Here is a 62,729-nt window from a genome sequence, read left to right on the forward strand (position 1 = left end):
ATCTGACCACGATCTGGTGCCGTGCCCCTTCAAGCCAGTGCCGCCACACCTCAAACGCCACCTTAATCGCCAACAACTCCTTCTCCCATATGGTATAGTTCTGCTCGAAGGGTGTTAGTTGCCGCGAGTAAAATCCACAGGGACGCAAGGTCCCTGAGGAATCCTTCTGAGACAATACAGCCCCCAACGCGTAGCTAGAAGCGTCTGCTTCTACCACGAACGGTTTGTCAACATCAGGATGTGTTAGTATGTTATCCGATTGAAAACTAGACTTAAGTTGTAGAAACGCATCGTGAGCTTCCCGCCCCCACACAAATGGCTGTTTCTTACGCAGGAGCTGCGTCAAAGGTACCGTGAGCTTTGCAAAGTTCGGAATAAACTCCCGGTAGTAGTTAGCGAAACCTAAGAACCTTTGTACATCCTTCTTAGTCTTAAGCTCTTGCCATGAGTTGACGGCGTCAACCTTATGTGGGTCCATTTTAAGTTCCCTACCTGACACTACATGACCTAGGAACTCCACTTCAGGCACATGAAAGACGCACTTGGAAGCCTTGGCGAAAAGCCCATTAGCCCGCAGACGGTGCAGAACCTGCTTGACATGTTGACGATGTTCTTTCTCGTCCTTAGAAAAAATCAAGATATCATCCAAATAAATCACTAAAAATTGGTCAATTAGGTCCCTGAACACATCGTTCATGAACCTCTGGAAGACCGCGGGAGCGTTGCAAAGTCCGAAAGGCATGACTCGGAACTCGTGGCATCCGAAACACGTGTTAAATGCCGTCTTCCATTCATCCCCTTCCCGTATACGGATTAAGTTATATGCCCCCCGCAGGTCAAGCTTGGTAAAGACCTTCGCCCCTTGCACCCTTGATAATAGTTCCGAGATTAAAGGTAGCGGGTACCTATCCCGAATGGTGTATTTGTTTAGGATCCGATAGTCGCAGACCAGCCTAAGTTCCCCAGTCTTTTTGGCTACAAAAAATACTGGTGCCGCAGTTGGTGAACTAGATGGGCGAATAAACCCCTTGGCTAAATTTTCATCTAGAAACTCCCGCAAAGCCTGCCTTTCCGGTACAGTCAAGGCATACAGCCTTCCTGCTGGCAATTTCGCACCTTCTGCTAACTTGATGGCGCAATCATATGGCCTGTGCGGTGGTAATTTGTCCGCTTCTCTTTTACAAAACACATCAGAGAACTCCCCATACTCAGCAGGCACTCCCTCCATATCAGATTGAGTAACATTCAGAATGCAACCGTCCTGCCTCTTTAAGGTTACTTTACGTGTCGCCCAATCTACTTGTGGATTTACTACAGCTAGCCAATCCATCCCCAGGATCACGTCATATCTAGGCAAGCTCGTAATATCCCACACAAACGTTCCCGTTACTCCCTGCACCTCCCACATTACTGCTGAGGTTTCATGGTTAACCACCCCAGTCTCCAGCAGTCTCCCATCAGCTCCTTCCACCCACACGTCGCATGCTTTGCGCACTCTAGGAATGCCATGCTTCCTAGCAAACTCAATATCTACATAAGAGACCGTAGCCCCTGAGTCCAGCAGTGCCAAAGTGGAAACAAGTTCCCTTCCCCCAACAGATAATGTAATGGGTATGAAAACATGCTTCCTCCCCTCAGTTGACTGCTTGAGGAGCCCTAGTGCGTTGGACTCACGTCGCACTAGGGCTGGCCTTTTCCCGAAAGCTGGGAAGGTTTCACATTACAGGTCTTGGCAAAATGCCCCGCATTCCCACAGTACAAACACAAACCCAGCTGCCTCCTACGGCTCTTTTCCTCTGTAGACAGCTTTTTAAAGACCCCCAGCTCCATAGGCTCTTCCCCCATCACCACAGGTGCCCTGGTAATATGCATGGGTGGCGCACACATTGCTTTCGAGTGTCTACGAGCCTCGAACCTTGCGTCTAAACGCAGCACCTTAGCTACTAAGGCATCCCAATTTTCAGCCGGCTCCAAGCGTGCTAATTCATCCTGGAGCATATCACTTAACCCGGCAGTAAATAAAAGCATGAATGCATTTTCCCCCCAATCCAGCTGGTGGCGATACAGGTTAAACTTATTTAAGTAATCCAAAACAGTCCCCTTTCCCTGTTTCAACCGATACAGAGCCCACCCAGCATTCTCCGTGCGGAGAGGATCCCCAAAAGTGTCAATTAATAACTTTTTGAAATTATCCAAATTGTCTTTGACTGGGTCATTTCCCAAAATTAAATTAGTGGCCCATTGTCCTGCGGGACCAGTCAACAAACTCAAAATAAATGCCACCTTGCTAGTGTCTGTAGGAAAAGCATGAGCACTGAGCTGGGAAAAATAAAGCTCCACTTGTGCCAAAAAGGTTAGCAACTTGCACCTGGTCCCATCAAAGCGTTCAGGAGTCAAAACATGTCCTTTCACAGCATGAGCAGCTTGGCTAACGGTAAAAGCCGTTTGTAATTGGTCAAATTTGGCTCTTAACTCATCCATCGTCTTCCTGACGGGTTTATTGCTGCAATAAACTTTTTAGGGCGTTGGGCAATCTGTCAAGGACAGAACGCCACAAGGTTCAAAATAACAGAGTTTATTTAATTACAGAACTCAAAAATGCCCGTAAAAACACAAGGGCCAGGCAATTTTAGCCTTTAGGAGCAAAAAAGGGACAAGGAAAAAACGTACAAAAGATAAACCGGATTAAACCGAAGTTTAATCCGGGTAAAAACAAACTGCTTGCTTCAGCCTGAGGGTAAACAAAACAAAAGCCGAGGAACAAAAGAATGCAACTAATTGGCAGCAGATTCCTCTCTGCTGCCAACACGGTGCTTAGAGGAACTTGCGTCGCTCCCACACACACAGCAGACAGGATTTCCAACACGAACAGATCAGCCAAGGATTGTAGCAGAAGAGTAGACCCAGTTCCTTTCCGTGGTTCAAAGCCAGAAGTAGACGTTTGTAGTTTCCAAGTCCAGAAGGGGGAAGACAAGCCGTGGTCAGTTCAATCCGAGTTTTCAAAGCAGGAGATGGCGTCCGTCAAGAAGACGACGGAAGGTCAAGGTCTCAGTACAGGAAAACACACCAGTCTTCAGGAAAGCGTCCCACACAGATCCCAAGCGTTTGTCCAGATTACCTTGCCCAACGCAATTTGCAATTGCTCCCAAGCCCCATTTTATGCCAGTTACAAATCCTCATCACTGTCAGCTGTCCTCCTTAACCCGGGCGTTTCCTCATCACTTTCCTCATCAGAGCTGGAACACCTCTGACTACGCCCCACAGCATCTCCAGCTGTGGATCCCGTCCCATCCCTCCAGCTAAGCCATGGGTCTAGTCCTGAAAGTCCCCATTCATCTTCTATCCTATCATGACCAGTGGCACCCAATTCCTCCCTTACCCGAGTCCAATCCATCTCATCCTCCTCCGAGCTAACCAGCCCCTCCTCCATTCTCTCCGTAAACCCCTCAAAAGACTCTTCGTCAGATGGTGCTGCAAAAATGTCTCGCAGTCTTTTTCTTTCTCGCTCCTCGAGAGTATCTGACTCTCGAGGAGTCTTACGCCCACGTCTGTCAGTAACAGAGCCATGAGGCTCAATCATAACACTGATTGTTTCATGTCTGGAATTCCTGTTTCCAGAGAGTTGTTTTTTATTTACTGTCCTGATTTTAGAGTTTTTAAATACTGGTAACCAGATTTTGTTCAGCCAGCAGCCTGAAGTTAAGTTTCCTAAATCAGATTCCTGTCTGATTATGGCTGTTAGGGATTGTGGGAGTTATACTACAAAACACCTGGAGGGCCGAAGTTTGCCCATGACTGCCTTAGGGTATTTAGGCCCCTTTTTCGCTCTATTCAGTTATCTTTTTAGCAGTCTTTAGTTGTCCTTCCCCATCCCTTTCAGTGTGAAGAAGCAACCCTGTGGGATATCATTCCAGATCAATATGAAACATGAAGTTTTGGAGTTCAATGGCATCTGTACGCAAATGATATTCAACTCTATCACTCCTTTCCACCTATTACTAAGGAGGCTGTTCAAGTCCTGAATCGGTGCTTAGCAGCTGTGACAGTCTGGATGAGAGTGAACAAATTGAAATTGATTCGAGACAGAGGTACGGCTGGTTAGTCGTAAGGCCGAACAGAGTATAGGGTTACAACCTATGCTGGATGGGGTTACACTCACTCTGGGAGCTTCGGAGTGATCTTGGATTCATCGCTGAGCCTGGAACACCAGGATTCAGCAGTGGCTAGGGGAGTTTTTTGGACACTTAAAGCTTGTGTGCCAGTTGTGCTGGACTGTGAGAAGCCGGACTTGGCCACACTGGTCCAAGCTCTTGTTATATCTCAAATAGATTACTACAACATACTCTCTGTAGGGTTGCCTTTGAAGACTGTTCAGAAGCTTCAAATGGTCCACTGGAACAATGTAAAGGGAGCACACAACCCTGTTATGCCAGCTCCACTGGCTGCCAGTGTGCTACTGAGCACCATTGAAACTGCTGTTAGCCTATAAAGCCCTAAACAGGTCCGGCCCAGCTTACCTGTCCAAACATATCTCCCTCTATGAACCATCACAGAGATTAAGATCTTCTGGGGAGGCCCTGCTCTCAGTCCCACTTCCTTCGCAGGTCCGGTTAACGAGGATGAGACAGGGCCTTCTCAGTGGTGGCTCCTCAGCTTTAGAACTCTCTCCCAATGAGATTAGATAAGCACCCTCGCTCCTGGCCTTCAAAAAGAAAATGTAGACATGGTTATGGGACCAAGCTTTTGTCCAGTAAAGTAATGCAGTACAATAAATAAACATGGAATATGTGCAATCAACAATTGGAATGGCCCCAGTTTACGATTTTGGATCATGTGATTTTAATGTTTATATTAAGTGGTTTTAATTCTATGTCCTTTATGTCTAAATATTGTTTTATCTTATGTTTATTTGCCTTATTGTTTTAATTCATAGCTATACGAGCTGTGCCCGGCCACGCGTTGCTGTGGCGAAGTATGGTGGTATGGGAAATAAAGTACAGTATAGTCTCACTTATCCAACATAAAGGGCCGGCAGAACGTTGGATAAGCAAATATGTTGGATAATAAGGAGAGATTAAGGAGAAGCCTATTAAACATCAAATTAGGTTATTATTTTACAAATCAAGCACCAAAACATCATGTTATACAACAAATTTGACAGAAAAAGTAGTTGAATAGGCAGTAATGCTACGTAGTAATTACTGTATTTATGAATTTAGCACCAAAATATCATGATGTATTGAAAACATTGACTACAAAAATGCGTTAGATAATCCAGAACGTTGGATAAGCGAATGCTGGATAAGTGAGACTCTACTGTATTGACGAATTGGTGTAGTTAAAGGTAAAAGGTAAAGGTTTTTCCCTGACACTAAGTCCAGTCATGTCTGAGTCTGGGGGTTGGTGCTCATCTGCATTTGTAAGCCAAGGAGCTGGCGTTGTCCATAGACTCCTCCAAGGTCACGTGGCCGGCATGACTGCATGGAGCGCCGTTACCTTCCCGCCGGAGCAGTACCCATTCATTTATTCCCATTTGCATGTTTTCGAACTTCTGGGTTGGCAGAAGCTGGGGCTAACAGTGGGTGCTCTCTCCGCTCCCCCAATTCAAACCTGTGGCCTTTCGGTGCAGAAGTTCAGCAGCTCAGAATGGTGTTGTTTGCGATATTTTATATGCTTGTCTGTGGCCTTCAGAAAACAGAGGATTTGCCAGAGTTTGGTGATGGGAATTGTTTGTTGGGAGGTGTTAGGTGGCCCTGATTGTTTCCTGGATGGAATCCCTTTGTTTTCAGAGTGTTGTTCTTTATTTTCTGTGCTGAGATGAGAGAGTGATGAGTACCGAATGGTCTTGTACCTTTAAAGCCTGGCTACTTCCCTGTCTGGGGGGGGGGGGGGATCCTTTGCTGGGAGGTGTTAGGTGGCCCTGATTGTTTCCTGGATGGAATCCCTTTGTTTTCAGAGTGTTGATCTTTATTTAGTGTCCTGAGATGAGAGAGTGATGAGTACGGGATGGCTTTGGACATTCAAAGGCTGGCTGCTTCCCTGTCACCTTGTCTGTCTCCTTATGAACTCGCTCCCCAGGGAGATTAGGCAGGCCCCCACCCTCCTTTTTTTTTTGGAAGAGCCTGAAAACCTGGCTCTTCCAGAAGGCCTTTGATGATTGATCCTTGTAGGATCGACTTACTTGCCTACTAAGCAATAGACCCTCAGGTATGCTTTCTCAGGATTACACTTAGCACTTTAATTACTACACCTGCTGTGTAATTACCCCTCCCTGATGACTTGACATTTTTTCTGCACCTTGGCCCAGATCTTTTGATCCAACTCATGATTTTAACATTATTTTGTATATTGACCTTTTATGACTGTTTTATCCATGTTGATGTTTTACTGTTGGCTGATTTGTATATTGTTTTTGTTTTGATTTTGTGCTGTTGCGTCCGGGCATAGCCCCATGTAAGCCGCCCCGAGTCCCTTCAGGGAGATGGGGCGGGGTATAAGAATAAAGTTATTATTATTATTAAGAAAAAGGAAGAGGGGCCAACCAAGGGCAAGATGGATGGATGATATCCTTGAAGTGACTGGCTTGACCTTGAAGGAGCTGGGGGTAGCCAACGGCCGACAGGGAGCTCTGGCGTGGTCTGGTCCATGAGGTCACGAAGAGTGGGAAGCAACTGAATGAACACAATGTTGTAAACCGCTTTGAATCCCACCTGAGGTGAGAAAAGCGGTATTTAAATACAGTAAAATACAGTAGAGTCTCATTTATCCAACATTCGCTTATCCAACGTTCTGGATTATCCAACACATTTTTGTAGTCAATGCTTTCAATACATTGTGATATTTTGGTGCTAAATTTGTAAATTCAGTAATTACTGTGTAGCATTACTGCGTATTGAACTACTTTTTCTGTCAAATTTGTTCTATAACATGATGTTTTGGTGCTTAATTTGTAAAATCATAACCTAATTTGGTGTTTAGTAGGCTTCTCCTTAATCTCTCCTTATTATCCAACATATTCGCTTATCCAACGTTCTGGATTATCCCACACATTTTTGTAGTCAATGCTTTCAATACACATTGTGATATTTTGGTGCTAAATTTGTACATTCAGTAATTGCTATGTAGCATTACTGCATATTGAACTACTTTTTCTGTCAAATTTGTTATATAACATGATGTTTTGGTGCTTAATTTGTAAAATCATAACCTAATTTGGTGTTTAATAGGCTTCTCCTTAATCTTTCCTTATTATCCAACATATTCGCTTATCCAACATTCTGCCAGTCCGTCTGTGTTGGATAAGTCTACTGTACATAAATAAGTTCAGTCCTGAAGTAAAGTTTCTTAGATCAGACAGGATCTAGGCCCGAGTTGTTTAGGTCCCTTTTGTGTTCCATTTAGTTGTCGTTTTAGGAGACTACCTGCCCTGTGTGTTGTATTGCTAAGGAACAATGTGGGCGCTCTGGTTTTCGGGCCCAGTCTGCTCCGGCCTGACTTTGGGGCTGTGTTCCCTCAAGAGGGAAGAGAGAGACTTTCTTGGCCTCCAAGGGCTACCCGGGAGGCGGGCCCGGGCCCCGTCACAATGCAGTGATAGCGGCGGGTGGGGATGATAATCATAATAGTAGCGGGAGCGTGACTCAAGGAGGAGCTGTGAGGCGAGGAGGCGCCCAGAAGTTTCCAGCCGGGCAGCTGCCTCTGTCTCCTCCTCTTCTCCTCCTCGGCTATTTCCAGACACTTCCACCCCCTTCGCCGTCCCCTCCCTCTCTCTCCCACCCAGCCATAAAGGGGCCTGGCGGGTGGGGCCGCCTCGCTTGCTTTGCCAGTGCATGGCCGGAGGAAGAGGAGGAGGAGGCGCACCAGCAGCAGGGGCAGAGGAAGGAGCAGGACTCACCGCTCCCGCCAAAGCAGAAGCAGCAGGAGCAGCAGCAGCAGGATGAGCGCGGCGGCGCAGTCCCCGGCGTTGCGGCCGACAGAGGCCGGCGGGGCGGGCGAGCGGGAGCCGCTGCCGCCCGGCTGGGAAGTGAAGATCGACCCGCAGACCGGCTGGCCCTTCTTCGTGGACCACAACAGCCGCACCACCACCTGGAGCGACCCCAGGCTGCCGCAGCAGGGCGACCACCGCAAGGTACGGGCAGGCACAAAAGGCACCCCCCCCCCCACTTCGCGCGGGAAAGACAGCTCAGATGAGGGCGCGGAGGGGTTTCGCCCCAGGGAGGGAAAGGGGGGCGGCGAAACAGGTTCATAGAAACTTCCGTTTGAAAAGGTGTTCTTGTAGGGACTTTCTAAACCCAATCAATTACCTCAGAGTTTCTCCCTCGCATACAAATCCCACTGTTTTGACCTTTCTGTGTCTTGAATGGAATTAGTCATGACATTTGTGAAAGAACTCTGCTTAGTCCATTTTAATTCCTTGCCATCTTTGCCTTCATGGCTGGCCTTGCAGTTACTTGATTTTTTTTTTTACCTTTATGACAGGCCTTTCAGTGAGTTATATTCTTTGCCTTCATGGCTGGCCTTTCAGTTACTTGCCTTTACCTTCATGACAGGCTTTTCACTAACTTCTTTGCCTTCATGGCTGGCCTTTCAGTTACAGTAGAGTCTCACTTATCCAACACTCGCTTATCCAACGTTCTGGATTATCCAATGCATTTTTGAAGTCAATGTTTTCAATACATTGTGATATTTTGGTGCTAAATTCGTAAATACAGTAATTACTACATAGCATTACTGTGTATTGAACTACTTTTTCTGTCAAATTTGTTGTATAACATGATGTTTTGGTGTTTAATTTGTAAAATCATAACCTAATGTGATGTTTAATAGGCTTTTCCTTAATCTCTCATTATCCAACATATTCGCTTATCCAACATTCTGCCAGCCCGTTTACGTTGGATAAGCGAGACTCTACTGTACTTGCCTTCTTTGCCTTCATGGCTGGCCTTTCAGTTACTTCTCTTTTTTACCTTTATGATGGCAGATCATTCAGTCTCTTCTTTGTCTTTATGGCTGGCCTTTTACTTACTTGCCTTCTTTACCTTTATGACAAACAGGGCCATAGCCAGAAAAAATGGGGGTGGGGGTGGGGTTTGAAACTTTTTTTAGCAAATCATGAAGAGTAGTTCCATAACGCAAAATAATTTAGAAATTAGGCTCCATTGATAAACCCCAGTGGACACTCAAGACAGATAAACTTGAGTAGACACTCATGGGGATTTGGTTAACTAATTAAAATTCATGAGTAAACCAGTTTAAAAAAAACCTGAAAATTTTCGGGGGGGGGGGCTGAACCCCCAAACCTCCCCCCTTGGCTAAAGCCCTGATGACAGGCCTTGCAGTTACTTCATTTCTTTACCTTTATGACAGGCCTTTCACTCACTTGCCTTCTTTACCTTATGACAGGCTTTTCAGTTACTTCTCTTATTTGCCTTCAGGCTGGCCTTTCAGTTACTTTATTTCTTTACCTTTATGATAGGCTTTTTACTTACTTTTTTTCTTTGATGTCATGATTGGCCTTTTACTTACTTGCCTTCTTTCCCTTTATGACAGACCTTTCAGTTACTTAATTTCTTTACCTTATGACAGGCTTTTCACTTCTTTACCTTGATAACAGGCCTTGCAATTACTTCTCTTATTTGCCTTCATGGCGGGCCTTTCAGTTACTTTATTTCTTTACCTTTGTGACAGGCTTTTCAGTTACTTCTCTTATTTGACTTTATGGCTTGCCTTTTACCTACTTGCTTTCTTTACCTTTGTGACAGGCCTTTCAGTTACTTCTTTTCTTTGCCTTCATGGCTGGCCTTTCAGTGACTTGCCTTTTTTTAACCTTCATGGCTGGTCTTTCAGTGTATTTACTTGCCCTCTTTGGAGGTAAAGTTGAAGGAGATTGGGGAGGGGAGACTAAATGTGTAAAAGGGGCAGTGATGTTTGTGTTTTGTGGGAACCCACTCCAGGCCCTTCCAAACAGGCCCTATATCCCTGGATCTGATCCCAGGTTTTCTGTTTACTCCAGATTATCTGGCAGTGCGGACTCATATAATCGAGTTTAAAGCAGAAAACCTGGGATCAGATCCTGGGATATAGGACCTGTCTGGAAGGGCCCCCAGTCTTTATTTTTTTTCCCCCAAAGTTGAGTGCCTGGGGGAAATGTGACCCCAAATTCTCCTCACAGGTTTGAAAGAGGGGGCAAAGATCCTTGAGGCAGACTTCTTGGATTTGTACGTGAGGGGAGTGTGTGCCCATGGCCCAAAGTGTCTTTGTGTGTGGAAAGCTTTTTTCACCCCCTTCTCTGTGACACTACCATGGTGACTCAGGAGGAGTGCTTCAAGGCCCTCCTCTCTCCCCTTCTTGGCAAGAGACAGGGCTCTGAAGGGCAGTGCCCAAGAAGTCCTGCTGCTCCTGCAACTCCTGGTGGCGCCGCTTGAAGGGCAGCAGTCCAGCACTTCTTTTGCCAATGCGATGATGATGATGCCGCATTCGGGGCAGTGCCAGGATAAGCCTGTCCTCCTCCCTCGCCCCCTTCCTCCCCTTTCGCCCTCCCTCAGTACATGGCAATGCAGTGAGGCTAGGAGCTGGCTTTTGTCTCTGACGCACTGCAGTCCTTTTTTGTGCCTTAAATCATTTGATACCTCAGTCCTCGCAGTGTTTATTTAAAGTTGGCGAAGTTCAACTCTTAGCTTGGAAAGACCAGGCAAACTTCTGGTGCATTTGGGCTCCGTGTGCAACTCAAGCAAGCTTTCTTATAAACAGCTTTTCTTTTTTTACTTTTCTAGTTGAAAGGAAAGAGAAGGAAGGAAAAAGTGTGGATGGGAAAGGTTATCCTCTAATATATCAGTAGAAAACAGTACTTTGGATTTACTTCACTTGCATAGCTCCTCAGATGTGTAGATTATGTAAAAGCAAATGTTTTTATTTCCATTTCCAGTAGTCTGGTTATGCAATGACAGGATGCATAGGAAGTAAAGATCATAATAAAGATTGGGATTTCTCTTGTTCACATGCAGGTTTTTTTTTCCTATTCTGTTTGGAGCTCAGTGGTGTTTGGGTAGAATAAAGGCCATATGGAGACACCATATGTATAATGTTCAGAAGTATGACTTGCATATATTGGGGGATTTTTGTTGGTTTATTGAGACCATCTGAAATCCACTAAGTATTAGAGAGATGGATGTATTCTAACCTGGAAAAAGTTAGGCTTTCAACCTGAAAGTCTCATATTTTCAATTACCAGATAATGTTTCTTTTCTCCTCTGGAAAAGAGGTTGTAGCTTAAACATGAGGCAATGCTACTAATCTGAGAGTTATAAAGCTAAATGCATTCACTAAAACAAACCACAATGATATTTCTTTTAAAACTACGTAGTTAGATAACTCTCACGTTATAAATGCCTGAGGCTCTGTATAAAAAAACCCCACAATTGACATTCAAGATAGAGCATATCTTCCTTAGGCTAGATCTACACTGCCCTGTATCCCAGGATCTGATCCCAGATTATCTGCTTTGAATTGGATTATATGAGGCTGGATCTACATTGCCAGATAATCTGGAATAAACAAATAATCTGTGAGCAGATCCTGAGATATAGGGCAGCGTAGATCCAGCCTTAGTTAAATATTTATTTCTACCTAACCAGCTGAAAGGGGCTGAGCCCTACAGCCCTAGAGATATACAGAATTGCTTGTGGACATGCTCTTCTTAAAAATTAGTACACAAGAAATTGATTGCTATGTTCATCACCTTACCTTACATGGTCATTTGCTCAAGGAAACACCCTGGTAATGCCTCATGTGAATTATAAAATACTGCATTGATCATTCCTTCAGAAAATTCTCATTTCATTGTGGGAAAATAACTGAAAGGTGTTTATAACTCAGAAATGATGAATAAATTCCCATGGATTTAGAGGCAATTCAAAATTTTAAAATAATGACATGACTTCCTGTTTATTTTAAAATATATGTTGAGAAGAGCCATTAACAGTTGTATTTTTTCACACCATTAGATTATGTTATTGACCAGGGTTTCTTGAACCAAATTTCAAGCTTTTAGCTCATTAGGAAAGATCCCAATAATGTTTATAAACCATGTAAGGTCAGATTTCATTAAAATCTAAACTGTATTTGTGATGAATCTACAGACTTAATGGAATATGACATTTTATAAAGTGATTTTTAAGCGTATGGTGAAGCAATGTACTGATTTTCTTTTCCTTCAGTCACAAAACTGAATATTGTACATATTTAAGGTTGAAAGAATGAAGCCAGGTCCAGATAAGAACTTTGAACTTGGTCTTGTACTTCACTACTTATTTCTTAATGAAATAATGCAGTTTAGGACTTTGTCCAGTTTTAATAATTTAACATTTGTCTGTCTGCTTTGGGGATCAGTGTAGCTGCCATGTGGCATGCAAAGAATTGGATGAATCAACAGAATCAAATGCCATGAAAAAGAAGAAAATCAACCTTGATGGCTATGCTCTAAATGTTATATCAAGGAATGTTTAATTTTTTATTTTGTGAATTTTAGTTGAGGAATGTCATATTGCAATTGAGAATTCAAAATATTATTGGAAACAATGGGAAGACTATACATTGTCTTCATACTGGTATAATGGCATTTTATGTTACATTAATGTCAGATTAAGTTAGGATTTATATCACCTGAGTTGCAGCTAAAATATCTAACAAGTAGATATATGCACTATTTTACCACCTATTAAAGCCTTACTTATAGTTTCCATGTGACAACTACTCAAAGTGCTTCTGTATAGCCGTAGCCCATGTAGCTTTTTTAATATATGGGAAGAAAAAGCATAATACCTGGATTCACACTTAATATTTGGAGATTGTCTTTGGTAGACACTGCACACTCAATGCAGAAGCTGTCTGCAGTCACTGCCAAATGGAATAACTCCAGTGCCTTTTCTATGGCTTTTGTTTGAATAGATCTTTAGTGCATTGACATTCTCAATATGCTCTTAACATAACACTTTTCTATGATATGGAAAGCAGACGAGGAGCACTTTTAATTTCTAAAATGTGGTTTAAGAAGTTAGGGCACTGATTGTCCTGTTTTAGAGCAAATATTCATAAAGCATTCCCATTAGTCCAAAGGTTTTTAACCATTTTTGTTTCATGGCCAGCCAGTTTTTAAGGTGAAAACCAAGGACCCCTTCTCAGAATGTAGCAGAACATAGTTTTATGATACTCAACATTGACATGTCTTTTTGTTCACAGCTGGACTGTGATTACATGTGATCTAGCAATGGGTCTAACAACTACCTTAATTTCAAAGTATGGATGAGTAATTAATGATTAGTGATTTCTTGAGATATGTAATAACTGTTATGATATATGAAATGAATACGTACTACTGTAATTTATTGCAATCCTCAAGTTACAGACATCCGACGTACATCCAACAACACTACAGAGGTGTTACCCTTTCCCTATGCTATTCAAAATTATAGAGAGAGGTGTGTGTGTATGTGTGTGTGTGTATGTATGTGTGTATAGATAGATAGATAGATAGATAGATAGATAGATAGATAGATGGAGTTACACTTAAAATGTACTTGTTCTTACATACATCTTGTCTGTACCTTAGGAGCTAGAAGAGAAGGAAATGCTAGATATCAATTAGAGGTCAGAGAAAATAAAGATGGTGAGAGTTTTTTTCAGTTCAAACTCACAGCTCCCTTGAAATCTTTCCAGGATCCCCTGGTTAGGAACTCTTCATTAGTCTGATAGTAAAATGAGAAAGCCAGTTTGAAATCTCTCTACTTAAAAATGGAGGTTTGTTATAGTGGCTTTAGAATTTCTCCAAAAACCTTATTTCAGTTATAGAATTAACTTTGCTGAATGGAAAAACGAGATTAACAGTTTTAATCAGTAATATTTTAGTATCTGTATGTTGCTTTTCACTTATAATAACGAGAGGTATTGCTGTTGCATATACCATATATACTTGTGAATAAGTCAAAACATTTTTGACCAAAAATCAACCTCAACTTGTCCACAGGTTAATGCTGAAAATATGCTGGCTCATGTGCTCTCTTTTCACTGCTATTTTAGACACTTCTGTTGGAGCAGAGTAGTGGTGGCCATTTTTAATAGGAAGTTAACTGTAAGCCCTTCCATGTAATAATAATAATAATAATAATAATAATAATAATAATAATAATAATAATAACAACTTTCTTTTTATACCCCGCTCCCATCTCCCCGAAGGGACTCGGGGCGGCTTACATGGGGCCTTGCCCGATACAACAATCAAATAACAATAACAGAACAATAACACAATTATCCCAATAAAAACATCAGCATCAGTAAAAAACAATCATTAAAATCAACATGCAGCATACAATGTTAAAAACAGGAGACTAATTCATAGATCCCGGGCAAAGTGCAGAATGTTCCGAAATGGGGAAAGGTAATTTCACAGTTGAAATGGACAATAAAGTGCAGTATAATAATGGCAACACATCAACAATGGGGCTATTATAGAATGGGCAGATAGATCAATCCAACAATTAAACCTCAAAGGCCATGTTGCTTCCGAATGCTGCTTGGGCCAGAAAAGATGAGGACTACGGTTCTTTGTCATGGACACCTTTAAACCTGGAAGCTGTGGGCATAAAAGCAACAACTTTGGCAGGGTTCACAATAACAACACACACTCCCGCACAAACAGACTCCCCTACTTATGCGCCACTTAGTTTTAAGTGTACTCCTAAGTTTTACTTTCAGTGTATCCATGGGTCATAACAAAATCTATAAATTTAGCCCCCAAACTTGTCTTCAAATTATACATGCAGTTGACTTATATAGGAGTATTTACTGTAACCTATAAATAAAACAGCATGTACTGTGAATTGCAATACCAATAGTTATCATATTACACTATTGTGCACAATCATACATACTTGAAAGCTTATTCTATTGATTTTAATTTAAAAATTCATACAGTATTTGATTGAACTTATATTAGTAAATAAGTGATGTATCTTTGAATTTAGTTTTTGAATTAGAAAATGAAATAATTTACTAACTGTAGAAAAATGTTTTGTATTCTTAGAGCTAATTTGAAATATGTTGAATTGAAGTTGTGTTATTGGTTAATACATTAGATATGCTTAGGTATTTACATTTATTTCCAGTATGTCACACAATCCAAATTATGTTGTTTGCAACTGGTAACCTTAGTACAGCTTAGGGGTACATGTAATTTCATATACTGTTAGAATGAAGCTGGATCATATCAATACGGTTGTTCCTGAAGGAAATTGAGATTTATTTCTTTATTATGTTTATTTATATCCCGCTTTATCTCTCCATGTGGAGATTCAAAGTGTCTCACAACTAAAAACATTTCAATACAACTTCAAATATACAAATATACAAATATTGGAACAGTATTAAACAAAATTAGTATTAAAACAATCCAGGTTAAAACTATAAATGCATATAAAATCACATCACAAAATCACAGCAGCTCTTGATGGTCTTAAACACCTTCATCTTTAAAACAGTTTTAGCCTGCCGCTGGAAGGACAGCAGGGAGGGGACCTTTCTAGCTTCCCTGGGCAGAGAGTTCCAGGCTTGTGGGGCAGCCACTGAGAAGGAAGGCCCACTCTCTCATTCTCACAAACCAAGCTTGAGATGGAGGTGAGACCAAGAGAAGGGCCTCTCCTTAAGATTTCATGGCCTGGGCAGGTTCGTACAAGGGGATGCGGTTGGCCAAAAATAACCTAAAAGATGAACAGACAGATAGTATTTTGGAGTCTAATTGATTTCACCTCAATTGCTCATGTAGATACTGTAATTTTTAAATGCTTTTAGTCTTTGAAATTATTCTTATTCTTTTGAATTGTTTGAAACTGCTTAATATGTTTTATCACATGCTGCTTTGGTTTTATATGTTGCCTTAGATATAGGATAGGACATAAATATTCTAATAGCATGTGGCAGCGACTCCCTTTGAGACCACTGATTATACTTCACTAAAGCGAATATTCGTATAAATAAAATTAATTCACCAGTTTAATGCAAATGGTAGAATATGACATGTAATGGCTATCATTTTGTATGCTTGTGTTTATTGTACTACTTAGAAATATTTGAAGGACTATTGAACCAGGAAAACCGAAGTATAAGATGTCCAATCTGTCAGATTAGATTAATTGTAGGAATTTATTGGGTCAATAAAAAGAGGAAAGACTCTGTATACATTGTAATCATAGGAAATGATTGGCTCAATAAAGGGGAAAGCTTGACTCAGCAGTAATAACAAGTTGTGTATCACTTTCTCTTTTTGAAGTTAGGCCTCAGCCATGTTAGAGTGATGGTTTCAAGCAGAATTTGTTTTTAACTGTATCTCCAATAATGCCTCATTCCTGTCTATGATAACCAGGGCTGATAGGAATTGAAATCGGAAACATCTAGAGAGCCATGGTTGTCCATCACTTGAATGTATTTGACTTGGCAGAGAAGTGAAGCTTTAAAAAAAATTGTACATGCATTCCACTAAATTCAAGAGGATTGACATATCGTGTTTCCCCGAAAATAAGACAGTGTCTTACATTAATTTTTTGCTCCTAAAGATGTGCTAGGTCTTATTTTTAGGGGATGTCTTATTTTTCCATGAAGAAGAATTCACATTTATTGTTGAACAAAAAAAAATGAACATTTATTATTTACTGTACAGTAGTTGTCACCACAAACCAGCATAACCAGACAAACTGTGAATCCTATCAAGAATTTCTTGTTACTACCATTATTTCCATGTACAACTGGTATGTACATTTACCAATCCTGCATGCTCTGGTGTTCTGTTTGGCAGGCACTGGGCATGCTTCCAAACAAAAACTCTGCTAGGTCTTACTTTCGGGGGAGGCCTTATAGTTAGCAATTCAGCAAAACTTCTACTAGGTCTTACTTTTTTTTGGGATGTTGTCACGACCCAGGCTGCAGAGCACCAATAACCATACACAGAGGCCAGAATCTATCTAATATCTTTATTAAGGAAATATATAAGGTTAATAAAAGCAAGTGTAGGAAATAGTTCAGAAATAGACCTTTCAGGGAAGGTCAAAATTAGTCCAAAGAAACAATGTCCAATATGAAATATTAAGGTCCAAAGTTGTAATCCAATAACTGAAACACTCACTTGCCAAGCAAAGTGAGGGGAGTTGACAAGGTCCTTTAGTCCATGAAACTTGAGCAAGGCTAGGAATTAACTTGATACTTGGAACACAAGGCTTGAAACAAGGCAACAAGGAACGAGGAGCAAGAACAAGATCCGTGGTAAATACTTGGCAAGGTCCGGGAAGCAAGGCAAGATCTGGGGAGTAAACAAGGCTGGGAGCGGAGGCTTGGAAACAGGAACAAGGCTTGGAAGCGGGAGTAGCGCTGTCCACACACACTACTCCAGTAGCTGACGAATTGACTCCGCAAGATTCCTAAAGGGGCAAGGAACCTAAATAGGGTCTCGTTTTCCCACCAAAGAACACTTCTCTGGGGAACCAGAAACGAAAGTCAATCTCTGTGTCCAGATGTATGACTCCCTAAAATTTCTCATGGAAGCTGGCTTAATCATCTGAATGCTTTGCTGCGATTCTCAGGCTTCTGCGATTAGCCTGCTGAACTCCTTTTTGTTGTTGATAATAATTACGGCGAGAAAATGGGGGAGATTTTGACTCAGGGCTTGTTTGGCAGATTTCTGGAAGACAAACCTCCTGCAGGTGCAAGGGCTCCAATTCTGGCTGGGAAAGTTCCCTTTCTGGCTGAAATGGTGGAAAACCCAAGTTTTCTTCTTTATCTGACACAACAGCACTAGGAACGGGACTACATGGCCCATGAGTCATCACACTATCCCCCTCCTCAAGCCCCCTCTCAAAATAGAGCTCTCTCCCCGAGGCGCGAGGCCGCGGCTTGGTGGGGTAGGTCTGATGGAAGCGGCGGGTTAAATCGGGGGCATGGACTGTGGAAGCGTCTTCCCATGAGCGTTCCTCGGGGCCAAAACCCACCCAGTCAATGAGATATTGCAGGCGGCGGCGGTGAAAGCGAGAATCCAAAATGTCCTGAACCTCGAACTCCTCCTCCCCATCCACCAAAACAGGAGGGGGGGCCGGCCGGTCTGCATCAGGGTGCACACCATCCGCCGGAAGGAGCAGGGAGCGATGGAACACTGGATGAATGCGCATAGAGCGCGGAAGTTGGAGTTTGAAAGTCACGGGGTTAAGTTGCGCCACCACCGGATAGGGACCAATGAAACGGGCATCTAACTTCCGGCAAGGGCGATGGGAGGGCAAAAAGCGAGTGGACAGAAGAACCCGGTCTCCTACCTTGATTTCGGGGCCCGGCTGGCGATGTTTGTCAGCGTGGCGTTTATAGTCCTCCTTGGCTTGGTCTAGTTGCTGGAGCAAAAGTTGTTGCACCGCTGTGAGTTCCTGCAGCCAGTCCTCTGCTGCGGGAACTTCTGAGGTTTCAACAATAGAAGGAAAGAAACGTGGATGGAAGCCGTAGTTTGCAAAGAACGGGGTTTCTTTAGTTGAAGCCTGGACACCATTGTTATAGGCAAACTCCGACAGCGGTAACAGGGAAGCCCAATTGTCCTGCTGGTAGTTTACATAACAGCGAAGGTATTGTTCCAGAGTGGCATTGGTGCGCTCAGTTTGCCCATCCGTTTGGGGATGGTGAGCCGAAGATAAACGAGAGTCTATGCCCAATAGTTTTTGTAGTGCTTTCCAGAAACGAGAGGTGAATTGAGACCCACGGTCTGTGACCAAACTTTTGGGCAAACCATGCAATCTGAAAACATGCTGAAGGAATAAATCTGCAGTCTCCTTGGCCGTGGGGAGGCCATCGCAGGGAATGAAATGGGCGAGCTTGGTAAAAAGGTCCACCACCACTAGGATCGTGGTGAATCCACAGGAAGGTGGTAGATCAGTGATAAAATCCGCAGAGATTATTTCCCATGTGCGAGATGGGGTAGGAAGGGGTTGCAGAAGCCCTGAGGGCTTCTCTCTTCTTATCTTGGAGCGCTGGCATACTGGGCAGGAATTGACATATTTTTCCACATCCTTGCGGATCTTGGGCCACCAGAAATCTCTTAGGATCAAATGCATGGTTTTAAATAGTCCGAAATGCCCTGCTGGCTTGCAGTCGTGACACAGACGAAGTGCCTTTTCCCTGCCCGGTCCTGGAGGAATGTAGACATGGTTTCTATAGCATAGTAACCCATCCTTAAGCGAGAAGGGAAACTGTAGTCCTTGGCGAAGTTGGTCCTGAGCCCAAGCATCTGCTTGTTGACTGGCCCTGATTTCCTGAGCACAAAGGGGCCCTGGAGTAGAGGGAGCTGAATCAATTGGAGTGGATTTGGTATTCCCCACAGTGAGCGTGGCAAAGTTCTCGGGCTGCAGCAGTTGGGATTCAAAGGTCTCTTTGCGCCCTGCAGCATATTCCGGTTTTCGTGACAGAGCATCTGCTTGCTTGGTCTGGGCTGGGGTTACATAGTGGATTTGGAAGTTGAAACGCTCAAAGAATAAAGCCCAGCGTTGTTGCCTCTGATTTAGCTTGCGGGCAGTCCTTAGATGCTCTAGATTCCGATGATCAGTATGGACCTCAATGGGAAATTTGGCCCCTTCTAACCAATGTCTCCAAGTTTCAAAGGCTGCCTTTATGGCCAAAAGTTCCTTTTCCCAAATAGTATAATTTCTCTCTGGTGCAGTCAGTTGACGGGAGTAAAAGGCACAAGGGTGAAGATGATCTCCCACTGGTTGTAAGAGTACAGCCCCAATTGCCACATCGGAGGCGTCCGCCTGTACGACAAAAGGGGTTTCAGGATCTGGGTGCTGAAGGATTGGCTGTGACGTGAATAATTTCTTTAGTTGTTGGAATCCTTTCTCAGCTTGCTCTGTCCAGCGGAAAGGCTGCTTCCCACGGATGCAGCTGGTGATTGGATCAGACCAGCGGGCAAAGTCTGGAATGAACTTGCGGTAGTAGTTCGCGAACCCCAAGAAGCGTTGCACCTCTTTCTTGTTGGTTGGCGCCCGCCATTCCAATACTGCTGCAACCTTTCCCGGGTCCATGGTGAGCCCTAGTGGCGAGACACGATATCCCAGGAAATCTACCTCTTGTAGATCAAAAGCGCATTTTTCCAGCTTGGCATAAAGTCCATGATCCCGCAATCGTTGTAACACCATTCTAACGTGGTTCTCATGTTCTGATTGTGATCTAGAAAACACCAAAAAATCGTCCAGGTAGATAATCAAGAACCGGTCTAGATAATCCTGAAAGATATCGTTGACAAAATGTTGAAACGTTGCGGGAGCTCCACATAAACCGAAATTCATGACCAGGGTTTCGAATAAACCGAATTTAGTCTGGAAGGCAGTCTTCCACTCGTCCCCTTCCCTGATGCGAACTAGATTATAAGCTCCTCGAAGGTCCAGTTTGGTGTAAACCTTAGCCCCTCGAAGCCGGTCTAAGAGGTCCGAGATCAAGGGCAGGGGATACCGGTTTCGCTTAGTGATATTGTTCAATGCTCTATAGTCCACCACCAAGCGTAGGTCCCCTGACTTCTTTTTTACAAACATCACTGGGGAAGCGGCTGGGGATTGAGAGGGTCTAATAAACCCCTTGCGGAGGTTTGTCTCTAAAAACTCCCTGAGAGCTTCTTGCTCTGGTTCAGTCAGGGAGTAGAGGTGTCCTCGCGGGATCGGGGCCCCCTCCACCAAGTCAATGGCAAGGTCATAAGGTCTATGTGGGGGTAGTCTCTCGGCTTCTTTTTCATTGAATACATCCCAATATTCCGAGTACTTCTTGGGCAAGGTGATGATGGGTTCAGCGTCTGTGGCTTGGCAGACCTTGGCTACAAGACAATGGTTTTGGCAATATTTTGAAGCAAACTGCAGTTCTCTGTTGGACCAGGAGATGCTTGGGTCGTGGAGTGTCAGCCATGGGATTCCCAAAATCACAGGGAAGTGGGGAACCTCGGTAACAAAGAAGGAAATCTCTTCCATGTGTTCCCTTATCCACATTCTGGTGGGTTCCGACCACTGGCTTACTGGACCTGTCTTGAGGGGGCGGCCATCGATGGCTTGCACCACACGGGCGTTCTTGAAGTCATGATATTGCAATCCCAGAGAGTCGGCATACTCTCTATCAATGAAATTGTTTGTGGCTCCTGAGTCTATCATGGCATGGACCATGACGGGTCCTTTTTTCACTGACCACAAGGTGACCACTAGAAGAAATAGGACCCCGGTTGGCGGCTCTTGAGTGGGGTTTTTGACCGGGTTGGCGAGCCTCTCTACGCCCGGTCGCTGGCTTCCCCCGCCGGCTGTGCGCCAGCCGCCTCAGACGTCTTCGTCTCAGTGGAGGACGCCGCCGCCAGACGAGCGGCGGGCTTCCCTTTGGCTGGACACTCTCTGGCAAAGTGGCCCCCGTTTCCGCAGTACCAACAGAGATTTAGGCGTTGGCGGCGGGCCTTCTCGGCGGCATCTAATCTGGGACGCACATTGCCCAACTGCATCGGCACCTCCTCGCTTCCTCTGGAGTATGGGGCTGGTGGTGGGGGTCTCCACACTGGACGCGGCTGGACGCCGGTGGGAGCGGGAGGTTTCGCTCCGGTCCTACCGCTCTGGCCTCGGATCCATTGCCTTCTGTTGGCAAGCATGACTTCAGCTCGTAAACATTGATCAATGAGTGCTTCAAGAGAGTGTGGAGGATCCACCTTGGAGATTTCCTCCAGCATCTCGATGTTGAGACCCTCCCGAAATTGTCCTCTGAGGGCTACATCGTTCCATCCGGTGTTATGGGCCAGCACTCGGAACTCGGCTATGTACTGGGACAAGGGTCTGTCCCCTTGGGAGAGGCGCCGGAGTTTGTGGCCGGCTGCCTCCAAATTGTCCTCGATCCCCCAGGTCGCCTTAAGGTGGTCCAAGAAGTGTTGCGCTGATCTTAGATGTGGGGAGACTTGGTCGAACAGTGCCGTCGCCCAGTTGGCCGCTGGCCCGTCTAGGAGACTGTAAATCCACGCCACCTTGATGTCTTCTTGGGGAAACTCGGCAGCACGGGCCTCTAGATAAGCCTGGCATTGGCGACGGAAAACATGAACCTTAGAAGCTTCTCCCGAAAACTTGGTTGGCAACGCCATGGCCGGGAGACGGATTCCGCGCTCCTTCAAACCCCTTATTTCACCATCCTGCGCATTGAGCTTATCACGGATGCGGTGCACTTCGTCCTTGTCGATGGTGTAGCTGAGTGGCTGGCCCCCCGGTCCGGCTCCGGTAGACATTCTGGCCTAGGTTAATTGGTGCTTAGGGTGGCGGAGTCAAACTGTCACGACCCAGGCTGCAGAGCACCAATAACCATACACAGAGGCCAGAATCTATCTAATATCTTTATTAAGGAAATATATAAGGTTAATAAAAGCAAGTGTAGGAAATAGTTCAGAAATAGACCTTTCAGGGATGGTCAAAATTAGTCCAAAGAAACAATGTCCAATATGAAATATTAAGGTCCAAAGTTGTAATCCAATAACCGAAACACTCACTTGCCAAGCAAAGTGAGGGGAGTTGACAAGGTCCTTTAGTCCATGAAACCTGAGCAAGGCTAGGAATTAACTTGATACTTGGAACACAAGGCTTGAAACAAGGCAACAAGGAACGAGGAGCAAGAACAAGATCCGTGGTAAATACTTGGCAAGGTCCGGGAAGCAAGGCAAGATCCGGGGAGTAAACAAGGCTGGGAGCGGAGGCTTGGAAACAGGAACAAGGCTTGGAAGCGGGAGTAGCGCTGTCCACACACACTACTCCAGTAGCTGACGAATTGACTCCGCAAGATTCCTAAAGGGGCAAGGAACCTAAATAGGGTCTCGTTTTCCCACCAAAGAACACTTCTCTGGGGAACCAGAAACGAAAGTCAATCTCTGTGTCCAGATGTATGACTCCCTAAAATTTCTCATGGAAGCTGGCTTAATCATCTGAATGCTTTGCTGCGATTCTCAGGCTTCTGCGATTAGCCTGCTGAACTCCTTTTTGTTGTTGATAATAATTACGGCGAGAAAATGGGGGAGATTTTGACTCAGGGCTTGTTTGGCAGATTTCTGGAAGACAAACCTCCTGCAGGTGCAAGGGCTCCAATTCTGGCTGGGAAAGTTCCCTTTCTGGCTGAAATGGTGGAAAACCCAAGTTTTCCTCTTCATCTGACACAACAGCACTAGGAACGGGACTACATGGCCCATGAGTCATCACAGATGTCTTATTTTCAGGGAAACAGGGTAGTAACTGCCCCCCCCCCCCCCCAAATTGATGTGTTGATTAGAATAGGGAGCAAATGAGGAATTTTTCAATTCATTGATTTGTCATTTACTTTATTGAGGTCTTTTCTTGAGGCAGCCTTAAAGGCATCCTAAGTATCAGATTTTTGTCATCTCTGTAGCTCCATGGTTGAGACCAGAATGATAAGAGTTTGATTTTATATTGTCTTTTGCAGGGTGCAGGTAACCTAATTATTTCTGGAGTTAGGAAATGCATTTTCTTGGCATAGATAGTGATGATATGAATAAGTATCTTCTTCATTACAGCAAGTGACTTCTTCCCATATGTCAGTCTTTTCTCAACATATATAATGGTGCCTGTAATACCAGACAGCTTCCAAATTAGCTTTCCTTTTGTATAAATCCCATTTACATTCTCTCTTTTTCTCTACACAGGCCCTGAATCAAGGATTTTTACCCTCTTCTTTTATACTGTCCTAGCAGGCCCTGATTAATATTTTGATAGCTACATGATTAATTTTCCATACTATAATTATTTCTTATTATTGTTTTTCCATTGTGTCATTGTAAGCATCTTACTGTGCTGCAATGAACATGAAAATTATATGTCCACTGCTTTTGAGGCACATGCATGATAAACATCTTGCTAGAACATGTGTGCCATCTTCGTCTTCAGCAAGGACTGTAAAGCTCTTTTTAAGGGGCCTTGATTTAATATTTAAGGTCTACAGTGCATAAATGATGGAGGTTCTCTTTATGCAACATTTATTTCATCACCTTCTGGTGGAGTCTTTAAGCTCTACTTCCTTTTATAGGCATGTGGGGTGAATGGCTTCATATGGTCTAGGAAATACAGCGTGTTGCTGTCAGTGAGGGCACGTCTTAATCCAAAGCAAATCATTTTGTTTTGACTATGAGAGTTCAGTAGATGACAAGAATATGCAGTAAGACATACACATATTTTAAACTGCCTAAGGTCCTGCTCCTTCCTTGCCAGCAAGTTTGCAGTGATATTGATTCAGGAAACAATCACAAAGGCCACTGAATTAGCATATGTATGAATTGTATAAAGAACACATGTGATAGAATTGACTAAAACATAAAAAACTAATAAAGCTGATGAGCGAGTCAACTTTTTAAATAAGTATTCTTGATAAGTGTTTAAGAACCCTGCTTTTCCAGATACTTTAAAAAGTATTGAATACAACAACATAAAGCATCCCTAAGTAGCACAATACAGTTCTGTAATACCATTGGTCTCACCATATTTAATGTGAGAAATATAGTATAAGTGTGATGAATAAGAAATCATAGAAAAATGGCACCAAATAGCAAAGAAAACTAGACTAAAATTTAAGGGAGACAATAATCTACCATAAGGACAGGAAAGTATGTTATAGTTTCGTCTTTATAGCAGCTCTTTGACCTTTCTGCCTTCCTCATCCTGCTCTACTTATCTGATCTGTTTGTTTATACAAACACAGTCCTAGCCAGGAAAATTACACATCATTTAAGATATGAGGCAATGGAGTGAGATAAAAGGGGGTTTTAGCTGGGTGTTGGGAAGCATCATTGTGGAAGCTCTGATTTTCAAATTACTAGTTCAAACATGTTTTCTAATTTACATGGTGCATTGTCTGGAGCAGCACATCTCCTGTCTTTAAACCATATTCATAGATTAATAATCACAACACTAATATACAATTGCTCTTGATGCAGCATTCTTGTGTATATAAAGAAATGGCCAGATTATGCAAGTATTAGCCTACGTAAGGAATGTATGAAACACAAGCAAGATATGCCTTGCCAGTGGGGGGGAAAAACATTTCTTCCTGATGTAAAAAAAGATTTGAAATATCTTCTAAAATGGATAAACTAGTCTAAAATGAACAAATTTGTCAGCTTTGCCTCCTCTTTGTATTTCCTTTTAATTGTTGAAGAAACAGACTGAGATGTGTTAAGTAAGACTTAGATTTCCTCACTAGATTTCATCTTCCTTAGAAGTCATATGAAGCATACAAAGATTGAACATTATTCTTTCCTGGCTGCACAATTCATGCCGGCTGCACCTTTGTTTATCCTACTCATGACCTCATGCTAACAGCAACCCTACCCTTTTTAACAAGACAGTTCTTCCACTTCTCTAGCAACTCTTCTGCTATGTTCTGTCAGGATGTGTCTCCTGATTGCAACCTCTTGTACTTGAAAGGGTTAGCCATCCATTTCTTCATCTGCATGTAGTGGCATGGCAAATGAAATCTCTTATATAAACTTACATATGTAAGGAGAAGAAAGTGGCAAAGAGCTATGTGAAGTATTTTTTCCCTAATGCATTCTTCTGTCTTTCTTTTGATTTTGAGCTGTTCTCCCCTTCATCAAAAGAAATGAAAGGGCAAAGATAGGTATGTGTATTTCTGAGTTAAATTGCAGAAAGGTATGAGGGAAAGAGATCTCTTAGTTGTGCCTTCTATATTTTTTATCTCATTTTGCTTTTACCAGATGCTTCAGAAAAGCAAATATAAGGCAAGCAAATAGAATAGATAATGTAAGATAAGGATGTTTATCAAAACCAAGAGGAGCAGATGGGCATTTAAATAACCAGATATCTTGACACATCTTTCTATTACCACCCATTCACTTCCAAGCATGAGAAAGTGGCTGGAAAGAATCCACACAGCATCATTTTCTACTAATGCATCTTTATTGGCATTCGTGGGTTTGGCATTCACAGTTTTGATTATTCGTGGGCTTACTGCTCCCTTGAAGTATCCTGATGCGTAGGCTTTAGGGGGCAGTTGTCAAAAGCATTGCTGCTTCCTCCCCTCTCCTCAAAGCTATGAAAGAGAGAGGTAGCAGCGAAGAGCTTGCCAACTAACCATCCTGCGAAGTATAAACAGAGGCAAGCTGGAAGCAGTGTGTAGCTCCGATTTCAATGTCAGTCCACTCTCCAAAACAAGGTCTTCTGGTTCATAACTTCGGTGGTGGGTAAATGGCGATTTAAGTCATTGTGCCTTTAATTCTTGTGAATATGGAGGGTCGACTATACAAAGTAATTTATGGACTGCAAAAAAATGTTTTGCCTTCATCTGTGGCTAGTATCTTCACAGATGCAGGGGGAAATGCTGCTAGAACATGGCCATACAGCACCCCAATGATTCTGGCCACAAAAGCCTTCACGACAATACAATATGATAACCATGAGAATTGAAGTGGCAAAAAATATGTGAAAATCTCAACAATCTCCCTTTCTCCCAAAGTTGTTCTAAAGGATATTGGGGACATATATGGTGAAGCTCATCCAGCTTGCTAGGTTTATGAAAGCAAGAGAAGGTGATTCAGATATACTATTAAATTTCAAACCTAGTTTTAATATGTTGGCCAGGCATACTAGTACGTAATTCTGTTTCAACAGAAATAGAAAATTAGTTTGAGAAAGGAAGGGCATGTAACAAGGCCTGTTTATTCAGTTTTTGTTTGACAACTCTTTCATGAATGTTATTCAGGAGTTGTATCAATTTAATTCTTTTTTAGGATAGAGTAAAATATAGAAATACAGTGACTAAATTTATATCTGTATGGTGCAATTGCAGATCTAAACAGTTGTACTGTTCAAGTAGAATAATGAGTTTATGATGTTCTTTCAGTGTGTTGTCAGCATTTCCATTATACCGGTAAATACTGTATTTAGTTCAATCAAATTTACTCCAGGCAGAAACTTAGCACAAGTGATTCTTGCTTGCATGTCAGTTATATTTACATTCATTTCTGAAATTGAAAATATGCACACATAATAATTGAAGGAAAAGCACATTCAAATGAAACACAGTAGCTGTTTCTTTGTTCCAAAGGTAGTGTAGGGGTGAGAATTCTGATTAGTCACTGATACTGATGTGGGGGAGTAGAATATTAGAAACAACAACTGTAGTGTGTTTTAAATGATATCTTATTGTAGAAAATTTACAGAAGCCATGCTACAGTCAGGCCTACCTGTAATATTTCAAAGCCTATTAAATGTTGAATCAAAATTATGTTTATTATGTACAATTTACATTTTACCTATTGTCTGGGAGGGGATAAAACTAGAATCTAATTTTGCTTTAGTGTAAGTAAAACACATAGCTCTTCTTTCAGGGGGAGGCAGTTAGGGTCCTTGTCCAGCGGCACCAAATTGGTGACTCAGGCAGTTCCTTTTGGATTGCCAGCAGCCTCAATCCATCATCTGGGGTGCTGGATCAAGCTTGCTTAAAGAACCAGTGGAGAAGTGCCCTCTGTTTACATTGTCTGTTGCAAACATGCGTGTGAATTAGCATTAAGACTTTATAAAAAGAAAATTCTTTGTCAGTTGCCTTGTTAACTGAGATATGTCAGTTAACAAGGCAACTGAACAGAGCCTTCACATAGGACCGAACAATCGAATCATGGAATAATAGAGTTGGAAGAGACCACATGGGCCATCTAGTCCAACCCCCTGCCATGCAGGAAAAGCACAATAAAAGTGCATGATGGTGGTACATTAGTCTGTTTAAATACATATCTGACTCGATTGTACATAAAATTCAGTTTAAGTGCAGTATAAGGTACTGTACAATAGAAATTTATGAGTGATACCTCATCTGCTGCTTTTCTCCCTTCCAGTCTAAGAACTAAACCAGAAAGTAGGGAGAAGATCCAGAAAAATAAACTCCATAGGAAGGGTTTGGTGCAATTTCTATAAATTACTGTTATCACATTAATAGCTAGATCTGCCTTTAGAGATGTGTGTCTTCTACTGTCACATGTAGTTTGGCCCTTACTGAATGATATTTATCCTGTAAGCAACAGAAATATTTGTTACCTGATCTTACTTGGAGATTCATCTAGAATGTAGTCCAAAAATAGAAAGACCACTGCAGGAAGAGCTTCATTAGAGGATTTAAATGGGGGAATCTCTTGTACAAATTCCGTTTCCATCCAATGTAGAATGTTAGGGTCATGTTACAAGCATACTTAAGCTTGAGAGCCTTTATCTTACATCTCTCTCAATAGCTTTTTCTTTTCATCTTCCTACTCATCCTTCCTTTCTCTCACAGCTTCATTCTCACATTATTGCATCTGGTAAATCTCTATTTGATTTCAGGTAGATCCATTTGCATAAGGACTGTGCAAAATTTTCATTATTCTTCATAAATCAGATTAAATTCGTACATATGATGTGACATCCGGCTTGTGGACGTGGCTCGCGTTAAAAACTTAAGAATCAAAACTTACCCAATACACTTTTTGTTTGAATTTTGTAAATCTCTGAAGCCTCCCAAAGTCAATTTCTTTTTTAGCACAAACAAGCAAAGCAAAGCCAAAAATTCTTTAAATTAGTGGCTTCTCACCATTAGGAGAGGGAAGCAACGGATAAAGCAGAGTTCTCTGGGAAAGAGACTGAGAAAGCACAGAATTCTGGAAAATGTAGTTTGGGAAGGCAAGTAGCCCTATACCAGATAAATCAAAAGGCCCTGCCCTAAACTACATTTTCCAGGATTCTGTTAACATCAGAAAGCCCCAATCAGCATAGGGGAGGGATTTGTCCCTCCATAGCAGCAGCCAGCCAGAGTTCCAATAAATTGTTGAATCTGCAAAAAGAAGGACTGATTAATACTTCTAGTAAGTAAATCTCTGTGCTGGACTGGGAAAAAGCCCTAAATGGAAGGTCAATTGATTAATATGAGACATTCAATGAAATAACTGTTGTGGCTTTTTTAAAATAAAGTTTTGTCCAAACTTTAAAATTATCCCTAAAATCAGTAGATGTATGAATATTTTTGAAAGTTGGGGAAATGATTCCCTCATATCTTGGTCATTGTATTGAAAATTCAATGAGACAGCTCTTGTAGTTTTCTTTTTAAAATGTTTATAAAAACTTTGAAAATTCCCCAAAAACAGGTGAAACATTCTGAAACTTGATGGGCTAATAGTGGTAAATGTGTTCTACCATTGTAGCAAATTTCACCCCAATAGCTGTAAAAATGAGGGAGAAAGGAGCCCCTGAAGTTCCCCCACTTGTGCAATAATAATAATAATTCTTTTTTTAGATTGCCCTCTCTCCCCAAGGGGACTCAGGGTGGTTTATATACAGAAAGTCAAACATTCAGTACCTTAATCCAATTCAAACACATCAAAATAATACAAAACAGCAAAACAAAAAAGTAACAAAATTGTCACTAACTATACTTTCAAAACATTTTAGAAACAAAACACCTGCACCCCTAATTTTGTGATGCGTTTTGAAACTTTTTTTCACCCATCGCACAGCCTTAATCTGCATATAACACTGATACCATTCTTTAAATAGCAGCAAGGCAGACAATTCCAGCATTGCCCTCCAATAGAATCCTGTTAAGTATTTCTGTGTTAACACTTTTATTGTGGAGAAATAGGGCCATTCTATATAGTGTTTTCAGATTTGCAGTCCAGATGTGTAGCTTTAAGAAGGCCTGCAGAAGAACAATAGCCTGAATATTCTGGCCTTCAGGTCTATAAACTGCTATTGTTTTAGGACATGATGTGGATTTTTATAGGGGCATACATTTTGGCTTAGGTTTTAATTAATCTTCAGATGTGTGGATGGATGTGCATAGGTTGGAAATCTACCATTCCGCTTTAAAAGCTAATTCATAAGTGTGAAGAATTGCCATAGGTCTGGCTTCCATTTATTGAAATGAACATGTGGAGAAACTAAGAGTTCTCAGTTTAAGCCAATTTACGAAACAATGATAAGGGCATTTCCTTTTGTTAGCTGATTGGCGGTTTAGTAACATCATTACCTAACTTCATGGGTTTCAGTTTTACTAGTACAGTATGGTCCCCATATTTGTAAGACAGGTATCTGCAGCTTAATTCATCAGTGCCTGAAATAATAATAATAATAATAATAATAATAATAATAATAATAATAATAATAATAATAATAATAAAAACTTTATTTATACCCCGCCACCATCTCCCCAACGGGGACTCGGGACGGCTTACATAGAGCCATGCCCAGAACAATACAATATAACAGAATATAAAAGAACAACATATCATAACACATTGAACAATACAATAGATAATAATATACATTACAACGCAAAATCAGGAGAACAATAAAAACAAGGGCGGGCCACATGAACACTAAGTTAAAACTCAGGGTGAGAAAGAAATAAGAATAAAAACCACAAAGAACAGGGTCAAAAGATAGTGGTGCAGTCTAGAGGATAGATATTGGAGGGGAGCAACAGAGAAGTAGTATATAGTAGTTACTCTCCAAAAGCACAACGGAAGAGCCATGTTTTTAGGTCTTTCTTGAAGGCTACTAATGTGGGGGCTTGCCTAATCTCAATGGGCAGTGAGTTCCACAATCGGGGAGCCACAGCAGAGAAGGCCCTCTCCCTTGTTCCCACAAGGCGGGCCTGAGATATCGGCAGTGTCCTCTCTAGAGATTTTCAAACTCCACCAGTGTGATTCTTATAATATTCTTGGGTCAAAAATTCATCATTTCAAATAGAATGGTTCTTCTGCAGTGCAGAAAGTTGAGCTGTTCCATATGTACTGCCCACAGTTTGTCATTTGAAATCCCCTGCTTGAAAAGCAGGAATGGAGAAAGCATAGTCAGCAAAGTGTTGCGTCTTTTATTCCAAATTTGTCTTTCATTGGAATAGATGCATGGAGCCTGTGCAATTGAAATTGTCATACAACAACACCAGAGCCCGGCCGTGTGAAGCAGCTGAGGGACAGCAGATGGGTAAGCGAGGGACGGCAGCAAAGGCCCTCGCTCGCTCACGCCTTCGCCAGGCCGGGCCCTGGTGCTACCGGGACCTGGCATCGCGAAGGAGCCGAGGGACGGAGGTGGGTGAGCGAAGGAGGGCGGTGAAGGCCCTCCCTCGCTCTCTCTCTCTCACTCACTCCGACAGATCCCAGTGCTGCCTCGCCGCTGCTGGGACCCGGCTTGGTAAGTGAGTGAGGGAGAAAGGATGACTGGGCGAACGAGCACCCACCCTGTTATCCGTCAGTTTCGCTTATCCATCATGCTGCCCGCCAGTTTATGATGGATAAGCAGGGCTCTACGGTAGGTTCACCTTGGAAAAAAGAAGGCCGAGAGAGGACATGATAGCCATGTTTAAATATTTGAAAGGATGTCACATTGAGGAGGGGGGAAGCTTGTTTTCTACTAATCTGTATAGAATCCAGATTATCTGTTTTGGACTAGATTATCTAGCAGTATAGACTCAGGTAATCCAGTTCAAAGCAGATAATGTAGATTATGTGCCTTGATATTCTGGATTATATGGCAGTGTAGAAGGGCCCTAGGACACAGAGTAATAGATTCAAATTGCAGGAGAGAGGATTCCTTATGGTACTTCCTTATGGTAAGAGCTGTTTGGCAATTGAATGTGCTTCCTTGCAGTGTGGTGTAGTCTCCTTCTCTTGAGATTTTTAAGCAGAGGTTGGATGGTCATCTGTCAGGGGTGTTTTGATTGTGTGGTCCTGCATTGCTGGGGGTTAGACTGGATGGCCCCTGTGGCCTCTTCCAACCCTATGATTCTATGAAATTCTGCAATGGGTTTGAGACCCGAATAGTGTTTACACAAACCATAGAGCACATGTGCATATAGAGGGCTTTCTTTCACTTATTTGTTTTATTATTTTATTTACTGCATTTGTATACTTTTCTCACCCCTGGGGGGACTCAAAGAGGTTTATAACAATAATGGCAAAATTCAATGCCAAACATACATGTAAAAATCAAATCAGAATATCTAAACAATGACATACAGCTATGAATTAAAACCATTAAGACCACTTACTTTTGCAGAAATTGTTGTCTTGTCACCACAGTTAGAAGCTAGCTTTGAACTGCATTAAATGGCCAGTGTAGATGGGGCCTTTGTCTGTATTATGTTGTTTCCCTTTTATCTCTTTGCCTTGGAAGTACGATGGGACTAGCAGATTTGCTAACAGTAGGACTGATTTAGAAGCTACACACAATCCTCTCCACAGTTGATGATGAGGGGCATGCTAGCTAGGAAGTAATTGGTATTAAATAATACCTGACAGAATTTATTTATTAACATAGTTGAAACAGTGAACTCAAAACATCCTTATTCATGTCCCTCTCAAACCATCTTTACCTCAAACAACAACAGAAGTGACTGAAAATGGCACCTGGAAGTGGCATAAATCTGTTTCCTGATTTTTTTAATGTCCATCTAGAAGGTTGCATTGCAAATATACTTGGAAAGGAAAACCAACAGAGGAACAAAAAGAACAAAAAATATTATAAGATCGTTGGCACAGTGTAGGCCCTCTGTACCTTTGGAATGAACTGTGGCTTCAGGATGCACTTGCTGGCCATACAGTTTGTGTCTATAAAAATAAGGACAAGTTTTGGTCCGCAAATCAAGACCACAGGCTTTCCCCCCTGTGTGACTTAATACTTTTCAGATACTTTTGGATAGACTGACTGGATTATTTTAGTCCCAGTTTCCCTGTAAACTATGATACTTTTGTTCTTTCTATAACTGGAGGTAGGGGGAGGCATGATTTCTGGGTTGTCTGCAACTCCTGTGGACATTTTTACATTCTCCAACCCTTGAAGGCAATTTTGTCTTATTTTGGGAGACCTTGGATTTTGTTTAAACCTGTGAGATACTTTTATTCAACTGGAAAGTGAATCAGTAGATATAGCTGCAATAGAAATGAAGAAAATGAGTCCAAACTTGGCAACCTCTGTTGGGAAATTCTTAATGAAACTTGTCATACTGTTGTGAGTCCCCTATTAAACATTAATCAACCTCTCCAACATGGTGAAGTTTGAAAAGAACACATTGATCATTTGCAAAACAACTTCTACCACCACCCTTGCCCCATCTGCTTCCACAGTAATGATGGAAAGTGATTATTCTATCTGCCAGTGATAGTCACTAGGGTTGGTTCATTTCGTATGATAATTCATGGTATGACTGCCATGGACCTCCTCCCATACCAGATCATACCCCAATACTGTAGCTTAAAATAGTCGAAAATATGTTAAAATCAGCTATTACAGGCATTCTTTTTCAATGAATTAGGGATCAGGGCACTGTCAAAAGTTGGAAATCGTCAAGCTGCAGAACTATTAGGTGCCATTATGAACATTATTATGGAGTGCTATGGTTCCTAACCTGTTGAATAAGTGGGGGATGCCTTTATTACTGCTGCTCGCTATAAAAGAGGGGAGAAAGCTACCAATAGCAAGTGGCAACTGGGAATAGTGATGGTTTTATTCCTGCACACCATGCAAACAACCCCCTACCCCATGGCCTATCTCACTTATTCAGGTACTGCTGGAGAGAGAAGGAAAATGTCCAATCACTGGGAAGAAGATAGGGAGAAAAAGACCAATGGAAGAAAAACTGAAAAGGAAAGGGAGACGGGAGGCACATATGATTTTGAGACTGTAAAGCAGTGGTTCTCAACCTGGTGTCCCCAGATGTTTTTGGCCTACAACTCCCAGAAATCCCAGCCAGTTTACCAGCTGTTAGGATTTCTGGGAGTTGAAGGCCAAAAACATCTGGGGATCCCAGGTTGAGAACCACTGCTGTAAAGGCTTCCACCCTCAGCAAAGCCAGAACAGGGATGTGTAACTGCTCTCAGTACCTCTGTGATATACACTACTAGAAATTGCTGGCATCTCTATGATTGAAGGAAAGGGTCTTCTCTGTACTTTTCCAGAGCCTTGCTGAAACTTCCTTGCAGACAGTAGCATTGCGCTTTTCACATCTTCTGGACAATAATCAAATACTATTATGCCCAAGAAAAACCCATCCCCACACAAAAATTTAAGTGTCACCCTCTCTGATGATGTCCCCTGTGTGGTCTGAACAGCTCACAACCCCCTCGGGATATGTCTTGCCCTTAACATGAGGCTGTGCTTGTAATGCTGTTACAGTTTGTGTAATCTAATAATTAGTTGAACAAGACCATGAACTAAAAGCATCCTTAACAATGGTCCACTGTAATTCCTGTATGCTTCAAAATATATTTGCATATACTTACCTTAAAATATCAAAATATTTTTAACAGACACGGTGAAATTTTTATATACTGTATGAATAAAAACTTTCCCTCTAGTTTATGCGATTTTATTTTATCTACATCTATAGATATCCTATTTCAAATTAGAATATGATATGTTCTTCAGGGGAATACATCCATATAAGACAACAAGAAGTGTAGCTTGATGCATAAGTATTGCTAGCAGTTTTTTCTGAACTCTAAAGATCCTAACTTCTCTATCTGCACTGTGATGTTTGTTTGTCTAGGAAAATCAATCAGCGAATGGTCTATCTGGAAATAGTCCAAACGTGTCTCAAGCAAGAGAAGGAAATATGGGATACCCAAAGCTTCGTGCTGGTTACATCCCCATTCCTGTAATACATGAAGGTTTGGACAACAGGCAGCAACATTCATACTATTCTGGCTATCAGCCTAGCATGCAACGAGTCAAGACAGAAACCATTCCTCCCACAATGCGAGCATCATCACCAATAAGGGGAAATTTTGCCCGTTCACAGTCCCCAGCTATGGGAATGGCAGAAGTTGGCCAGGCAGATAAACAATGTGGACAGACAACAGCAGCTGCCCCAACACAAGTTCCCTCCTCACATGGATCTGAGGTAAGTTGACAGAACGACTGTGGTATGTTTTACATTGGAATCTTTACAAGGCTTAAGATCTAAATGATAGCTTGGGACTGAGTTATACTGGTCACATAATTGGCTGTTTAAATTATGACTCATTTTGTACAGGCATTTACATATGTTCTGAGGAGATAGTTAGCATACTATTTTTTATCTCTAGCAGTTTGTGCAGAAAGGTAAGTGCACACAAATTGTTACTTATTAAATATGTAGACATGCAGGACTTTGTTCTTTTTCTGCATTTTGAATAGTTCTGAAAATGATGGTATTCTGCTTTGAATCCCATTTATGGGGAAAAAGTGGGATAGAAATGAATAAAATAATAATAATAATAATAATCATCATCATCATCATCATCATCATCCTAAATCTAAATCAGAACTGAACTAATGCAGGCAGTACCTGAGTTACAAACAAGATAGGTTCTGTAGGATTATTCTTAATTGAATTTCTATGTAAGTCTGAACAGGTACATTTTAAGTGTATCTCCAGCCAATTATTTATTTATTTTTGGATTGCATAGGGAAGGTTTTACACCCCTGTAACATTTATTTTGCTATTTGTGCCCCTATTTGTAATATTTCACTTCACTTTCTGTCCTTATGACAACTAGATTTTGAAAATGGTGGGTTGTCGTGGGAACAAGGATTGTTGATCAAGCTTCACTGGAAACCCCTTTTCCCCATCATAATACAGGAGTGAATATCCCTCCCTGGAGGTAGATTTCCTCTCACTTCCTATTGCCTCACCCCCATTTTTAACTAGGTGTCGTATGTACGATAAATCGGATGTTGTAACTCAGGTACTACCTGTATTGTACTATTTGTGCCTTAATATTGAAAAGCCGGATGATTAGAAGTTAAATTTCATGTACGATTGAATATTAAAGGAATATTTTGTTCACTGAAGTATATCAAGTTCTGCAGTACCAGTAAAGGAAAACTATATATGCTGCATTCGGTGCAAACCTTTCCTTTCAGAAGAGGAATTTTTAAACCTGAAATATAGCTGCAAGGCTTATTCAGTTATGAATGTTTCCATCAAATGACAGGGAAGTTTAGCTATAATTTAAATACATGTACTTTAAAGATGGCATTTCATCAGTGGTTCTGATTGAAATCCACAAATGTTCATGCTAAAATATTTAAGGGCATCACCTGATTCCTTTCCTTTTTGCACTGAAACAGATTAACTCAGCAAAAGAGAAATCCGAGTTTCCCCAGATTTTCATAGCTGTCTCATTGGCAGCATAACGTGATATTTGAGGTTTGTTACACAGCTGTTGTGACTCCAGATTGTCAGTACCCTTCCTTTTTGTTACATTTGATGAGTTTTAAAACTAAAAGGTGGTTGTTAAATTGTCATTTTTTCCACTGCTAGACATAGGAACAATGGTAGTGCCTGCCTAAAGCAATAGCAACAGGATTGAGTATGATGTTATGAATGCATTACATCTGATTCTGGTTGTAGTTGCAGAGGTATATCAAGCAGTGGATGTTTATTGGGAGTGTCGTTAGCCAGGAGGAAATAGGGGGAAATGAGTACTGTATTAATTTTTCCCCCAGTAGGAATCTAAGTGTTTAGTCAATACATGCACATACACACTATTTTATCTGGATTTGTATTAACATAGCCATAAAACATACTGTAAATTACAGAATGCACCCCAAGTCTATAGCTTTGCATAAATAACATCACTTGTCAGCCCTTTGATGACTGTGTGTAGCAGACAGTAGTGTCTCACCTTGCATTTACAAAAAGCAGAGCAGTCTGGATAGCAGGTATGGGCAAACTTCAGTCCTCCAAGTGTTTTGGACTTCAACTCCCATGATTCCCAACAGCAAGCTGTTAGGAATTGTGGAAGTTGAAGTCCAAAACACCTGGAGGGCTGAGGTTTGCCCATACCTGCTGTAGAGTCAGAATTTTGACAATGCTTATTGTTAAACCACTTCGAAGTTTGTGGTGTTAACTGGCTCAGGAGCTACATGTTTCCTTGGGGGTTTTGGCATTACTTTTGTTAATTTTCTTTTATAATTAATTGTTTTACAACTATTTACAGTAATAACAGAAACTCATAGAACAAAACTGAAAAATATTCTTAATCATTTTTGGAGTTCTCCCAGTTTTGGATGGGCCTGGGAAAATCCTCAGAGGGAGTTTTCCTAGGATTAAAACATGTTGCTAAGTATACTTGCTTCAACCTGTTGTGATCCTTGATAGCTCTTCAATCCCCAAGTGAGATCTGTTAGTAGAAAAAATATATTGACACAAGTTATTTCTAGCATCTAGGTCAAGTTATGCAGATCTGCTTAGTCAGTCAGTATACCATGTAGCTATTGTCATGCTCAGTATCATGGTTGGAACTAGGTAGAATTGTGAAACATCAGGTATCTGAACACTTTTGATGTCTTTTTTTAAAAACTGAACATATAATATTAATAGCACTTTCTCCCCATTCCAGCAATCTCCATCAACTGCACCTTCCGAGTCACCAACAATTTCTCCTCAGCTATCAGGAAGACCTAGCCCAGGAGGCCAACAACTCCCTCGTGGGTATATTCCTATCCCTGTCATCCATGAGGGAAATATTCCAAGACAACCATCACAGGCCTATCATCAAGCACAGAAGACACATTATCCAGCTCAGCAGAGTGATTACCAAGCTCACCAACCAGTGTACCATCAAATCCAGGTTGATAATGTGGATCAGAAGCCACAAAGGGCACCGTCCCCATTTAGGGCATCACAGAGAGGCTCGGGAAGTCGTGAAAGTTCACCAGGCAGAGTCCAATCTCCAACTCCCATCAGAGTACAATCAGTCAAACCTCAAGTGAGTGTGGTGAGCTTGTTTGATTTTCTTTAGAGATTGTTCTGTTAATTCCTTAGTTCATTTTAGAGAGATGTACTGAAAATTATATCCCATTAATTGGTGTGATAAATTGGCTAGTAACCTCATGACTGACTACAAAGTATACCTCTGCCTTTTCAAAATTGAAACTGTTGATATCTATGTTCTAGCGCAACTGTGAGATAAGAGAACTAGCATTTATATTTGATTTTCACAGTTAAAAGGGGATTGGGGTAGTGGTGGTCTCTTGTTGACTTTTTATATGTCTTAATTCTGGTCATATTCTTAGGGGGCATCTTCACCAGCCAGTAAAGGCAATGCTGATCTGGAAAGGGGTACTCCAAGGTAGCTTTGCTATAGGCTGTACTGCATACCCACAAGCTGCTTCAGAAATGAATGGCAGCTGTACTGCACAACCACAAACTGGTCTGGCTGGATGGCTGCCGCATGGCCAAGTAGCAATGGAATTGATTCAGCACTTCTCAACCACTACTCTTGTCTTGTTCCCATTAATCTGGTGGTTGTAGCGCCCTGGGTGATCTAATGGTTGTAGTGCCCTGGGCACAAAAATGGTGCTGGATATCACTCAGCTCCCGGAGTGATGATATCCAGAACTACAAAGCAGTAGGTGTGGGGAAAGAACAATGCCTTCATTTCCTCCTCCATTCTGTAATTGCCTTGTTGCTCTGAATATCATCTCTCCAGACACCAAGCAGTGTCCAATATCGTTTCCTGCCTCATGGGCACTGCAAACACCTGATCAACAGGGCAAGTTAGGTGCCATTACCTGGAGGTGTTTTTTTTTAAAAAAAAAAATATGTACAGTTCTACAAAATATCCATGGATGGTTGCAACCTTAGTGGTTGTACATGTGTTGTATGATATGAGGTACATTCCACTTTCATTTAATAGGCTGTTAACATAAGTCTTCTTATATACATCCTTTTTTTAAAATAACATTTAATTTTTGAAATATTAAAGCCACCTGTGTTACCCACCCCTCATCCCTTCCTCCGACCACATATTTATTCTATACTATTATATTTAACCATGCACACAGTTTTCTTAATTTCTGTAAGATGATTGTGTTGGCTTCCCCTTTTTTGACCCATTCCATATAATTCATCCATTTGTTCTTTATTTCATTGTGTGTGTCAATGCAGCAAGATGATTCAGACCTCCTCCCTTCAGAATAAAGTGTCAGTGCAGATGTACCCTCAGAAACAAAGCCGTGACCTGTTTTGGGTTGTATGAACCATTGACCATTATATATAGACATAGAACCTAAGGCTGATGAATCCCAGAAATGCCTTGCATCTGGAAGTTTTGAACTTGGTTTTGTAACTGTGTAAAGGTACAATCTTTGTCATTGTTTTCTTGGTCCACAGTTACCATTACTCACACCATTGTTATCATTTTCCAGGTTTCTCAGCAACAAGTGCCAACCCAAGGAACATCACCGACGTTACCGCCTGATGCTAAGTTTGAAAACAAGGCAGTCCCAATGCCTGCTCCTTCTATCCCCATTCAAGTCAACCGTACAGATGCAGATACTAAGCCGTCCCCACAAAAACCACCTCCCACAGCAGAAAATGTTGATAAAAAGATTCCTTGCCCTGCTAAAGCAGCTCCTGTAGAAGAAATATCTCCCCCACAAGAAAGCAAACCACAGAAAACTTCAGAGGCAGAAGAGCCTCCAAAACATCCAGGACTTTTGAAAGTTGAAGCTGTTCTAAACAGAGTACAATTACTGGAGCAGGAAGTCGATTCTTTTCAAGGTAAGAAGAATGGCAAAAAATATCTAATGATAGAAGAGTATTTGACCAAAGAGCTGCTAGCCTTGGACTCTGTGGACCCAGAGGGTCGTCCTGATGTTCGACAGGCCAGGAGAGATGGAGTAAGGAAAGTCCAGAATATCTTGGAAAGACTTGAACAGAAAGCAGAAGATGTTGCAGAGCCTAATCAAGGGGATGGACTTCACTCACATTTGCCTGAGAATACTCCATCATCACAGGAAAACATGGATGTGGATCCTAGGGCGGAAAACCTTACTAAGGATATAAGTAATGAGAATGCCAAGGAACAAATCAAAGTGGAAATGAATCAGCCTGGAAATAAGGAAGGAGTAGTTACCAATCTTGCCAAAGAAACAAACACATCTGAATATGCAACTGAACCATAGCCAGAGGCAAAAATTAAAATCCTTGAACTCTTTAAATTAAAGTGTGTGTTAAGTGAATTTTAACTTGCATGCATTCAGGAGCTTTTCACCAATTGGTTTTTAATCAAAATAGCAGCTTGGAACACTGTAAACACTCAGGTGAGGGAGATATGGAGGCATAAAGAAAATACATTTAGTCTATATTCTATCTGTTGTTTGCAGGATTGGCTCAAAGAGCATCATATAAAAAATGGATGTCTACCCATTGGGGGAAATTGGGTTAATATTGGCAAGTATACTGACTAATGTAAAACATATTACCTAACCATATCAGGATAATTTTTTTAAAAAAAAACACTATTGAAGGGAAAGATTTTTACTATTAGGCACTTTAAAGTAACAATGCCTTGAAAGTGTGTTGAGAAAATATAGATATATTTATATGTGTTGAGAACTTTAGTGCTATATTTTAAATGGGAAAAAATAAAATTCTGTAGGAACCTGATGAACCTGTGTGGTTTATAAACTCAAAAAACATCTTTTCAAGCCAATATTATATATTTTGAAAACAAGATTTTAAAATGTTTGTAATGCTCTATCTCAGTTTTTTAAAAATGTCCACTTATGTATGCCTTCTAATCAGTCATTGGTTTGTTCTTTAATATGTCAAGTTTACATGCAGACCATCTTGACCTATCTGAATAGCCTGCTGGGTACATGGTGTATTTGTAAGTGGACAATAAAATGATGGGGCACATAAAAATACAGAAACAATGCACTTAATCGGCCAGTTTTTCCTACCTGTCTCAAAATAGAGCAAAATCATAATTTCAACTGTATCATAATGCAAGTTAGCAGAACTATGCTTGAAGTGCAAAAATTCTTGAAGCTGGAATGTTATAAGTTTTCGTTACCGACTGCATCATCCCATCAGAACTGAAGTCTTTTTGATACAGTAATACTTTAAAAATGCTTGATTTCACCAAGTCTCCCTTGCATAGGGATGGTTACACAACCTTTTACATAACATATACTCTTTCTAATCCCTCTTTCTTTCACCAAGAACTCAAGAGGGTAAGGCAAATCAAGAGAACAAAATGATCTTTTGAAAAATAACATTACATGTTTAAACGTGACCCAAGAGCCAAATTAGCTATCACAATGGAAATGTGGAGTTGCCAAGCACATATTTCACTCATGATACTATGTGGAATGGACATTTGAGGCACCAGAGCAGTTTTATTTCCATTTTCCTTGTCCACATGCTTGCATTATAAGCTTGATTGGGAAGAAAAGCCTTGGGTGACAGAGTATGGGAGAAATTAAGAACCCATTCATTTTTTCTTCTATGAGCAGTCTAGTAACATATTCATGGTATCTTGTCAAATACAAGTTTGAGAGTATTATTTGCTAAGATGACACAACGTAATAAAAAAAAATCTGACTTTGGATTAGGAGCACTTGTATACAACCCTAAAGCAACTGGATAAATTAACACTTTGGAGGAAGTTGATGGCTTCCATGTTAGTGGGACAATTAAAACACTCTGTAATTAAATCTTAACTCAGAAAGTGCTGCCCTGCGTTAATATTAAGACTAAAACATGGACTGGACTCACCACTCTCTGACATGAAATCCATTCGATGTCAGTGAAGCACTCATTGGGAGTGCTGCCATCATCTATCATAACAAGCTTGAAGAGGGTCCAGGCTATAAGCTTGTGAGGCAATGAGTAAAAAGAGATTTGGAGTGTTCCTTGAACTATAATAATTTTCTTATGGTCACAGCTGAAAACCATTACATAGTCCGGAGTGATTTATTTTAGTTTCACTTTAAGAATCATCAAGGTTATATTCTGAGGTCTACACTTCCATTGGTAGTATAGCCATCATGTCAATATAAATGTGTCTGCATTGTTTTTGTATGAGCTCACCAGCCATAAACTTCTGCAGATTTCACTTTGGTTGAGGACATACATCTGACATCAGGCAATAAGAATACTTTTTTAAAAGGAGGAGTCAGCCATAGTGACTTCCTGGGTGCAAGATATAAACAAGAGCACACTTGCTTATTTTCTAATAGGTTTTTTAAAAAAATGTTATGCTAAAATAATTTGTCCTTCGCTGACCAAGATAGCAATCTCTGTCTTGCTATTCCCAATGAAACTCAAATGCTTGTTGCAGTAATAACTATTTGCTTACTAATTTTTGGCACAGGCTATAATGGCCAGTTTAATTCAAAAAAACTGAATGCTATCGATTGGTTACTGACAGAGTATTAACGCATAGCCCTGTCACTATTCACCATGGGGTCATATCTAGCTGTTTTTTTAATCAGAAAAATGGAAATTATTGATGAAATGAAGTTTTCGTCTCATCTTGAGAAGAACTTGAGGGATGAAACAAAACAGATGCCAAGTGATAGGAGAGCAAGGGGAAGTCATTTATGAGAGTAGGAGATTGTTCACAATATATAAGCTCTGCAATATAGTTTATTGCAGAGCTTCTTAAACTGGATCCCAATCCCAAATGTCCCCTTAGCTCAATGTTGGGGTTGCAAAAGGCTTTCCAGATGGCTTCCATCAATATAGATGAGTGGTTTAAAGAGTAGGTAAATGTTTGTGCCCACTTTCAATCCTATGGTTGCCTCCTGCAGAATCCTGGGATTTGTAGTTTAAGAGGGAACACAAACTGCTCAGCCAGAGAGGTCCTGGCCCTTTCTAAACTTCAAGTCCCAGCATTTTGCAGCCACAGGATTGCTAGCAGGAACACAGGTTTTACCTACTCTTTAAAATGCTGAGTGGCCACATGGAGGAAGGCACAAGAGGTGGAAGAAAGGCAGCAGATGTATGGGCAAAAGAGAGGACGAGTAGGAACCTGTTAGCCCCTGTTACCGGCCTTTCTTCTCAACCACACCCCTTTCTTTGAAGGAAATCTGATTTATTTCTTTATTGCACCTTAAGCTTCATACAGAGTTTGTCTTGCAATAGGATTTTTTTTTGTCATGTCAGGAGCGACTTGAGAAACAGCAAGTCGTTTCTGGTGTGAGAGAATTGGCCATCTGCAAGAATGTTGCCCAGGGGACGCCTGAATGTTTTACCATCCTGTGGGAGGCTTCTCTCATGTCCCCGCATGGGAAGCTGGAGCTGACAGAGAGAAACTCATCCCACTCCCCAGATTTGAACTGCCAACCTTTCAGTCAGCAATCCTGCTGGCACAAGGGTTTAACACATTGCACCACTGGAGGCTCCTTGCAATAGGATGGGCTCTCTATATCCATGTTTTCAGTGATCCACAGCTTGAATATCTGTATCTACAGATACAGATATACAGATACAATCCTTGTGCCAGCTGAACTGCTGACCTGAAGGCTGAGTTGCTAACCTGAAGGTTGCCGGTTCGAATCCGTGAGACAGGGTCAGCTCTAGCTTGCGGGGGCATGAGAGGAGCCTCCCAGCAGGATAGCAACACATCCGGGCATCCCGTAGGTAACATCTCTGTAAATGGCCAATTCTCTCACACCAGAAGCTATCTGCAGTATCTTCTGAAGTCGCTTCTGACACGATTAAAAAACGTATATCCCTCAAATTTTGATTTTGCTATTTTATATAAAGGATATGATTTTACTACACCATTGTGTAGCATGGGATTTGAGCATTCATGGGTTTTGGTATCCATTGTGAGTTCTGGAACCAAACCCCATCAGATATTGAAGGCTACTTAACGGGTTTGACTTTTGTGTACTTGGAAGTTAGGCATGCCTTAATTGTTATTGTTGTAGCACAATTGGCATCCATATCTGAGGATTAAACCACCCATTGTGGTTTAATCCTTAGATTAAAAAAGTTTAATTTGTATACCTATTTACCTGGGATCACAAAAATTTATTGGGCAAAAAGGGGTTGCAACTTGAAAAGGTTTAAAAAATTCTGGTCTATTGTATCACTTGTCTGGCTTCACCCGATGATAATGGACTCAATTTTATCTGAAGGTCAAAAATTTCCTGGACCTATCTGGTTCTTGTGTAAGAAAAACATATTTTTTGTTAAGCTTCCTGAGTTATAACTCCTCTGCTACCCCAAAACTACTGACTGCTGGTTTGGCAAAAAGAAAGAAAGAAAGAAAGAAAGAAAGGAAGGAAGGAAGGAAGGAAGGAAGGAAGGAAGGAAGGAAGGAAGGAAGGAAGGAAGGAAGGAAGGAAGGAAGGAAGGAAGGAAAGAAAGAAAGAAAGAAAGAAAGAAAGAAAGAAAGAAAGAAAGAAAGAAAGAAAGAAAGAAAGAAAGAGGCAAAAGTATCTTACTAGTTCTTCACACATTAGGAAAATTGTATTGTTGGTTTCCCATATTAGGTAACCTGACAAGCACTTCCACACAGCCACGCCAGTGTCACAGCACAAAACATGAAGTTGACACTGCAAATGCCACTGGGAAATTATTTAGGATTAAAAAAAATACTGGCTGATGTTTCTGGTTTAAAAAGCTGCCCATACCAAGTATGCAACATATGTAGTGGAGTGTGCTGTAAGAAGTTCTCCCACTTCTAGCATTCTCGGGTTGAAATGGCATCCTATTTTTCATTTATTAAGCATTAAATTATATATACTCCTCCATTTGGAAGTTGAAAAATGAAAGACAACAGCTAAAGGTATTTTGTTTGTGTTTGTTTTTTATGCTTCTCAGAATATAGGCCATTCCCCACATGACTCTCCCATGACTAATATGTGCCTTCAGAGGCAAAATATTTTTAAAAGTGTGTGAAAAGTGGGCCAGTTCCTTGTTTACCTGAAAATGTTTCTTTGGCATTGGTACAGCCTTGGCAGCTTTTGTGTGATCTGAGTTATTATAATTAATTGCTGTGTGCCTTCAAGGATTTTCAACTTATGGTGAGCCTATGCTGTGTTTCCCCCCCCCCCCCCCAAGGTTTGTCTAGAGGGGGTTTGCCTTTGCCTTCCTATTATACCCTCCCCAGTTTAAAATTATAGAGTCATTCTCTCATACAAATACTACACTAGAGAACATATTTTCTTTGTAGCTGACACTAGACTCCAAAATAAGAGTTTTGTTTCCGTTTAAAAGACAGTATGCTATCAATCCATCAGCGGCAATGTATCAGGTTGATTCGCATCCATCAATAAAACAACTATAAAAATATAAAACAACAGCAATTGAAACAAAAAATGTCAATAAATGAAAAATTGCTTTGCCAGAAGCCTCATCTGTTTTAACAACAGCTGATCCTTAGCTTAAGGGCAGAAGATGAACTTCTGTTGTTCAGTAGACACATTTGTGTTAAAATAAAATCAGGATGAGAAAGACATGAAGGATTGCAGAATTTCACTGACAGAAGTGAGTAAGCCTATGAAGCCAGAAAATTAAAGCAGCTGCTTCTTTCTTTCCAAGCAATGACTTTATGTTGTGATCTGTTAACTTGATTGCCTTGGACCAGTTACCCCAAATGACTCTGCAAGCAGAAGCAAGCTGAAGATCTGATCTATTTGGCTCAGCATTTCCAGCAAATATTTCTTGTATTTGTTCTCGAATGAATAAATCAAGCTAGAACAGGCAATTCTGATGGGAGATGTCATTTGAATTTGATCTCCAAAAACATGACGGAGACTGAAATGTGACATGACCAAACTAACTGGTATATAGCTTGGTTGCTTGAATTCTGTATAGTTCTTACAAAGGGGCATTATTTTTTAGGGAGGAAAGAGTGCTACTCAACAAGTTTCACAGGCCAAGTAGTTTATTGCTTCAACTTGGAATCACTTTTTTTTTCTTTAGCAGTTTCTATCACATGTATCTACTATGTGGAACAATCCACTTTATGGACAGGATTCTGGCTTATGCAGTTCTTTCCTGCGCTTGATACAGAACTCCTAAAAGCTGGAGCAATATTTGAGTATATTCTTACCATCAGTGACAACTAGAAACTAGATGACCCTGCTTTGTAGCAGAAACAGGATTGCTAGAATCCATAATTGGTTCCTGTCCTGTGCCGTTCTAGAAGGAAGGTATGGTTTTGGGATGCAGAGAAAAATTCAGAGTGATTTATTGCACTGACAGAACTGAGATGTTGGTCATAACAACCACTCTAGAATTTGCATTACTGTAATAGCTTTATCAAGCCAGCCAAAGGGATAATATTCATATACTCAAGTTTTCCAGAGCTTACTTAAGTTTCAGCACGTTGGCTTTCTTAAAACCAAGGTGCCTACAGCAGTGGTTCTCAACCTGTGGGTCCCCAGATGTTTTGGCCTACAACTTCCAGAAATCCTAACAGCTAGTAAACTGGCTGGGATTTCTGGGAGTTGTAGGCCAAAACACCTGGGGACCCACAGGTTGAGAACCACTGGACTACAGTCTTGAGAGGGAAGAAAGAAGGAGAGGTCAACTAACACTTATATTAAATTCTTAAAGTAGTTTGTTTCTGGTTGCACCTAGAACAACCTGAGGGTCCTCAGGTGTTTTGGCCTACAACTCCCAGAAATCCCAGCCAGTTTACCATCTGTTAGGATTTCTGGGAGTTGAAGGCCAAAACATCTGGGGACCCACAGGTTGAGAACCACTGACCTAGAGCTACTCCAAGACCTGATCGGATAAAAAAGCTACACTTGAAAGTATATTCCCCATTTTTACATATCCAAATCCAACTGAGCATACCTTTCCACTGCCCCAATTTAGCAGGGTCAGTCTCTATTAATCCCCTGTTATCCCACTTTTTCAACTTCTTTTAAATTGTTCTGGTTTCTCTGCCCTCCTACTTCCCCCATCTCTGTACTCAATTCACTACAATTGGTGCAAACTGAGTTCAAAATGCCATGGTTTCCATTAATTTAATGCAGTAAAGGGGGAATAGAGCTAGGAGTGAAAGCATGCCTTTCCCAGTAGACCAGTGTTTTTCAACCTGTGGGTCCCCAGGTGTTTTGTTCTACAACTCCCAGAAATCCCAGCCAGTTTACCATCTGTTAGGATTTCTGGGAGTTGAAGGCCAAAATATCTGGGGACCCACAGGTTGAGAACCACAGCAAAAGCAAAGACGTATAAATCAATGGCTCACAAAGCTTCATACTGGGTATAGACTTGAGAAGTTCTGGTCTCAGCACATTAATCTTTGCTGTAACCTTTAAGGTAGCTTTATGGCAGAGATAACATTAGCTAAAAATCCATATCAGTTCTACCCTCAATTGTAACCTATAGTAATATAACATTTTGAATTTCACTACTGATTTTAATAGGTTGCTTTCACATCCTCAAGAGGGTAGGGAGAGAAGAGGATGGAGAAGAAGGAGAAGGAGAGGAGGAGGAGGTTACCAAACTGGAAGTTCAGGCTTTATTTTTTTTTTCCTCATCTGACTTCACAGCCAGAAGGATCTTTTGTAGTTGAAAGATCACTAGTTAAGTTGCTTCATCTTCCTTTTTTATTGTAGAGACTCGCACATTCCTCATCCAGTTCTCTTTCCTAATCTGCCACTCCCAGGCTTTCTACCTTGTCCTGGACATCAAGGGCTGTAGTTCTTCTGCATTCCTCAAATCTTGTTCATGCTTTGGAAACAGGTATATTAAAAGGGCAAAAAAGCCATACTTATAATAAGAATGGTGCAAAAATATATAATGAGAACTAACATTTTAAAGAAATATGGAAGGAGGCAATGGCAAACCTTCTCTGATCAAATCTTGTCCAGAAGACACCATTATATAGGGTCACCATGAGTTAGAAATTGCTAGATGTTGCACAACAACAAAGAATAATGATAATTCGTTCAGGTGTATTACAAATGGGAAGCTGATGACTGAATAATATGGCTATAGATCAAATACGATCTGAAGAGAAACCATAGTATGTATAGATCAAATAATATCGATAGGTAATCTGTGGAGGTGTATGGTAATTTAAGGCTGTAATTCTATAGGTGCTTCATTTAACTTAGGAGAACTGCTTCTTAATAATACTACAAATGCTACGTTCAGTAAAGGACAAGAGGGATCTTCTCACCTCTGCAAGGGTCTACCAAATACAATGCAGTTGTGGACAAGTCTACATAGGGACCACCAAATGCAGCATTGCCCAAACATGAATCAAGGAACATGAAAGGCACTACAAACTAATTCAACCAGAGAAGTCAGCCATAGCAGAGCACTTGATGAACCAACCTGGACACAGCATATTATTTGAGAACCCAGAAATGCTGAACCACTCTAACAACCACCATGTCAGACTACACAGAGAAGCAATTGAAATCCACAAGCATGTGGACAATTTCAACAGAAAGGAGGAAACCATGAAAATGAACAAAATCCAGTATTAAAAAAACTCTAAAATCAGGACAGTAAATAAAGAGCAACACTCAAAAAATGGGAATGGGAATAAGAAACAATTTGGGGCAGCGAACACCTCCCAACAAAGGATTCTCCCAGGCAGGAAGTATCCAGGCTTTGAAGCTGCAAGGCCATTCAATGCTAATCAAGGTGGCCAGTTGCAACATTCACACTTGCCTCAGGCAGACAAGGTCTTTCTCCCATCCTGGACCTTCCACAGATATAAGCCCTAATTTCCTAGTTTCCAACAGACCTCACAACTTCCAAGGATGCCTGCCATAGATGTGGGCAAACCATCAGGAGACAATGCTTCTGGAACATGGCCATACAGCCTGGAAAACTCACAGCAACCCAATGATTCTGGCCATGAAAGCCTTCAACAACACAACACATAATAGTCATGTATAGGATTATATTATGTGGCTCAGTATAGCATCTATGCCAAGTTATGCTGAGGAAAGTAGTATTCAAAACAAGCTGGCAAATGTGCCATTGATCACCGGATTTGAAAGAACAGTTGTCTAATTACTGCATTATATGGCAGTGTAAATAAGGCCATGGTTTCAGAAATTGAAGGTCATGCCCAAATAATCTGGTAAATTCTTAAAGATCCTGACAGCTATATAAAACTGTTTGAACTAAGCATTATAGTGTAACTGAACTGCCAAGAAGCAGAAATGAAAAAGGTACAGCTTTGAAATGGGAACAGTTTTTTAAAGAGAGTGAAAGGAAGGATTCAATGGGGTTTTTTTCCTCCAGTGGAAAGATGCTGACAGGAGTTGCCATATGAGTTTTATTTTTAGTTCCCATATGTTTATATATTAGGATTGGTGCCATGTAATAAATGTTAGTAAATACAAAGGTAAACAGAATGAAAAAATAATGCTCCCTATTTTATATACTTACAGATGTTGAGTTGGTTTCATTCATTCAAGACATAATGTATATCTCTGAAAACATCAGTAGAACAGGCTGCAACAAACATAAGAAAACAATGCCAGGAGAGATTATTTAACTCTTGTGTGTGTATGGAGAGAGAGGAGGTGCATCTACACTGTAGTAGTAATGCAATTTAACATCACTTTAATTGTCATGGCTCAATGCAATGGGATTCTGGGAGTTGTCGTTTTTTGCCGGGTCTTTAGCCTTCTCTACCAGATAGTCTGGTGCCTCACCAAACTACACATTGCAGGGTTCTATAGCATTGACCAAGGCAGTTAAAGCGATGTCAAACTGCATTAATTTAACATTGTAGATGCACACAGAGACAAACAGTGGGAGAGATGGGACACACTTCTTTATCCACTGAGTTAAATATATGAAAATGGGTCTACGGTTACAGTTTCAAGAAGTGTATGATGCCTTGACAAGACTAGATACTTTTATGACTCATGTGGATAGCTCTACAAACAAATACTGCTGCCTAGAAACGGTAGGTGCAGCTGTGTGGGAAATACTTCAGGTGCAACAGACATAAGGTACGATGCACAAAGAAATTAATGCAGAGACCTGGTTATTAGAAGGGAGGATATGACATTTAATTTGAATACAGGAGTTGACAGTACTGATTATATCAGTGACAATTATATTTGTTTACCCCATTAATACTTGAATGCTTCAGGCTTTTTTCTTCCATGTGCTAGAAAACTATCCATAATGTCCAAAACTTTTTAATTTACATGAAAAAAGAACACTATTAAGGCTCAATTCAAGGCCTATAATTCTGAGAAGGATAAAAATATCAGAAGATACTCTTCAAGAACACTAAGATCCAGTCCTAATTGATTCAAGCTTTAGTTTAACTGCTTGGAGACTATTAAACATATTAACAGCAATGAGGTTGAACATATTAGATTATGGACAAAGAATTATGTTACTTCACACTATTGGTTTATCTAATCCATTAACAGCATTCCAGCCATTTTGTTCCTCGGTTGCAATTCCTAGCATTTCTAACCTTTGACTATGCTGGCTAGAGCTGCTGGGACTTGGAGTCCAACTACATCTGTCAGGCTCATGATTCCTAGCTCCCATATATGGCCCTTGAGTGCTCTAGCTGGAGATCAGCTGTGACCAGCAGTGCTGCAGAATTCGAAGAGGTGTGAATGGAGGGCTTAAGGGAGAAACCTACCAAGGCATATCAAGCCAACCCTGACTGGGACCACCTTTCATCTGGAAACTAATGTCCTCACTGCGGAAGAACATGCGGGTCAAGAATAGGTCTCCACAGTCACCTACGCATCCACAGCCAAGACTTGGAGGGCCATAATCCTCAAGCTACGAGCGATTGCCTAAGTAAGTAAGTAAGTACCAGTGTTTACATTCTAATAGAGTGCCTTCTGTGCTAGGAAAATGTGATATTCCTGGAAAGTAATGTAAACTCAGGAGAAATGCCTGGATTGCAAGCAGCAATGGTTTAAGGGAGGGAGAAAGAGGGGGAACAATGTAAAAATGTTACCAGTGGAAAATGTTCTGAATGTTTGTATAATTTTATGTAGCACTGTTTACAATAATTCTGAAAACATAAACACCACCACCACCACCACCATCAACAACAAACATTAAAAAAAGCTGATGGTCTGTTGGTGCTTTCAGTTAGATGACTCCTGTCTCATACTATGCTAGGAATTGCAATCCAGGAACAATATGGCTGGAATGCTGTTAATTGATTAGATAAACCAATAGTGTCAATTAACATAATTATTTGTCCATAATCTAATGTGATGCGGCAGCTAAAAAGGCCAATGGGATTTTGGCCTGCATCAATAGGAGTATATAGTGTCTAGATCCAGGGAAGTCATGCTACCCCTCTATTCTGCCTTGGTCAGACCACACTTGGAATACTGTGTCCAATTCTGGGCACCGCAGATGAAGGGAGATGTTAACAAGCTGGAAGGTGTCCAGAGGAGGGCGACTCAAATGATCAAGAGTCTGGAGAACAAGCCCTATGAGGAGCGGCTTAAAGAGCTGGGCATGTTTAGCCTGCAGAAGAGAAGGCTGAGAGGAGACATGATGAGGGCCATGTATAAATATGTGAGGGGAAGCCATAGGGAGGAGGGAGCTGCCTTGGAGACTATGACGCGGAACAATGGCTTTAAACTACAGGAAAGGAGATTCCACCTGAACATCAGGAAGAACTTCCTCACTGTGAGGGCTGTTCGGCAATGGAACTCTCTCCCCTGGACTGTGGTGGGGGCTCCTTCTTTGGAGGCTTTTAAGCAGAGGCTGGATGGCCATCTGTCGGGGGTGCTTTGAATGCAATTTCCTGCTTCTTGGCAGGGCGCTGGATTGGATGGTTCGTGAGTTCTCTTCCAACTCTATGATTCTATGATTCTATGATTCTATGATACTACTAATAAAAATGCATTGGGCAGTTCTTCCATCCTTTTGTCCCAAACAGATTTTTTTGTGATAAGAAGATGGAAAACATGAACAAACAGGAGACAAAGCAATCTGTATCCCTGTACAAGAACGAGTTTATGAAACACATTATAAATCTAGTCTAGAAGCATCCAAATAAACATTTTGGGTGGACTTCTTGCCTAATTTCATTGAGGACATTTCATTCCTCTCTATTCCACGTTTATAATGAGTCATGCCTTGAACACTTCCTGATTTTCTGCCTTGGCTTCAAGCATAAAGTAATCGCCCTCAAAAATATGAGCCTTCAACATACTGAGAACACTTCTAGGAGGCCAGAAATCTCTCTTGAACTTTCAGAAAACCCATAGAAGTAAGTGGGTTTCTTTTGACAAAGAAAATTGTACACATCCTACACAATATAAAACAATTGGGAAGTACTCAAGGTACCCAGCAGTATTTTAAAAACCAAAACACTTATGTGGGCAGGTGCTTAACTATAGATTAAAATGTAACTCTAGACGTTGGCATCCACCTTGGAAAATTCTAACCTCGCCCTGCCATTCCCATATGAGCTTGCTTTCAGAAATGGAAATGACAATGCTTACATCACAGAGATGATGTAAGGCTTAATTGACACTTAACAAAATGCTTCAAGATGAATGTATGAAAGACGCTGGAGAAGATTAATTAATGCCTACCGCTGGGTTGAAGCCCATCACGTCCAAGGCAATGTGCCACTGAACTCATTGGCCTAATCAGTGTAGTTCCCTTGGGATACAATTATACAGTATTATGTTCTCTTGCTATCAGATTTACTCACAGTGGAAACCCCCGAATCCCATACAGTCAGCACAGTGTATGACGCTAATGCCTTGGGTGAACATTAATGGGAAGAAGAGACACACTCACGTTGGATAAACTGATCTTTTTTGGTTGTTACAGAAAAGAACAAACTTGAAAAGACTCTGGCAAACCTGCATAATTGCATATTTTACAATGGTCATTATGTTTTCCACTTGCTTGTGCAGAAACTACAGGAAACATGACTATTTTCATAGTATAATAACTAGATACTAATAAACTCTGCAACTAAAGAGTCATCAGTTTTGTACTCTTCCTACATTAGTGATATGACCTCTGTACTAACGATTGCTGTTGTTATTTATATCCCATATTTGTCCCAAAATAGTAAAATTGAGCCCCCAGTGGCGCAGTGGGTTAAACCGCTGAGGTGCTGAACTTGCTGACCAAAAGGTCGGCAGTCCGAATCTGGGGAGCGGGGTGAGTTCCCACTGTTAGCACCAGTTTCTGCCAACCTAGCAGTTCGAAAACATGCAAATATGAGTAGATCAATAGGTATCGCTCCGGCAGGAAGGTAATGGCACTCCATGCAGTCATACCGGCCACATGACCTTGGAGGTGTCTACGGACAATGCCGGCTCTTCGGCTTAGAAATGGAGATGAGCACCAACCCACAGAGTCAGACATGACTGGACTTAACGTCAGGGGAAACCTTTATCTTTACCTTAGTAATATTTCATTGGATTCACCAACACAAATAACCTAAAGTCATCAGATCTTTGTTAGTACTTAGATGGCAGATTGCCAATGAATACTAGATGCTACAAGTTGTGTTTTAGAGGAAGGAAGTGATAAAACCACCTTGTGAAAGAAACACCTATGAAATGGATAGGGTTGCCATAGGTCAACAAGCGACCTGTAGGCATATGTGAACACATATTCACCAGCAGAGGGCATTTTACTACCATTTATATATAGAATAAGATTTTCATCACCACTCTAACTTTAGTTTGCTCTTTCCTGAATCATTTTTTTCCCTTCTTTTCCTGACTAGGAATACCATGGCTTAGTTGGTTCATTAGTAAAATATGGTAGAAAACGCACACATACACACCCAATATAAAATTAAGAGACTCAGTACACATGATGATTAGTTTGTTTCAAAGTTTTATATCCTGAAGTCTGAAGCAGTGACATACTGGAGTTGCAGTATATAATTTTGCCTTCCACCATGTGTGAAGGTCCCAAATAGCCAAAGACACTCAGAGAAGCCAAAGACATGTGGGAAAAAGAAAATCAGAATCCTTGTTTTACCCACATGTCTTTTGGTAAACATGTTATTTCTATCCATGCGTGCTTTGAGTTGATCACCATGAAACTAGAGAGAAGCAGACTTCAGAGTCAAGGCAAAAGCTGAATCATACAAACAAACTCAAACAACTGCCTTCTTGTTAAGCTCTGTCAGCTGGTTCTGCTCCACTTGGCAGCAGCAAAATCTTAACAACATTAGGAACATTTCAAAAAACAATATTCCAGACTCTGAAATTCATTTTGGCTCAGCATTGCAAGTGTGGGTGTCTTAAATGCTTGATTATTTGCCTTTTTGCAAATATCAGAAAGCCATACGCTTTCAGCTGTCAAATACTTTAGGTTCTTACATGTCAGCTTTTAAATACATTTAAGTGCTAAACACTACTGAATATCAGTTATTAAAAATTTGAACACTCAAGTTGTCAAATGCTGTCAAGTACCAAATAATGAAAGGGGATGTTAAATGCGTATTACATACAAGTGAAATTGTTGTTTGTGGTGAAAACCAGCTGTAGAATATTTTGTGAACATTCAGTGTCAAATCTGCAGAAAAGAAGTATGATGGGAACATTATTTCCACTTAGTTCGCCTCTACTTCTGTAGTTCACATTGCTCAGCATGAACACCCCAAGAGATGTACTAGCCTTCCTTGCCTATGAGCAGCTTTAAAATACAGTAGAGTCTCGCTTATCCAACTTTCGTTTAGCCAACGTTTTGTATTATCCAACACAGTCTGCCTTTAAGTAGTCGATGTTTTTGTAGTCAATGTTTACAATACATTGCGATGTTTTGGTGCTATATTCGTAAATACAGTAATTACTACATAACTTTACCGTGTATTGAATTGCTTTTTCTGTAGATTTGTTGTAAAACATGATGTTAATTTGTAAAGTCATAACGTCATTTGACATTTAATAGCCTTTTCCTTAATCCCTCCTTAATATCCAACATTTTTTGCTTATCCAACGTTCTGCCGGCTCGTTTATAAGTGAGACTCTACCGTATAATGTTTGAGCCATTGAAGCTAGATCTGTGGTACTTTTAAGCTCTCAAGAAGACAACTATGAACTATGACAAAAGTGGATGCATGGGAATCTCAAAAGCCACCCAATAAAATTCGGTGTATGTACATACAGCAGGTTCAAATCCGGGGAGCGGAGTGAGCACCCGCTGTTAGCCCCAGCTTCTGCCAACCTAGCAGTTCAAAAACATGTAAATGTGAGTAATAAATAATAACAACAACTCTTTATTGATTAGTCAGTTTTGACCATATCAAAACATGTAAAACATACAAAACGTATACCCTTACCCATACATACAGTAAAATGTGAGTAGATCAATAGGTACCGCTCCGGTGGGAAGGTAACAGCACTCCATGTAGTCATGCCGGCCACATGACCTTGGAGGTGTCTATGGACAACACCGGCTCCTCAGCTTAGAAACTGATATGAGCACCGACCCCCAGAGTCAGACACAACTGGACTTAATGTCAAGGGAAAACCTTTACTTTTACCTATGTACAGTAGAGCTGTCCACTGGAACAAAAATGAGCTGCTACTAAAAGATGAAATCCTGTATGGAGAATTCATGATCACCAACTGCTGTCACCACTTTGGCATTGTGGGCTGCTAAATAATTTCAGGATGCACTTAATCTGTGAATGCTGCAATGCAGTCAGAATGGACAAATGTGATTAGAGACTGGATGAACACGTGTGTATACTGCTGAGAAAAATTGTCCTATTCCACTGCGATCTATGCCCTTACATGGGCTTTTCTAACTTTCCATGGTGAGATGCCAAAGTCCTTCGCAAAGCTATGAAACAATATGAAGGAAGGAGATAAATGCATAGTTAATGGCTGTGATCCAAAGGACCACCCAGCTGCACATTGTTTCTTGAAGACCACACATGTTTGCCAGGGCACAGAGCGATCTACCTTTGCAACTGGAAAAATGTAAATTTGCCATGGCATTATTAATTTAGTCAGTCTTTTATTCATTTATATATTATCTTTCTCCCTACAAAGTGAAAAACAACATGAAAGTCAAAATAAAATAAGATTTGAAAACAATTTATGTTAAAACACTAAGATTATTATGATGTGCTCTTCACCATTTCACCTGGAGAGCAGGTAGAATCATAGAATAATAGAGTTGGAAGAGACTTCATGGTCCAGTCCAACCCCCTGCCAAGAAGCAGGAAAGTCACATTCCAAGCATCCCGACAGATGGCCATCCAGTCTCTGCTTAAAAGTCTCCGAAGAAGAAGCCCCCACCATACTATGGGACAGAGTTCCACTGCCAAACTCACAAAGCATCATACAAACTGCCATCTTTCCATTCAGTTCGAGTACAGTACAGTATTGTAGTACTGTAGTAGTGCAGCTGATGAACTGTTGTTTTGACTCATTTCAAATTGCGCCAAACCAAAACCAATGAACTTGACCCACATTTCAAAGAGTTACTACACCATCACAAATATGTTACTGGGTAGTAATTTACAGTGGTCAAAAAAGTGTGTAATTGAAAAGTAAGACGTCAAGAAACAGGGGACACTTGTAGTAGCAAATTTTGAAGTTTATGCCCTCATCGCGACAATATCTATAAGAACATGCTAAAGTGAGTCCATAATGAAAGAGGCTCCATCTGTCTTTCTAACAAATTTGATCTCAATCAAGAAGAGGATTAGCTTATGTAAAGGTAATGGGTGTTGCCAACTTTATCTACACTGCCATATAATCCAGTTCAAAGCAGATAATCTGGATTTTATATGGCAGTGAAGAAGGGACCTCAAAGGGAGCAGAGAATTCTACGGAAGTGAGCAAATGTCAAAGTCCTAATTAATCAAAAAGCCCAGGATCTTTCTACCAGCAATATCAGTAATTTAGTGGAGCAAGGTTATTCAGGGTCTTTAATCCAGGAAGACCTTGCTCCACTAAATCACTGGTAGAAAAAAAATCTTAAATTGGGAATCTTTGGGAGGGCATAAAGACTGGGGGTGGACATTATGAGGAGGGAATAGGGAGATGGGTGGTGAAGGGGTATGGTAACCAAAGCTGTATAAGTCCTTTTAACTTGTGGAATTGTACAATATAATAATTCTAATTCGGCACTACATCAGCCCTGTTGGCTTCTTGCAAACTGCCTTTTATGTTTAATATTTTAACTGTTTACTAATATTAGACCTATTAGTAAGCATGCCCTCAATGTTTGATTTATATATTTAAATTTCTATTTTTGTTATTTTGAGTTGTTGTATAAGTACACTTGATGTTTATTTTATTGTTTATGATTTTATCTGTTTGTTATGTATTCACATGTATGTTTGCCATTGAATTTTGCCATTATTATGTTGTAAACCGCTTTGAGTCCCTTCAGGGGTGAGAAAAGCAGCATATAAACACAACAAACAAACAAATAAATAAATAAATAAATAAAATGTGTGTGTATTTATTTTTGCCACCTTCCTAAGTCCCTTCTATACTGCCATATAATCCCGATTATCAAAGCAGATAATCCAAATTATCTGTTTTGAACTAGATTATATGAGTCTATACTGCCATATAATCCAGTTCATATCAGATAATCTGGATTTGATGTGGCAGTGTAAAAGGGACCTTAGGGACGCCTCTCCTCTCCCCAGCACCAACTTGACGATAAACATTCACCTGTAAGCTGTGTCAGGCAACTATTTCAACATTTTCATTGCCTATTCCTCTTGGACATGTCTCCAGGACAGAATTCAGCAGTTGGCTTACCACAAAACAAAGGGAGTTGGCAAGTGCAAATATTCAAGTAACTTCAGTTCTTATATTCCATGTTACCAGGGTCTGCCCTTCTTGATTACTGTTTTGTATCAATTGTGATCAGAACAAAGAGTCAATGGTAATACTGATGTTTCCACCCTAGATTATAAAATCCAATGAAATGAGCCTTTCTTCTATTTTTAAAGCTGCCACTGCCCCAAAGGCACCAGATCCTTCCGATCTTGGAAGCTGAGCAGTGTCAGCTCTGCTTAGTACAGTGGTTCCCAACCTGTGGGTCCCCAGGTGTTTAGGCCTACATTTCCCAGAAATCTCAGCCAGTTTACCAGCTGTTAGGATTTCTGGGAGTTGAAGGCCAAAATATCTGGGGACTCACAGGTTGAGAACCACTGCCTTAATACTTGGATGGGAGACCACTAATGAATATCAGGTGCTGCAGGCTATGTTTCAGAGAAAGCAAATGGCAAACCACTGCTGAGTATTTCTTGCCTAAGAAAACCCTATGCAATTCATAGGGTTGCCACACGGGGACATGCAACTGGAAGGCGCATACACAAATACAATAGAACAATGGTTCTCAACCTGGGATCCCCAGATGTTTTTGTCCTTTAGCTGCCAGAGATCCTAAAAGCTGGTAAACTGACAGGGATTTCTGGGAGTTGTAGGCCAAAAACATCTGGGGACCCCAGGTTGAGAACCACTACACTAGATGTGGCCTTAGCCATAATCTGAATCTGAACTCTAACCAATAGGATCACACTGTATATTAGGACAGTTTCATTTTAATCAATTTTCCTGCACCAGACATGCAGTGGTAAAGATGTTTTACAAAGGGTTTGAAAGAAAATACAGGGGTTTATTATATCTTTGTAGCAGGAGAATAGCATTACCAAGGTCATACAGCCAGGAAGAAAACTGGTTGATTCCTCCCTCCTCTTTGATAAATATAAAGCTATCTATCTTCCTCTGCCAAGGTTATGAGAATGACCTAAATGTAAAATAGCAGGCAAAGGCAACAGTAAACATTTTTGGCTTTCACATGATAGTAATCAGTGATTCATGCGCATAATAAAATAATCTTGGAGGGACACGCTGTTGTTTTAATTATTCTGGTTGTCTTTTGTCAATGAGGAACATTTTGCCTAGAATGAGGTACATCACCATGCAGAATATATGTTTAAAATATCCACTGATATAAAAACAGCAAGAGCTGAACCAGAAAGGAAAGAAGATGCTGGCTGATGTTGGCTTTCAATTTAGAAGTCAACTGTTGTAGAGCCACTGTTCTATACTTAGAATAAGATTTCCCAAGGTGAGCTGCCTGATACAAAGTAGACTCAGGATCTTAAAAGATGCTGCAATAAACTAGATATTTTAAGACAACCCTTCCCAACCATGGTACATATTCCACCGACAGGATACTGGTATAGGTGGGATACATAACAGTTGTTAAGAATTCTCATTTCTTCAATCTCCATGTCCTTCTACAAGTGTGATAACATGTTTTCAAGTTATTTCTGAATAACTATTCATTTTAACTTCTAGTTGTATGTTGTATGTCTATGTGTTAAATGTTTTGATACGGCCAATGGGCTAATCAATAAAACATGTTGTTGTTGTGATCACCTGTCTTCTGCCAATCTATGACCTTCCAACATTTTAGTGAAGACATCATAGCCCTGTTTCACCATTGCTTCGCCACAAACTACTTCCAGTGGGACAATGAATTCTATGAACAGAAAGATGGTGTAGCCATGGGGAGCCCTTTCAGGCTGGTCATAGCAAATTTCTACATGGAACACTTTGAAAAACAAGCCCTAAAAACAGCAACAAACAAGCTTACTATATGGTTCAGATATGTGGATGACACCATGACCATATGGAGCCATGGAGAAGAAGAACTAAACAAGTTCTTGGGAAACCTCAACAGCATCCACCCAAACATCCAGTTCACCATGGAGAAAAAAATGAAAGAAAACTGCCATTTCTAGATGTCCTAGTCATCCGTAAACCAAATAAACAATTGGGCCACACAATTTACAGAAAACCTACACACAGAGACAGATATGTACATGCAAACTTTTAAAAACAGACAATCCTATTGAAATGTTAATTAAATATATATTGAAATGGCAGTTAAAGTACAATAGTAACAATAAAATACCAGCACTTTGCAATTATAAGACTTTCTGCCACAGACAGGTACCAGGCAAAGTCCTGGGCAGATAGAAATGTATTTGCCTGTTAGAACAGAGAAGGGGCAAAGCTTATCTTAGAGGTGAATTCCACAGTTGAGATTGGCCAACTGCTCTTGTGTCCTCATTTTTTGAGATTGTGATACTGGTGATATCAAGAAAAAGCCTTCAGTGAAGGATCATAAGGCTCCCTCAGGTTCATATACGCAACCTGCATCTTATACAGATATACTTGGGGAAACGCCCCATTTTATTCAACAAATCTCCAAATCAACATGTTTAGCATTGTATCTGACTTGGCTATAAAAAATGTTGCACCTGATTCTTTTTATGCTTACTCATTTTGATAGGGTGTGGTGCAGTGTGTTAAAGCACTGAGTTGCTGAACTTGCAGACCGAAAGGTCACAGGTTCAAATTTGGGGAACAGAGTGAGCGCTACTGTTAGCTCCAGCTTCTGCCAACCTAGCAGTTCAAAAACATGCAAATGTGAGTAGATCAATAGGTACCGCTCTGGCGGGAAGGTAACAGCACTCCATGCAGTCATGCCGGCCACATGACCTTGGAGGTGTCTACAGACAACGCCGGCTCTTCGGCTTAGAAATGGAGATGAGCACCAACCCCCAGAGTTGGACACGACTAGACAACGTCAGGGGAAACCTTTACCTCTACCTTATCCCCAGATTAGTGCACTTTTATAGTCATTTGACTTTAGATATGCTGCATTAAAACTGGAAATTCCCTATTTCCTAGTACTTGAGAATCAGAGTAAACTATAATCAAACATCAACATATATCAATTTTCTCTGTTTTTCTAGAATACAGCAGCAAGAAAAAAATGTGAACAGTTTGCACTTTCATACCTAGAAATATAGGCAAAAAGGTAAAGGTTTTCCCCTGACATTAAGTCTAGTTATGTCAGACTCTGGGGGTTGGTGCTTATTTCCATTTCTAAGCTGAAGAGCCGGCATTGTCCATAGACACCTCTAAAGTCATGTGGCTGGTATGACTGCATGGAACGCTGTTACCTTCCCGCCAGAGTGGTACCTATTGATCTACTCACATGTTCATGCTTTCAAACTGCTAGGTTGGCAGAACCTGGGGCTAGAAATCTGCCATCCAAGTACTAACAAAGATCTGATGACTTTAGGGTATTTATGTTGGCGAATCCAATGAAATATTACTACTCCACCATAAACTAGACATGGTATGAGTGTTTTTTTGGGGGAATGGGTGTCTTCACATTGCCTATCAATTTATGGCAACCCCATAATTTCATTAGTTTTTCTTAAAGGTAAAGGTAAAGGTTTTTCCCTGACATCAAGTCTAGTCGTGTCCGACTCTGGGTGTTGATGCTCATCTCCATTTTTAAACCGAAGAGCCGACGTTGTCTGTAGACACCTCCAAGGTCATGTGGCCAGCATGACTGCATGGAGTGCCATTACCTTCCTGCCAGAGCAATACCTATTGATCTACTCACATTTGCATGTTTTTGAACTGCTAGGTTGGCAGAAGCTGGGGCTAATGGTGGGAGCTCACCTCGCTCCCTGGATTTGAACCTTCAACCTTTCTGTCAGCAAGTTCAGCAGCTCAGCAGTTTAATCTGCTGCGCCACCAAGGGTTCCCCCAGAAATATTACCAGTTATTAAAAAAGTCATCTTATTTATAAAATGACAGATTCGTCTGTGTGAATTGAGCAGAAAAGCAAGTACGGATCATAGAATCATAGAATAGTAGAGTTGGAAGAGACCACATGGGCCATCTAGTCCAACCCCCTGCTAAGAAGCAGGAAGAAGCAGGATGCAGGATGCTAAGAAGCAGGATGCAAGAAAAAGAAAGGAAATAGATGGTTAGAAATTTGCCAACTTCGAATACATTATTCTGGTGGAGGCGGTTGCAAAGATTAGGTCATCTGTCTTGTAGCTACCCACCAGCCAACAGCAGTGTAAACACCTAATAAAAGAGATGCAATCATGCTTCAGCTTTTGGGAAGGCTTCTTCCCATTTGTGAAAGATTTGTGCCAGTTCCTGCTGCCTTAAAACATTGTTTTTCTGCCAGGAAAAGAAAAACACACACATCATTTTCTGTTTATACCCTGTTGTTTGACCCTGTGGCTCTTCTGCGAGAAGTGTGATTCACATCTTAAGGGGCTGAAACCAATTTTCCTTGTACAAGCAGATATCTAAAGTGCAATACAGTTCAATGAAAATAACTATAAAAGATAGAGCAGCACTGTCTCCCTAGAACAAGTTCAAACATAGTCTTGTATTTGCTTAATAGAAAGGGTAATACAAAAAGCTCCCTTTGGTATTCCGTCCTCCCACCCTCCCTTGCTGGGAGGAAAAATGCCAATTTGCTGCAAGAATATTCCAATTCCATTCTGCTCTGTTTGTTGTGCCATCTCCCCAGGATAAGCTGGCCATGTGCTCGATGTTGTTTATTTAACAGGGTGTTTCAGGTGAACACCCTCTATAGAGATTAATTAGTTGTTGTGAAAGCATGTTTCCTATTTCAGAAAGCTTTCAAAAATGCGATCTTGTGATCAGCTTTGGCTGCAGAGCTCGAGCAGCGACTTTTCTGCACTGCCATCCTATTTTTAGAGAGAGGAGCAGAATCATTCAGCTGCTATGCCCTATTTGTCACAATTTGTGCTCCCTTCCTCACTTCAGGAGATAGACTCAAAAGTGTGTCACTGTGGCTCCTTTGGGTTATAAAGGCCATTGCAACAATAACAAAAACAGCTAGAAGTGAACGAAATACAGTAGAGTCTCACTTAGCCAACATTCGCTTATCCAATGTTCTGGATTATCCAACACATTTTTGTAGTCAATGTTTTCAATATATCGTGATATTTTGGTGCTAAATTCGTAAATACAGTAATTACTACGTAGCATTACTGAATATTGAACTACTTTTTCTGTCAAATTTGTTGTATAACATGATGTTTTGGTGCTTAATTTGTAAAATCATAACCTAATTTGATGTTTAATAGGCTTCTC

General features: G+C 41.0%; 1 protein-coding gene across 2 annotated transcripts; it reads left to right on the forward strand.

The window, feature by feature from the left end:
* Nucleotides 1-7,933: 7,933 nt before the first annotated feature.
* Nucleotides 7,934-40,485, forward strand: bag3 (BAG cochaperone 3). 2 transcript variants are annotated; one of them, XM_016992246.2, is made up of 4 exons: nt 7,934-8,125; nt 34,594-34,947; nt 37,433-37,810; nt 39,243-40,485. In XM_016992246.2, exons 1-4 carry the CDS (start codon nt 7,934-7,936, stop codon nt 39,999-40,001), a joined length of 1,683 nt encoding a protein of 560 aa, XP_016847735.2. In that variant the 3' UTR covers nt 40,002-40,485. The 2 variants fall into 2 exon arrangements, with proteins under 2 accessions (XP_016847735.2, XP_003218663.2); XM_003218615.4 differs by having other exon boundaries at nt 37,433-37,801.
* The last annotated feature ends 22,244 nt before the right edge of the window (nt 40,486-62,729 follow it).

The sequence above is a fragment of the Anolis carolinensis genome, chromosome 3 (genome assembly GCF_035594765.1).
Source record: "Anolis carolinensis isolate JA03-04 chromosome 3, rAnoCar3.1.pri, whole genome shotgun sequence".
In the NCBI taxonomy this organism is placed as follows: Eukaryota; Metazoa; Chordata; class Lepidosauria; order Squamata; family Dactyloidae; genus Anolis; species Anolis carolinensis.

What these genes read in the sequence shown, in the direction of transcription:
- bag3 (XM_016992246.2), top strand. Translation starts at nt 7,934, where the DNA reads ATGAGCGCGGCGGCGCAGTCCCCGGCGTTGCGGCCGACAGAGGCCGGC. An exon ending in AGCAGGGCGACCACCGCAAG is followed by an intron (nt 8,126 to 34,593) that starts GTACGGGCAGGC and finishes TTGTTTGTCTAG; the next exon opens with GAAAATCAATCAGCGAATGG. An exon ending in TCAAACCTCAAGTGAGTGTG is followed by an intron (nt 37,811 to 39,242) that starts GTGAGCTTGTTT and finishes ATCATTTTCCAG; the next exon opens with GTTTCTCAGCAACAAGTGCC.